The sequence below is a fragment of the Heteronotia binoei genome, chromosome 1 (genome assembly GCF_032191835.1).
Source record: "Heteronotia binoei isolate CCM8104 ecotype False Entrance Well chromosome 1, APGP_CSIRO_Hbin_v1, whole genome shotgun sequence".
Taxonomy (NCBI): domain Eukaryota; kingdom Metazoa; phylum Chordata; class Lepidosauria; order Squamata; family Gekkonidae; genus Heteronotia; species Heteronotia binoei.
In genome coordinates, this window is record NC_083223.1 from 175,445,685 (window position 1) to 175,506,632 (window position 60,948).

Consider the following 60,948-nt stretch of genomic DNA (forward strand, 5'->3'; position numbering starts at 1 on the left):
ATTTAGGACAATAGGCCTCTTAAGAAACTACTGACTAATCTTATCATTGGACAGAAAGGCTTAATGGGCACCTGTGTACAGGACAAAGAAATAGCTGGAAACACGGGGAAAATTCATAATGCTAATACTATTTATAGTCCAAAATGCTGCAAAGCATATGAAAATTCAGAAAGACTAATAAACTACTGAATGCATATAGCAAAAATACAGAAAGACACTAATAAACAATTCAACCCATACTAGTGCAATGCCACTCAGTGACAAAACGTCTTTCAAAGAATCCCAAAGAAAACTGGAAGACAGGAAAGCTCTCTCCAAAACATTGGACTCTGGAAGACTGAAATTGTACTCTCAAACAATGGCAAGGTCCCTTGCCAAAGGCTTTTTCCATTCCATGCAAATTAATATTGAAGAAGTCCAAAAATTGAAAAAGGCACTTATTTTTATGTTGAAACCATTGTTGGGCATTGAGAGTACAATTTCAGTCTTCCAGAGTCTGTCATTTGGAGAGAGCTTTCCCGTCTTTCACCTGCCTTCACAGCCCTTCACATGCTTATACAGCACTTATGAACTTTTGCAGCACAGTCCATCACAGAAGCCTTTTCGGGAAAAATCAGGGAGTGCCAACAGCAATTAAGTCACACCAGGCTTCAAGACAAAACCCTCTTTTCTTGTTTTCTTTTACATGATATGCAATCACTGACCATTAGCACAATTCAAGTGTTAAGTGCCCTGTGACAGTCTGGAACCTCCAATTCCTGTCTTCCTATTGTCCCCAAAGATTCCACTGAATATATGACTCAGTTTCATATGTCCCAATTTTGTAATTCTGAATTATAATTCCATCAAGAATTTCCGTTGTCTTTCTCTGGTGTCATTTAGTTAGTTCTATCGTTTTCTCCTGATAAGTTGCCCACCTCTTAAAAATTATGTATCTTCTGTCATTATGTTTTGTTTCTTCAATGTTACGCTATGGGCAAAAAGAAAAAAAAGATAACTGACCTGGCTTTAGAACGTAATTGAGCCTAGATACCAACAGAACTGTACCAGGCTCCCAGTGCACACGGATTCCCTACTCCTTCCATCACAGCACATGTAACCTTTGCTCTCCCTCTTGATCTATCCCCCATCCCTTATTTGCCAAACCACATATAGACCTTTACCTCAAAGATGGTATCTGAAGAAGTGTGCATGCACATGTTCATTCGAGAGGCTTACTCATTCTGGGCTCTTCTGTCCCCAAAGATCATTGGCATTGAATGTGTCGGCATGGTATGTGATGTTGGAGAGTTTGGCTATCTGGCTGATGTACCGGCTGCCCAAAGCACCAGCCAGTGTCTTACCATCCCCTGTGGAGGCCATAGCGGGCTGAGTGCTGGAACACCCAAGGCTTTTGATTTTGGATATTTTCAACGTCCATGCTGATGATGTGGGCTCCAGACAGGCGGCGGACCTGGTGTCATCCATGGCGGCACTGGGGTCTCTCAAAATATAACAACCACTCTCCAGGCTGGAGACATTCTGGATCTGATCTTTGCGACAGGGGTGACAGTGGATCGTATTACCGCTGATGTGGTGCCATGGTCAGACCACCATGCCCTGAAAGCCCGTATGAACATTCCACTTCAATCCTGTTTGGATGGCGAGCGTATTTTAGTTCACCCACAGAGTCAGATAGACCTATGTGGCTTCAGATGGCTCTGCAGGACCCTTGGCCCTCTGCCGATTCTCTAGATGAGCTAGTGGAGATCTGGCATAACAGGCTCACCACAGCCATCGATGAGATCGCTCCCAGGTGCCCTGTGCGCCGCCATTCAAAGCTGGCGCCCTTGCATACTCCAGAGCTATGGCTTATGAAATGGAGGCTCAGACGGCTAGAGGGGCAGTGGCAGCGTGCCCATGACAAAATGACAACAACAGCTTATAGGTCGTTTTTGAGAACCTATGAGGTGGCAGTCAAGGCTGCTAAGAAAGTCTATATTACAACCATGATTGTTTATGTGAACTCGTGCCCAGCACAATTGTTTAGTTCAATTCAGTCCTTAACTACCCTGTCACAGGGTAAACCAAACGCTAGGGAATTGGATATCGGCTGTGAGGCTTTTGCGAGCTTTTTCGCAGATAGTCTTGACGCTCCGCCACGACCTCCCTGCCACAATTGAGACAGAGTAAATTAACTCGAGGCTCCATACACGTCTTCTAGTCAGGTTTTTAATTACTTCACTCCATTTAGCCTGGAGGAAGTTGCCAGAACGCTCTCCACTGTACACTCAAGTCTGGACCCTTGTCCATCTTGGCTAATTAAAACTGGCTGAGAAGAGTTTCGGGTTCCTCTGAGAGAAAATGTCAACAAGTTCCTACTTGAAGGAACCTCCCCCCAGCCTCTTAAGGAGGCAGTGGTCCACCCCCTTCTAAAGAAACCTTCACTTGACCCGGCCAACGGCCATATCAGCAAACTATCAGCTGGTGTCAAATTTGCCTTTTTAAGGCAAGATCATTGAAAGGGTGGTAGCAGTGCAGCTACAAAACTTTCTGGATGATGCTTCAATGCTCAATCCTTTTCTATCCAGCTTTTGTCCGGGTCATAAGATGGAGGTGGTTTTGGTTGCCCTTACAGATGACCTCCAGAGGCATCTGGATAGAGGAGGTTCAGCAGTACTGTTGCTATTGGACCTGTCGACTGCATTCAGGATCCAGGAGTTGGCCCTTCAATGACTCTCCTTTTTTCTCCAGGGTCAGGGAAGAGGGTGGCGATAGGGGAGGAAGTATCCTGGAGGCACCCACTTACATGTGGTGTGCCACAGGTGGCAGTCTCTCCATGTTGTTTAACATCTACATGCACCCCCTTGCTCAGATTGTTCAGAGGTTTAGGCTGGGATGCCATCAGTATGCAGATGACACCCAGCCGTATCTGTTGATGGCTGGCCAGTCTGACTCCACCCTGGAAGATCTGTCCACGGTATTACAAGCCATGGTTAGATGGCTCAGGCTGTCAACTAAAATTGAATCTGACAAAGATGGAGGTCCTGTGTCTAAGTCGTCATGGTCCGGGACTGGAGGTCTCTCTACCAACCTTTAATGGAGCACCACTTATGCTGGCGCCAAAGGTTAAAAGCCTATGGGTGCTCCTGGATCCCTCTCTAACAATGGATGTCCAGGTAGCAGCCACTGTAAAATCAGCCTTCTGTCACCTTCAGCTGATAAGAGTCGGTTCCCTTTCTCAAACACGACGACTTGGCGACAGTGATCCATGCTGCAGTCACCTCAAGACTGGATTACTGTAATACCCTCTACATGGGGCTACCCTTGTCCCAAACCTGGAAGCTTCAACTAATGTAGAATGCTGCGGCCAGGTTGATAACAGGGCTTCCTTTATGGGAGCATATTCAACCTGTGCTGAAAGCGCTGCACTGGTTACCTATTGCTTTCCAGATTCGCTTCAAGATTATCATCTTTAAAGCCCTATATGGCCAGGGACCTGCATACCTTCGGAACCACCTTTCCCTGCATATTTCTCAGAGAGTACTTCAGTCAGGGTCGCAAAACCTGTTTTCAATCCCCGGCCTCAAAGAGGCCAGGCTCAAGGTGATCAGAGCCAGGGCCTTTTCTGTTGTAGTTCCGTGCTGGTGGAATGAGCTTCCAGAGGAGGTTAGGGCCCTGCAAGAGCTTGCACAGTTCCGCAGGGCCTGCAAAACAATGCTCTTCTGCCAGGCATTTGCTTCCTAAGATCAATGACAACAGACACTAAACCATCTGGCCCCCATAACAACAGAACAATCTGGCCCACTTCAAATGTTCTGATGGGTAAACTGAAGACTGTGGACTAGATTCTAGGATAGTTAGGTGAAAAGAGAACGGAAGATTTGGTCACTTACCGTGAAGCTTCCTTCTCGGTGGACTGGCAGTGGGTCGGTCCGACTACTGGGTATAGGCTCCTCCTCCTCTTCACAGGGTCGGGTCTTCTAAATGATCCGAAGGGGGGGAGTGGCCTATACCTCCCTGCTCCCGCCAGGTGTATCCAAGCCGCATCCCCCTAGGAATAAAAGATTTCCACAACCTCCCCATTCACATACAGAGGCAGATGAACGAGGAAAATCGTTCATTATGCTTCAAACACCCCTAAATAGGAGATTGAAACAAAACATTGCCAATACAGAAAAGCAACATCACTCGGGAGAGGAACAGACGAGGCTCCAAGATCCACCTCCAAAACCCAGGAAGCCGCTCAACCTCGGACGGGTGGGCCGGACCGACCCACTGCCAGTCCACTGAGAAGGAAGCTTCACGGTAAGTGACCAAATCTTCCGTTCTCCGGTGGTCTGGACAGTGGGTCGGTCCGACTACTGGGACGTAACAAAGCTGACATCTCCGGGCGGGACCGGCTTCCCTGTTTAGAGTGCATGCTGCAGCACACGCCTCCCAAAGGCCGCCTCCGCTGAAGCCCATTTATCCACCTTATAGTGTCTGGTAAAGGTATGTACCGATCTCCAAGTCGCTGCCTTACACACAGCTTCTAATGATGGGAAGGACCGATACACAGCTGATGTTGCCGCACCCCTCAGAGAATGAGCTGTGATCCCCTCTGGAGGGTTCTGACCTTGGGCCTTGTAGGCCAGACCAATACATTCCCGCAGCCACCTGCTAAGGGAAGAAGTGGAAACCTGCTGTCCCTGTGATTTTTTACTGAACGAAACAAACAGGGAATCAGACTTTCTCCACTCTTTGGTACGCTCAATATAAAAACTAAGCGCCCTCCTAACGTCTAGGCAGTGTAACTCCCTTTCCTTAGATGACTGAGGATTGGGACAGAAGTTTGGAAGAACCAATTCTTGGGACCTATGAAAAACGGAATTGACTTTAGGAATAAAGGATGGGTCTGGTCTCAGAACCACCTTTTCATTATGGAAAACACAAAGTTCCTTATCAACCGACAATGCCCTTAACTCAGACACTCTTCGTGCCGTGATGCTTACTAAAAAAAGAGTTTTAAGGGTTAATTCCTTGATCCTGCAGGAAGCCAGCGGTTCAAAGGAACGCCCACACAAGACCTGTAGGACTACATTCAACCTCCATGAGGAAAATCTGTGTACCTGTGGAGGTTTAAGAAGAGTAACACCCCTCAGAAACCTTTTGACATGCGGATGCGCTGACAGGGTCTTACGTCCCCGCACCCCTTGTATAGCCGAAATAGCCGCCACCTGCCTTCGCAACGTGCTGGTGGAAAGCCCCTTGTCTGCCCCTTCCTGCAAAAACCCGAGGATACCTTTAACTGTAACCGACATCGGGTCCCACCCTCGTTGGGTCGACCATGAAGAAAAGACCTTCCAGGTGGTATTATATACCCTATTCGTGGAACATTTGCGTGATGCCAACAGTGTCCACCACCCTCTTGTTGTAACCTAGTCCCTCGAGCTGCAACCGCTCAACCTCCAGGCTGTTAACTGCAACAGGTCTGGTTGAGGGTGAAACATGCCGCCCTGAGACAGAAGGTCGTCCCTCTTCGGCAGACGCCAAGGAGGCTGGACCGACAACCTTAGAAGCTCCTGGAACCACGATCGTCTCGGCCAGAAGGGAGCCACTACTACCATCTCCGCTCGTGAGTCTACCACCCTCTGAATCACCCTGGGCAAAAGAGGAAGGGGTGGGAAGGCATACAGGAGTCCCACTGGCCACTCGGCGCTGAGAGCATCGGTGTTTTCTGCTCTTGTGTCTCTGTTTTTGGTAAAGAACCTGTCCACCTGACGATTTTCTGCCGTGGCAAACAAGTCCACCGTCACCGGTCCGTATCTGTCCACTATCAGACGGAATGTGTCTCTGTGCAACATCCATTCCGTCTGATCCAGCCAGCGTCTGCTGAGCCAGTCCGCCAAAAGATTGTCCTTTCCAGGAATATGTACTGCCTTGATCGATAGGAGATTGTTCTCCGCCCATTCGAAGAGAATTTTTGCCTCGGCATGGAGAGATTTCACCTTGGTCCCTCCCTGCCGATTCATGTACGCCTTGGCTGTTGAGTTGTCCGTTTTCACCAGGACATGGCAACCATTCAGGACAGCCTGCAAACCCTGCAATCCTAGCCGAATCGCTCTGAGTTCCAGGAAGTTGATACTCCGTTTCGATTCGTGGGGCTCCCATTGACCCTGGATCATTTGATCCTGTGAGTGGGCCCCCCAACCCCATAGACTGGCGTCTGTGGTCATACAGACCCTCAGGGGCTCGCGTAGAGGATGACCTGAACTGAAAAGATGCGGGTCCATCCACCACTGTAACTGGGATTTCACTTTTGGTGTTAATGTCACTAACTTGGGGATTTTGTTCCCTATAACGTCCTGAAACGGTAGGAGGAAAAACTGCAGGGGGCGAGTGTGGAACCTGGTCCAGGAGAGTAGGTCCTGAAAAGAGACCATCATCCCTAGCAGCTGTGCTAACACCATAACCGACACCCTGCTCTGCTGTAGAATCCCCCGTAAGAGGAGACAGAACTTCTCCCGTCTTTCCAGGGTTACAAATACTCTGTCCACAGCTGTATCTATCTCCACTCCCAGATGCCCTAGCCTCTGAGAGGGAAGAAGATTGCTCTTCTCCAGATTCACCACAAATCCGTGACTGCGCAACATGGTCACTGTCCGGTGAATGTCTTCCTGGCATTGTTGGAATGACCCCCCCTTCACCAGAATGTCGTCCAGGTAAGGAAACAGGGCCACGCCCTGTAATCTCAGCTCCGCCACCAGGGTCACCAGGATCTTTGTAAAGACCCGGGGCGAAGATTTCAGGCCGAACGGTAATGCCCGATATTGAAAATGTTTCCCCCCCATAGGAGAAACGTAGGAACTTCCTGTGTGATTCCCGAATGGGCACATGTAAGTAGGCCTCTGATAGATCTAAAGAGGCCAGAAAATCCTGAGGCTGAATGGCTAGCAACACTGACCGAAGGGTCTCCATTTTGAAGTGCTTTGTTGGAACAAACTTGTTGAGCCACTTCAGATCCAGGATGGTTCTGAACTCCCCGTTCTTTTTTGGAACTAAAAATATTATGGAGTAAACTCCTAAACCCTGTTGGGATATTGGAACGGGTTCCACTGCTCCTATATCCACCAGATGTTGAATGGCCACCAGCATAGCTTTGTGAGCCACCAAATCTCTTTTCCGTGGAACCCAACGAAAGTGGTTGGGAGGGGGGGAATGGAACTCTATGGCATAGCCATGTTCCACTACCTCTAGAACCCATTTGTCCTGAATAGATTGGTTCCAGATGTCTGCGAATGAGGAGAGGCGACCCCCTATTCTCCCTGTTGTCTGGTGAAGGGTGTAGTCATTGAGATCCCCCTTTTTTGGAAGAGGGTTTGGAACTCTGGTCTGACTTTCCAGAGTAATAGGGTTTGGAATCACGCCCTTTCTGTTGCCACTTTCCTCTGAAGGAACGAAAGGGGCCTGATCTGGGCTGCTTCTTGGAGTCCCGAAAGGAAGGAAAGGGCTTTCTCTGTTTTGTTTCTTTACCCTTAGAGGGTAGGACTTTCTTTTTATCCTTGTTTTCGATAAGGTACCTATCTAGGCCCTCTCCAAACAACAAGGTTCCTTTAAAAGGTACTGCTGCAACCCTAGCCTGGGCTGCAGTATCAACCTCCCAATTCCGCAGCCAAATGTTGCGTCTAGCTGCCACGCCACAAGCCATGGCTCTGGCCGCTAGTTGCATGATGTCCAAAGAACTGTCTACCACAAAGGCAACAGATAGGGCAATCTTTTTAAGCTCATCCTTGAATTCCTTGGGAGCTCCACTATCGGCTGCTGCTAAGTTGTTGGACCACGTGCACATTGCTCTAGCGAACAATGATGATGTTGTGGCCGCTTTAATAGCCCATGATGTCGCCTCAAACTCTTTGCGTAAAGCCTGCTCAATCCTCCTATCACATGGATCCCTGGGTAAACCATCTGCATCCATGGGTAGGACCGAGTTGGAGATTAGACTAGTCACAGGATCATCCACCGTTGGCAATTTTAGCCTCTTAGTGGCCTGTGGAATAAGGGAATATAGTTTAGAGATGACCTGTTGGTTGGCCTTAGGTTTAGCCGGTCGTTCCCACTCCACCTTTACCAGAACAAAAAAGGCCGCCGGCAAAGGAACCCCAGTCTGAGCACTGCTCAGCTTTGGCATCATTTCCCCTGAACCTGTAGGAAGGTCAGGGTCCAACTCCTCATCCTCTTTAGGTGTGGCCACAAAGTTAAGGGTTCTCAAAACCTTAGGGAGCAATTTGGAGTAGTATTCAAAGGGGAAAAGTCTAGACTGCACAGTGTCAGGTTTTTCTCCTCCTCATCAGATAGTTCACCTTCCTCTTTATCAGACTGTAAATCAGAGTCCTCCGACTCTTCAGCCGCACTCAGGAGAGGGGAATCCAGACCCGGGTGGACCTTGCTCTTAGATCGCCCCAGAGTATCACTAGGACTGGGGTCTCTGCCCCTTTTTCTTCCCTCTTGCCTCTTTTGCCTCGTCAGAGGAGAAGGGGAGTCCTGTCGCTGAAAGAGGTCCTGCCCCAACTCTTTTAACATTTCCCTTTTAAGCTACTGCAGTAGGTTGGTCTTGGCATCCTCCCCTGAAAGGTCGGGATTCTGAGCCTCTTGTTGAGGTGTCAGGGTTCCTGATAGTAGAGGCAAGTCTAACTCGCTCGGGGAGTTGCTTTGGGAATTGGCCGCCATTTTGATGCACCACAGATCCCTATAAGGGAAGTGAGAGGAGAACACTAGCAAAAAAGAGCGGGAAAACTCTCAAAATGGAGGGTAGCAGTTTAAAATGCGCCCTCTAACTGAGTTAGCAGCACCTTACCAGCCCAAACCTTAGAGGTGCTCTTAACCAGGCTCCCCCGTCTGTCCAAGCATAAAAGCTAGTCAGTTCAGGGTCCCAGCCTGCGATCAGCGCGCCAGAGCAAAGGACCCCTTTCCCAGGCTCTAAATCGCCCGCGCAGGTCCTCCCCGCCGCGGGACGACTTACCGCTGCCGCAAAAACGCTGGCTTTTTTCTCTCCGCTCCGTTCCACTCGCGCCTGGGTGGAAACGGAGCTTCAAAGGGCCTCCTGGCCTCCGATGTACTCCACACTGCCGCAGGGTCTACTCTTGAGTAGCCCTGCGCGATCGTTCTCCTTCTGGGTTTGTTGGGGCTAACCCCTACTCTCCCAGCCTGCAGCGTCTTTTAAAAGACAGAGAATTTTTCTTTTTCGGATCTTCTGCGCTTCTTCAGGAGCGCTCACGAAGAACCCGTCCTGCTCATGCAGGGCCGGGAAAAAAACTGGCGGGAGCTGGGAGGTATAGGCCACTCCCCCCCTTCGGATCATTTAGAAGACCCGACCCTGTGAAGAGGAGGAGGAGCCTATACCCAGTAGTCGGACCGACCCACTGTCCAGACCACCGGAGAACTGGCTGAAGATTCACACTCAAAGAATAGTTGTCAATGGCATTTCATTTTAGTTGAAGTAGGTGTCCAATGGGGTGGTTTCAGGACCGGTACTTTTCAATATTTTTATCAATGGTCTGGATGAGGGAGTGAAGGGACTAATTAAATCTGCAGATAACACCAAATTGGTAAGAGAAGCAAACACACTAGAAGATATAGAATTCAATGACATCTGAGCAGACTGGAAGAGTGGGAGGATGTGAACAAGATGCAATTTGAGATGATGATGCTATTGGATTTATATCTCATCCTATACTCTGAACCTCAGAGTGGTCACAATCTCCTTTACTTCCCCTCCCTCCCACAACAGACACCCTGTGAGATAGATGGGCTGAGAGAGCTCTTACAGCAGCTGCCCCTTAAAGGACAACTCCTAAGAGAACTATGGCTGATCCAAGGCCATTTCAGCAGCTGTAAGTAGCGGAGTGGGGAATCAAATCCAGTTCCCCCAGATAAGAGTCCGCACACTTAATCACTACACCAAACTGGCTCTCATTTAACAAGGATAAGTGCCGAGTTCTACATCTGGGTAACAAAAATGAAGAACATGCATACAAGATGGGGGATACACTTCTGGGTAGCAGAGTGCATGAACAAGATCTTCGAGTATGGGTGGACCATAAGTTAAATATGAGCAGCCAGTGTGATATGGCAACAAAAAAGGCTAATGCCTCCTTGGGGTGTATCAACAGAGGCATAACATCCAAATCACAAGATGTCATAGTCCTGCTGTACACATCTGCAGGTCACATCTGGAGTGCTGTGCAGTTCTGGAGGCCTCACTTCCAAAAGGATGTGGAAAGAATACAGTGAGTGCCGAGGAGAGAAAAGAGGTACAGTCAGAGTTGTTCAACAGTGGAATCAACTATCCAGGAAGGTGGTGAGTTCCCCCTCACTGGCAGACTTTGAGCAGCAGCCAGAGATGCAGCTTGGCTCAAAAAACACCCAGGAGAAACAAGACCAACCCATAGGACTGAACAGTTTTGTAGGTGGTTCCATGGACCTAGGGGCTTGAAATTCTAATGGTCTGTCTCTTGGAATTGGACTTATGAACTTTCCCCCTCAAATTGGGAATTTGGAACATGAGAAACAATTTCTATACTGACTGTTATATTAAAGTGGACTATGTTAAATATATGTGATTTGAAAACTTTTATTTATGTTGTATAGGGAGAATCAATTGCACAATTTAATGCATGATCCTAATTTATTTAAGAGCTGCATTCATTATTGTCACAGTTCTTTGTTATAACTTGGATGTACTATCTGTGATTCTCTTTGGTAATTGCTGCTTAAAGACTGTCAATGAGAAAAAGCTCACCACCTCCCTTGGGTGCTGATTCCACTGTTGAAGAACTCTTACTGTAAATGCAGCTGGTACCTTCCCACCTTTTTAAAGAGAATGTGTGAAATGCAGCATTTTATTATAGATATTTGCATTAGATTTTCTTCTTCATATACTTCTATCGTTTCTTTCCCCCTTAACTTCCTTGCTTTAAGAATCTTTTTAAATTTGTATATGGAGAATGCACTTTTTAGTTTGCAATCAAACTGTTTTCTGGCTTATTCTTTATTGGGGGGATGAAAACTGAAAAGTTACAAGGGTCTTAATATTAGATTTTAAAAACCTGTTTTATAGCTCCTGCTGAAGGGTCCTGTTTTTATAGAAACATGTTGGGCTTAGTCCTTGTGGAGCACCTTTGAGGTTCTGCTTCTAGTTTTGTTTTCCATTCGGTTGGTGGCACTACAAGTTTTTCTTTTTTGCTGGTGACTTCCAGGTTTATTTCCCTCTGTGTACTGACAGAACTTTTTCTTTTTCCAAGGATCATTTGGATAACCTGTTAGAACAACATTCTATATTTTATGCTCACATAACAAACTCTTGTAAAATTACAACAAAGGGTTACATAGATCTACATTTTTGGAATAGTACTATATAAAAGGAAAATATTCAAAGACCTCCACATGTTTAAAGATAATAATGAATTTATCTTATCAATGGCGCGCTATCCTGTATGATATTAACAGCTGATACAGGATTTGGAAGTTAATGGTACAAGAACCAAGCACTGTAATAGTTTGGGTAGTAGAGATTGAGGTTAAGAAAGAGAAACAGGTGAATATGGTAGGGTAAGGAACTGTAACAACAATGTAGGGAAGTGAACCAAACCTCAAAAAGTGTCAAAGGGCATTATAGAGAAAAAATTATACAAGAAAAAAAGAACAAAAATATGAATATTTCTTTTGTTCGCGACATTCTTCAGACTGCACAGAGCAGATTACTTCTGTTAGCAAGAATAGGGAAGTGAAGTTATTTTTATGGTGTGTCCTCTTTTTTAGCAAGAGTTTGGGAACATACACTTGAGGTATTTTACTCAGAGACCTGAAGAGATACTCAAAATCTGAACAATCGCAGAAGGAAAAAAAAAGGAGTCTAGTGGTTAATCTTTCAGACACATTTTTAAGTGCAAAAGAACTAGCAGTTTGCAATAAGGATATATTGTATACCGATACCTTGAAATGAAGATGTACAAACACACAAGGATTTATCAGACTACTCAAATTAAAATATCTTTTAAGGATAAGGGGGACTTCTAAGTCTGTCAGCTCATTTAAATTTCACTCTTCTTTTGTTTCTTATCTTTCCTAGAAGTTCTGTTTCCTCTCCTCTGTAGCCCTATGGAGGGTGAACAATAAACTGTCTGAAAATGGAGGAATGTGCATATTGTAGGAAAGCCCTGAACTAGGGAGTGGAAATAGAGACAGTGGTGGCGTTGGTGGCAATGTAAACTGAGGACAATGCAGACTGTCAAAACTCTTAAACTGTTGTTGCATGTTTGCTACTCTTGCAGTCTTCCGTTCCTTTGTCCTCATCCCAAGGTTATGCGTCTTTATCACCATGATTTTCTGCTTTGAATCTGGACTTCCAGACTGGGACTTGCTTTCTCTACATTTGCCCTCTTCAACACTTTCAGCCTTCGGAGCAGACACATCTTGCTCTCGACTTTGATTATCTGTCTCAGTTTTCCTCAAGTTGCACTTTTCAGATGATGACTGGCTTGGCTCCTTTTGGGATTCCTCTGCTTCGCCTTCCTCCTTCTCAACCTGTATGTTATCTTTCTTCAGCGTAAGTCTAATTGTTAATTTTTGGCCATAAGAACCTTCTTTCCCTTTACTATCATTTTCATCAACCTCTTCCCCCAGTTCTTTGGTAATCTCCAATTCTTCTTTCCTTGCCATTTTTGTACTCCCTTCATCTTTAGCTTCTTTCTGCTCTTCACACTGTTTCTGTTCCTGGCCACATTCTGTTTCTTGATTTAGAGTCAGTTCTGCTTGATGGTCCAAGTTCCTCTTCTCTTTGCAGAATGGATTCTTATTCAAACACTCCTATGAAAAGAAAGAAACCCCAGCACTATTAAGCAGTATAGACCAAAGCCTTGGAATCAGCAAATCCACAAACAGAAGGAGAACATTTCTCCAATCACTTCTCAACACACACAGCAGTTCACACCATTTCAGAGAGCATTTTGGGCTACAGCAGAATTCCTCACTCCACCCCCCCACCCCCACCCCAGAAATCCCTTCTGTCAGTGGAAACGGCTACTGGACCATGCCTACATTAGGGAAGAGTTGTAGCTCAGTATCCTTCCCCACTTAATTGTACTTGCTATGAAACAGAAGAGGAATTAATAGATACCTCCAGGACTTTTTTGTAGCAGGAACTCCTTTGCATATTAAGCCACACATCCCTGATGTAGCCAATCCTCCAAGAGCTTACAGGGCTCTTAATATAGGACCTACTATAAGCTCCAGGAGGATTAGCTACATCAGGGATGTGTGGCCTAATATGCAACAAAGTTCCTGCTAAAAAAAGCCCACACACTCTTATAGGTATTTCAGATCTGAAGAACTAGAAACTCTCTGAACTTCTACCAATATAAAATACATTGTTTAAGATAAAATTTCATTCCAGCGCAACACAGAACCCCCCAGCATAATAAAAAAAATACTGCATAATTAAAATGTTATGTCTCATGGCAGAAGATCAAGAAAATAACTTCAAAAGAGATCGTAAAAGACTATAATTTGCATCTAAGAATGGCTTTGCAACTAATAGGATACTAATGTGATATTTCCAATTTACTGGGTGCAACACACATAGCCAATAAATGAAAGAAAATGAATGGCTGGATGTCCAAGAATGATTGGAGAGTTTGGAATAGTTTGTACATGGTATTAACAGACTGGTTACATCTGGAAAGAGGGCGGCAAGAATTTATAAATTTAAAAATGTTTATTGAGAGTTGGGGAAAAAACAGAGTTGCACTTACCTGTAACTGCTGTTCATCAATGGGACTGCACCTGTGCAGGCTGGCCACAGACATTCTCTTTCTATCTAAAAAACTCCAAAGAGGGGGCACCCCACCCCTTTCGGAATCAGTGTATGCCTGGGATTCCTGCCCAATGCACCACACACTCTGAGGGCAGGCGCCCCCTTTGCTTAGTTCCTGCTAAGCCACTGTGAGCCCCATTTTCCATGGCACAATAGGCCCTGTGAGAACAGGAGGGAGGGAATGTTTGTCTGCACAGGAAATATTGATGAACAACAGTTATAGGTAAATACAACTCTGTTTTCATCTTCTGTCTTCTTGCGCAGCCTCACATTGGGACCATTAGCAAGCTACTCACCAGAGGAGGTGGGGTGAGTCTCTCATTGAAACATAGTCTGTAGAATTGCCTAACCCACATTTTCTGGCCTGGAGATCCAAACCGTATTGTTTCACAAATGTGTCCTCCGTTGACCAAGTTGCCACCTTGCAGATGTCCAGCAGGGGGCCTCGTAGATAAAAACAGATAACCCCTGCGCTCAAGTGGAATGTGCTTTCACATTGAGTGAACACAGTTCTCCAGATGCAATGTAGCAGAAACAAATAGCAGCAACCACCCATATGAACATGGACTGCACTGAAGCAGTATTCCCTTTTTGGGGCTCCAATAACGAATAAATAGTGTTTTGTCTTTATTAAATGACTTGATTCTATTTATGTAGTAAAGGACGGCCCTCCTAACATCCGGAGTATGCAGGACCCTTTCTGCTTCTGAACTTCAAGCAGGAAAAAAAAAATACCAGTAGAGCAATTTCTTGCACTAGGTAAACATGGAGACTACTTTAGGCTGGAAGTCTAAACTCAGGTGTAATACCACACGCTTACTAAACACCACTAAAACTTAAGAAAAGGTGGATCTACCCTCAGGGCTTCCAGTTCTGACTCTTCTGGTTGGTGATGGCCACTAAAGAATGCTACCATTCTTGAAAGTAAAGCTAAAGAGAGAAGGAAGCTAAAGGTTCGAAGTGTACTTTATCAGCCTAGCCAATACTAACAGCAGTGACTACTGAGAAATAATACAGGGTATAGGGGGAAAGACATTGGTTAGAACCTTTAAAAACATTGAGCCGACTTATGGTCAAGAGCAGTACTTCCCTGTCCCTTCTTGTGGAAAGCGGCAATGGCCGCTAGCTGGGTCTTCACTGAAGATACCACTAAATGAGCTTGTGCTGAAAATACCACTAAATGACAACAGATATTCCAACACTGATGCTAATGGTCAGGTAAAAGGGCATTTGCCTTTAGCAAACACCCAGGACTCAAAACAAGCCCATTTTCTGTCATAAGAATATCTTGTTGAGAGTTTACAGGCCTGAAGCAAGATATCTCTTACTCTTTGGGACAAGGAGTGCTCTACTGATGAATCCTCCATGCCATCAAGTGTAGCACTAGACCATGGGTCAATAGGTCTCAGGTGGGAGGGAACAGTATGCTATCTGTGTCTGCTAAGCAAAACAGCTCCAAAACCCAGATCTGGTGGAGCCAGAAGGGAGCTATTAGGATGCCATCCATCTGATCTGCCACTATCTTCCCTATGACTTTGCTTTGGAGAGGAGAAGGAAGGAAATTCATAAAAGAGGGTATCCAACTAAGGGATCTAGAATGCATCTCCCAAGGAAGTTTGGATGCTGCTCGCTAGGGAGCAGAAGACTGGTGCTTTCTTGGACTCTGCATAGCAAGCATGTCCACCTGAGGCTATCACCATGTGTTAAAAATTGCTTTGATGTATCTGTACTGGATAGACCATTTGTAATTGGTCTGATAGACCCTGCTCAGCCTCTCTGCTTCTGTATCTGAGGACCCTGCTATATGGATGGCCCTGGGAAGAGCTACAATGTTCATAGCTACTTCCCAAGCCGCTACTGCCTCTAGGGCAAAGCCTCCAGGACCCTGTGCCTCCTTGTTTGTTGAAATAATATAGTTGCTGTATTGTCTGTTTAGATCAACATGCTCCTGCCCCTGAGACTATCTAAAAGGGAAAATCTCACTGCACAAAGTTCCAAGAGATTAATATGGGGAGTAGTCTGTGTGGAAGGCCACCAGCCTTGCACTGAAAAGCCTTCACAGTGAGCACCCCAACACAACAGCAAATGATCTGTGGTTAGGGTGACTTGGGGAACAAGTTACCTGAGAACAAGTTAGTGTCACCTAGCCACCACGGCAGAGACCTAACCACCACCCTAGGTATTGAAAAACACTGTCTTGGTTTGTGTGTGTGCACACGCACGCTTGTTATGGTCATACTTCTTGATGAACCAGATTTGCAGGCTTCATATGTTCAGCCTTGCCAAAGGAACCATTGCAGTAGTTGAGACCATAAATCCTGATAGTCTTTGGATTCCCTGCAGAGGCTGCAAATGATTTCTTATATAACATGACAGCATTATCTGAATGCTCTTAGTCCTGCCTATAGGCAAGAAGGTTCTAGCTGTGATAGCATCAAAGGAAGCATCAATAAACTGAACTTGCTGAGAGGGTTCAAGGGGAGACATTTCCCAATTTACCATTAGGCCTAATCTACTGCAGGTGGAAACGATGCAGTGAACATGGTTGTACAGCAGGTCACGACTGGGAGCCACAATAAGCCAGTCATCCAAATATGGAAAAACAGCAATCCTGTGTGCAGAGATGCATTACAACTACGTCATACACTCTTGGTACAGTTAGGAAGACTGACTGGGAGGGATGCATACTGGAAAACCTCAGAGCCCTGTCTAAACCATAAATACTTCCTATGGGATTGGAGGGGGATTCTTCTGACAAGGACAACTTACATTAAGATTGCCCTGATCTACTGTTTATTTTGGCATATGTACGCACATTAAAAAAGGAAACTTATTATATTGTTAACGTTTAAACATGTTCTGACATTGGTATGTGAAGATAGATATTACATATTTTGTGTTACTGCTTTTTACTCTTATATTGTCAATGTTAATCTAACTTTTGCATTCCTGTATTTTAAAAGAAAATAATAAAAAGATCTTAATGAAGCTCAAAAAAACCACACACACACAAAACAGGAAGAAGTCAGGAAAGAGATGCATCTGGGATAAACGGTACTAAAAAGAAAATATTTAGGCATATTTTGAAATGGGTTTTTTTAATGATTAGATTTCTCTGTTCTTATCAGGGATTTTATTTTCTTTCAAAAAGAGCCTGATTAGGAATTACAACACTTGCATTGGATTTTATTGTTTTAGGACTGGAAGTAGATGGCTGAGTATTTTAAAATACATGCATGGTTCCATATATACCAGTTCAACTGGTCTCCTTCTCTTCCTTCCCACCTCACTGGTTACCTTGCTTCTCATTAACTCTCCCCTTTTCTTTTTAAACTATCTTATTATCAGTAGCACTGAGTGGATTTTACTCAGTCTGAAATCAACATATTATTTCACTTGGGGTGATCCCTCTTTCCAATTCTAACAAATGGGAGGGGAAAGAAACCTAACAGCACAGCTTGCAATATTTATTAGTGGAAGGGAACAAAAGTTCAGTAGAACCTTAATGACTAACAAAATATGTGGCAGGTAGGGATGACAATCCCCAGGTGGGAGAGAGGATCCCCAATTTCAGGGGCTCCTGCCCATCACTGGCCAGCTGGTTGGTGAGGGGACAGCACCCACCAATGGCCACCTCTTTTCTTCCCCTCCTACCAGACTTAAAGGGCCCCCCTGCTGACTGGTGGGAGCATGTGGCCCGCCAATCAGCTGGAGAACCATTTAAATCAGACTGTAAGGGACAGAGAGGGACATTTGAGAGAGGGTGTCTGAATTCTAAGCAGCAAATATGCCTCTTGGGTTTCAGGCACATTTTCAATGTGATGATGTCAGTTCTGAGTGATGGCATCATGTTGGGGATGTGCCCACCACCTCCAGGAATGCCTCCCAAAGTCCCCCACTGGGAAGGAGGCAGAACCTGGCAACCCTAGTGGCAGGGCATTTACTTTTGGTGTAGAGCCAGTTTGGTGTAGTGGTTAAGTGTGCGGACTCTTATCTGGGAGAACCGGGTTTGATTCCCCACTCCTCCACTTGCACCTGCTGAGATGGCCTTGGGTCAGCCATAGCTCTGGCAGAGGTTGTCCTTGAAAGGGCAGCTGCTGTGAGAGTCCTCTCCAGCCCCACCCACCTCACAGGGTGTCTGTTGTGGGGGAGGAAGGTAAAGGAGATTGTGAGCAGCTCTGAGACTCTTCGGAGTGGAGGGCGGGATAGAAATCCAATATCTTCTTCTTCTTTCATGAGTCACTGCTCACTTTTTCAGATATAGCTAGAATGTGAGTCCATCTCAACCTTATATCTTGGAATGTGGAGTTATTTCAGATGCCAAAAGTCAACAACAGGCATTGGTAATGAGAGAAGTAACCAAGGTCTCAATTCAGTCCAGGAGGATGCATTTGTCTTGAGCATCATTATCAGTTGCAATTCAGCAGTCTCTTTAATCTTCCTTTGAAATAAGAGAACTGCTGCTCTTAGGTCACTAAGTGAATGTCCTGGAAGGTTAAAATGTCCCTCTACTGGTTTTTGAATGCTGTGGTTTCTAATAGCAGTAGAAAGAGTGCAATAGCACCTTAAAGTCTAACAAAATTTGTGGTCAGGTATGAGCTTTTCTGAGTCACTACTCACTTTTTTGGACTTATTTCCATTTATTATTTGCATCCTCCTGGACCGAATTGAGACCTACGTTTCTTGTCTCATTACCAATGCTGATATCTCCATGCTTACTACCCCTTTGCATATCATACCTAAATCCAATCAAGCCTGCTATTACCATTTGGCATCTGAAATCATCTCTAGAACCTTATGGCACATGTTGCCTGGTCTGACACAGTGACATTTATGTCAGATCCAGCCCTCATAACAAATAGGTTCAGCACCTCTGGTATAGAAAACTCAATATTCTATCATACAGTTGTCCAAAGTGGAAATGTCAATGTCCAAGATTTTTGCTATTCTTAGCATTTGCTCTTGGTAGAGACAGAGGTCCTCACTAGGAGATACTGTGGTCGGGCCACCTACAGTATCATCAGGAGATGGGTCTGAAGCACTCTCAGAACTATGATGAGATGCCACAGGAACCTCTTCTTCAGGCTCGTGGTACAAAGATCAGAATGGGTATCCATGTATCCCCTTCCATTTGGATCATGCCCCTGTAAATTTTGAGAATTATGTCTTGCCCATCTATTTAAAAAGAATAGCAACATATAATAAGAATACTGAGGGGGAGCAGCAGGCTTCCAGACTGCCAGGATAAAAGAGGTCCCAATTCCAAGGGCACCAGTTGTCCCACGGGATATTAGCTTGGTCCTCATAATGGTGAAATTCTTGGTCCGGCATTTCACCATTATGGTGTTTATGTCATACTGTTAGCCATCAGCCACATGCTGTTGAGTAGTTTTGCCGCCTCTGTTTGTAAGACTTTTTATTCTGCTGCTCCTCATTTTGTAATGCTTGTTTTTATGAGAAGGAAAAATGGGAGGAGCCTAAAGAAGCCGGCATGGCTCCATAAACTGCTCTCTTAAAAATTTGAGAAATAAAAAAATTCATTTAGGACAGGGATGGCCAACCGCTCTCCAGATGTTTTTTGCCTACAACTCCCATCAGCCAAAGCCAGCATGGCCAATGGCTGGGGCTGATGGGAGTTGTAGGCAAAAAACATCTGGAGAGCTACCGTTGGCCACCCCTGATTTAGGAAATGGAGGGAGAGTCTTATAACCAAGGATGAATACAAACAAATAACAAATGCTTGTAGAGAAGGAGTATTATAGAGAAGGTGTTCAACACGGCAAAAATAGAACATATGATGAGGGAAGTGAGTTGCAGCCTAGGATCAACATAGGGGTAATACATAAAACATCTAGTTTCTTCAAATGTGTCACGCCTGTGCCTGCTCAAGACTCTCGCAATTGCCCCCTGAGCCCTGGATATGTCCCCCAACCCAGGAGCCAATGGCCCTGCAACCTGCACACCCACCTGGGAGGGAGCTGTCCGGGAAGCAGCCCAGAGCCCCACACTGAGGAGTGTTTGGCTGGGAAGAAACACAACAGGGCTCATGGCCGTGCCGCTCCTCCAAGGTGGTAACAGAAGGAGCCTCCTGACCCTGCGGGCAGTGGATAATGCCCCAACTGCTGGGGGGCGGGTCCAACCCACATGACTGCCAGGAGCCGATGCTGGTATCCTGGCTTATCAAGGAGGGAGAGGCCTAGAAAACTGACAAATGGGGGAGCAGGGCAGGGGATAAAGAAGGTGGCCAACGCAAGGGGGCTGATGAGGAAGAATGGTGGAGCTGGATGCTGGCAAGAGACTAAGAACCAGAGAGAGCACCAAGGCAAGAGGCCAGCCTTAAATCAGAAGACGAAGGTGACAGGGTGACAGTAACCCGGCCTTCCCACCCAGCCTGAGATCTTCTGGCTGCCTTCCGGGGGGGGGGGGGGGAGGTAAGGAGACGTGGCATCACAAAATGAAACTAAGTCCTTGGGGCCAGATGAACTGCACCCAAGGGTACTAAAAAAACTTGTGGGGCTAATTCTGAGCCTCTGGCTATTATTATTGAGAATTCTTAGAGAATTGTTGAGGTGCCAGAAGGCTGAAGGTGGGCAAATGTTGTCCCCTCTTCAAGAATGGGAAAAAGGAGGACCTGGGTAACTACTGACTCGTCAGCTTGATGTCTATATATGGTTTGGATCCTATTGCTGTTGGGTGGATCTGTAACTCATTGACAGATCACGCCTAAAGAGTGCTTGTTAACGGTTCCTCATCCTCTTGGAGAGGAGTGACAAGCGGAGTCCCTCAGGGATTTGTCCTGGAACAGAGGGAATGCTTATTAAATTTGCAGACGATACTAAATTGGAAGGGGTAACAAATACAGCAGAAGACAGAGACAGGATACAAGATGATCTTGATAGCCTGGGAAACTGGCTAAAACAAAATGAATTGTAATGGGGAAAATGTAAAGTTCTGCATTTAGGTAGGAAGAATCCAATGCATAATTATAGGATGGGGAGACCTGTCTTGGCAGTAGTATGCGTGAAAAGGATCTAGGGGTCCTAGTTTACCCTACGCTGAACGTGAGTCAGCAATGCGATGCAGTGGCTAAAAAGGCAAATTCAGTTTTGGGCTGTATCAACAGAAGTATAGTGTCCAGATCACGTGAAGTGATGATATCACTTTACTCTGTTTTGGTTAGACTTCATCTAGAATATTTTGTTCAGTTCTGGGCACCACCATTTAAGAAGGATATAGGCAATCTGAAACATGTCTAGAGGAGGGCAGCAAAGATGATGAGGGGTCTGGAGACCAAGTCCTACAAGGAAAGGTTGATGGAGCTGGGTATGTTTAGCCTGGAGGAGATAATTGTGAGGTGATACGATAATTGTCTTCAAGTACTGGAAGGGTTGTCATACAGAGGATGGTGCAGAATTGCTTTCTATTGCCCCAGAAGGTTGGACCAGAACCAATGGGCTGAAATTAAATCAAAAGAATTTCCAGCTAAACATTAGGAAGTACCTCCTGGCAGTTAGAGCAGTTCCTCAGTGGAACATGCTTCCTCTGTGTGCATAAGACCTAACAGGAGAACAGCCTTTAGGAACTGCTTCACATGTTGGTAGGAATAAGATGGTGCTGTGTGTGTGTGACCTGAACATATACCTGCTTTCCGAAGTGCTGGCTATGACCCAATTCCCAATCCTGGATGGAGGATGTTTAACACATAGTGGACCTGGCCTACTACGGGAGAAAGAAATGCATCCAGCTGTCCAAGCAGAACCTTCTGATGGACACTTGTCCAATGCCAAAAGGGAGTCTAAACTCACATAATAACCCAAGCTTCTTAGTGTAGCCCTTTTAGCCCCCAACCATAAAGCTTAGTGTAGAATAATGGTTCTTGACTCAGGAAGTATGGACAAAGGTGCAACAGGAGGAATTGAATTTACAGGTCCATAAACTTACAATAGGTGATTTGAAAAATTTTCACCTTGGCATTGGCTGGCCTGGAAAACAAATCTAAGAATGGGGTTCCATACTGCTATTTTACTAAATGGAATCTTTCTTTGTGCAGAGGATCTGGGAGTGTCCAAACCATACCTCTCAGGGAACTCCCCTTCTGTGACCATCTCTTTTTTCCCTAAGCCTGCAGGGTCTCAGACAACGACCCTGTATTCCTCCTCTCTGCAGCTTGTGGAGAGCCTAGGCACACTTCCTCCCGGGCCCATAGTCAGGTCCTTTATGAGGCTGCTCCATTAAGCCACACAACTACTGCCAACTCTCTAAAGAGAAAGTGGAATGGGATACAGATATGAGGCTAAGTTAGTAGTCACACAGTCAACTGCAATCAGTAAAAAACAATTTCTTCCTTCAGTATAATTATTTCTTTCATCTCTGAAATCTTGGCCAACAGGTAGTAAAATATGCCTACCAACTGGCTAAACCAGACAGTGCGAACTAGGAGGTATTTACAATTATTCATTACAGAGTCAGGAGGAAGAATGGCTCTTGGAAAGATTAGGAAGTGCCAATTCTTTCTTCTAAAGGGAAACTGCTCCAAGTGAATGAAGAGAGTCCACAGCAAGCAGAATGTTTTGAATGAACAGAGGCCCTTTCCAACCATGATCATTAAGCACAAATGTCAGAAGTCAAGTAGAAGGCCTATTCCCAATACCCTGTCAAGCTCAAACTGTTTCTTCTCCATTGTTTCAGTCTTTACCTGCAGCCGAGCAATCTCAATCCTAATGTTGCGTTGGGCTCGATTCACTTGTCTTAGTAGAGGGTCTTTACAGCTCACCCTACGTTTATTCTTCAGCATCAGCCCTGAGCCAATCAAAATTATGGAAAGGAAATTAATAATATTAACATGCAACATTGTTTAAACAATTAACATTATTAAAGAACTACTGTGAGTTTGTGTAATGTTATGTAAGAAGTATATTAACTGTCACTGTTTATATTATACACTGGAATGTCAAAGGTAGTAATAGGGTAAAAAGACATAAATCCCTCTTTCTAGAACAGGGATTATTTCTCTCTAGAATCCCAACCTTTTTGTTTGCGTAGGCATTTTTGGCATTCTGACACAAGGGGTCTCCTAACTGTTTGCTGAAGGAAGTAGAATGCAGAGCAGAAACAGGGTACTTTCAAAAATGCACTGGAATAGTAGAGAACTGCCACTGAAACAATGTTATTTCAGTTTGCCCAGCCTAGGAGAAAAGCCCTATCTAGCTCCACCAACATTCCTGCCAAGAGAGGTATCAATGAGTGCCATGGAACCCCATTTTATGCAACAGCTAACACCATCAATACAGAGGAACCGAGGGGGGGGGGGGGACAAAATGTGAAAAAGCAATACCTTGCTGTCTTGTAACTCTTTCCAACTCAGTCTTCAGGTACTGCAGTTTCTTCTGTTGTGCTTTTTGTTCAGCTTTCAGTCTCTCTGTTTTAATGATTGCCTAGAAAGTGTGTTAAGAAAAAATGTCTTAGTATTCTGTTATTGGAAGGAAAATGGATTAAGGGGAGAAGAGAAACATGGATTCTGTTATCGTGAATGGATTAAGACTACTTTAAATGCACACCACCTCATATCTTATTAAATTCAAGCAATTTTTGGTACTACCATCACTACAACCAGAGATCTTTAAAAATACAGGGGATGTTACTAAGCCAGTCCCAGATCAACAACAGTATGCCTGTACCTGTGCTTTCATATATCTCCATCAAGAAAGCTTCCTCTCCTCCAAGTAGCATATCAATTTTTTAAAAGGTTTATTCTTCAAAGCACATACAAAGATGGTAGGGTTCCATGACTTCAGAATACAGAGAACACAAATAAAAGTACAGCTTCTTATTACATAAACACAACATCTTACTAACACCCTCCTCTGTGGAGCAGGAAGGCTAGCTGATCCAAATATTCATGCTCTGACAGCAGACTGCTGTTGGGACAGGCTTCATGATGATGGACCTGACAAGGGATTGCTGAACAAAGGATTCTTTTCCTCTCAGTTTTGTGTTTCTAACTGACTCAGGGAAGGAGAGGTGCTTCAATAGCAAAGTGAGTGGCAAAGTTCTCAACAAAAGCAGTGCCCCCAAATGTGGGTTTGCAATCTTTTTGGCATGGATGCAGAGCTTGTAAATTGTATGCAAGGGAGGGTGCAAGACATGACATACTGGAAAATAGCCTCCATGGATATACTGACTTTTAAGTACTTGTGAGCCCTTGTGATATTATCAGAAGCAAAACAAGCTCAGGCTTCATGAGGTCCAAGGGGTTGATCAAGGTCCTAGTTCTGTGTGCTTGAAGAATCTTATCCTAAAAGAGTGGAATGTCCAGCCAATATAATCTCTTAATTTCAAAGTAATATTTATTGAGCTCAAAGCAAATAACCTGCCACACTAACACACACAAACACACACTTCATACATACCATGAGGGAGTGGCCAAGTCCTTGAAATGTTTGGACAACTCAAGTTTGAAGAGTGATCTCTCAAGCCCCAGGATTTTATAGCATTTCCTCCTGCTGTATTTCCAGTGAACTGTTTACTGCCCACTTCTTATAGGGCCTCAAGACCACCAAATGGCTAGTACTTGTTCCAATTCTACTTGTTCAGACTCCATTCATTCATACTCCACCTCTTATCTTTGGCTCTTGATAAACAACATGAGTCAGCGGCTACTTGTCACACATGTCTGCTGGCCTACAGACTTGCTGAGTTTCTCAGAAATCTGATACTGAATTCAAGCTGGTAGTCTGTTAGATGAAGGAACCAGCTAGGCCCCTATCAACTCTTCTATGGTCAGTTCCTGCAGGATCTACAGTCCCTCTCTCCTGGATATGAGAAGAAATAAGCATCTGAACTGGATGTCATCTGAACTGCACTCCCAATAGTGCACAGCATGAAAGAAAGCTACTACCAAGGAAAGGGTACAAGGACATGAGGCCATCTGGTGCCCTATGTATACACCCTTATATATGAAAGCTTATACTACGTATGTATGCAATCATTAGAACAATACCTCTCTATGAGCCACATAATGTATGGTGTTCTGGGCACAACTGTTTCACAGAATGATCTATTAATTATTGGGAAAGCCGGCTTTGAAAGAGGGGCAACAGCAAGATCTATCTGTGTCTCTGGACGCAGGAGTTTAGGTTAAAGACAAAGCAGTTTAGGTTAAAGACAAAGCAGAATGTGGCACAGTAAAGGACACTTGTGTCCTTATCGAAGGAAAATATCCCCCTCCTCAGAAGCAATATAAATATCTTACAAAAGCAGAGGTAGGCACAGGAAAAACTATTGAAGCATTATTGAAATGGGGTTTAATTACTCCAGTTCAATCCACTTGCAATGCACCCTTATGGCCAGTCCTTAGGGCAGATGGAGGAACTTGAAGAATGGACTGTAGACTTCAGAGCCCTTCACCCCTCCTCCAGTTGCCCCTGTTGTGGCCAAATACAATGAGATCTTGTCAGCCACTGCTGCAGGAGCCAAATACTACAGTGTAATAGATTTGGCTAATGCATTCCATTCCATCAGACTACATGAGTCCTGCTGGTACAGATTTGCCTTCATTTTTTGAGGACAGTATGCATTTAAAAGAACCCCACAAGGGTTTCACTCAGCCACTAAAAGGAATCCCCCATTGCATGGGAGAACAACGCCCAGAAGCAAGACTTCTAAGGTCTTGAATCTCCATGTCAATTAATCTGTTTAATCATGACAAAAACATGCTTCTCCAAAAAAAGGGTCAGATCATCGATGCTAAGCCCCATTGATATGATTCTCTCTTCAGTGTGGGTCAGCCAATCAGATAGATAAGATTCGTACAGCATATGTGCAATGAGACTATTAGGCCCACTTCTGAAATGAAGATGCAGCCAAAATTTGAAAGTTAAGATCCATGCCTTTGTGGCTAAATGGTTTGTCTCAAGGCATATTGCTGCATAAAGTATACAAGCTGGAAGCCCTAAAATTTTCCTAAGAAATTTAGATTGAACTCTTTCAACTGTTTCATTAAGGGTGGAAATCCAAATTGGGGCACCATATAATAGTTTGGCACATATTTGATAGTTGAACACTTTTAAGAACAGCAAGTATAAATTGGTTCCCTTTACTATAGAAAAAACGGGAGATTGCGAGTTCACTGCTATTCACAGATCTTATCACTTCCTTAATATGAGTGGCCCAATTAGCCTTGTAGTGGAAACGAATACCAAGATATCTGAAACTCTTCACCTGTTCAAATGGGGTTTCCTCGTATAGTCCATTTGGAGGGCTTCCAAGTCTGACTGAACACAATAATTTTGGACTTATCAGAATTCTGGGAACGCTTGTTCTTGTCAAAATAAACTAAAAAGCGAATTAGCATCTTTTTCAGCCCAACTTTTGAAAGTGAGAAGAGAACAGCATCATCAGCATATAGCAATAGCGCGATGTGTCTCTTCTCTAATTTGGGATAATATCCATTAACACAGCTCATAAAGGGTGCCAAATCATTTAAAATTGATTTTTAAAAAGGTTGAATAATATAGGGGCCAAAATACAGCCTTGCTTGACACGCACTGTAATTGCAATCTTAGAAGTTAGGTCTCCATCTTTCGAGCATCTAACCTGGCAAGTGGTTTCAAAGTAAAGGTCTTTTTATCAGGAGAAGCAAATGCTTATCAATCCCCATATTGCTTAGTTTCTTCCACAGAATGTCCCTGTGCACTGAATCAAAAGCTCCCTTAAGGTCTAAGAAGGCTGTATATAATTTAGATCCTTTCCCTTTCCTATATTTATTTGCTAGATGGCTAAGGACCCTATCATGTCAAAACCCTTTTATGTTTATCTAGCCATCAGACGAAAGCACTGGAACTACATTCTTTCAGCAGCAATCGCTCAGAGAATCATAGCCTATGCATCCAGAAAGTTGAGCCCTGCAGAAACAAGATTCATCCCTTGTGAGAAAGTCTTTCTGGACCTTGTCTGGGGAGATTCACTACTGGAGGTGCCAAGGTAATTGTGCAGACTACTCACACTCCCTGTAAGGAAAAATTCAGAACAGCCAAGTCTCCAATACCCACATTGCACAATGGACACTAGCCCTTGTGAAGTGTAGATTTTTAAAAGGAACAGACAGAATCCCCTGTGTCTCTATGGCCTTATAGTTACAGGCAAACAAAATGAATGTCCCCTTTCCCCACTTCAGCATTTTCAGTGGCTAGCAGAACGGGGAGGGTCCCTAGCAGAAGCACAGCTATAGAATTTTGAATGCTGGTTTTGCGATGGCTCGTCTTTCCATGTTGCAGGCACCCCCCATACGAAGCAATTGGAGCAACTGACTCCTACACCCCTAAAGGCACAGCTCACCCTCACTCCAGTCAGGCTGCAGAAGTAGAAGCCCTTAGAGCCATTCTGGAGTTTGAGCCACTTTACTGTCCCTTAGCTATTTACACTGATTTCAACAAGACTGTCAAGGCAGGCACAGTTTGACTTCCTGTGTAGCTGGCCAATGACTGCAAAACCTCAGATGGGAAATCTATCTCCCACACGGATAAATGGCTCCACATGGCCACCCTAATTCAGAAAAGAACTGCTCCACCTGGGTCACTCACGTAGAAAGACACAAGAAAAAAGCAACTGATGTTTGCATTTGGAATAATCAGACAAATGCTCTAGCAAAAGTAGCAGCCCAGGAAGATGGCAAAAAATAAATAAAGTAGAACAGTTGGTAGACAGCTATCTTTCCTGTGCCATGGCAAATGCCAACAAAACTGGTGCAAAAGCACCTCTCTAAACATCAAAGGCTAGAGGGTCCATGGGACCAAATTCAGATAGACTTTACCAGTCTGTTTCCATCCACTGCTTGAGGAAACAAGTACTGTCTCACAATTTATTTATTTAGCCCACCCTTCCCACAGAACACTCATGGCAGGTTAAATCATAGATCCTTTCAGCAAAAGGATGGAAGCCTGCCCCTGCAAAAACAACACAGCTACTACAACAACTCGCTTACTCTTTAGCAACATATGGATTCGGTGAGGCATCACACACATATTAGATTCAGATATGGGACCCCACTTTGTCGGTTAGGCTACCCAAGAACTTCACAAAACTGTTGGGATTCAGTAACGGTTCCACAACACAGGGCACCTCCAATCTCTTTGGCCAAGTCAGGCCCCAGAGATGCTGCTCTTTCATGGAAACAACTGTATGGAGTGCACAAAAAATGTTTTAAGTTCTTCTGAAAAATTTTAAACAATAAATCTATTAATATAAAAATATTTGAAGTCCTTACTAATAAATTATTATATTATCATAAACAGTCACAAATTAATAACAGCAGTCCTTAAATGCATTTATTGAAAAATACAAGAAGAAAAAATATCAATCTTGTCCAAAAAGTTAATATAAACCATCATATGAACATATGAAACTGCCTTATACTGAATCAGACACTTGGTCCATCAAAGTCAGTATTGTCTTCTCAGACTGGCAGCGGCTCTTCAGGGTCTCAAGCTGAGGTTTTTCACACCTATTTGCCTGGACCCTTTTTTGGAGATGCCGGGGATTGAACCTGGGACCTTCTTTGGAGATGCCGGGGATTGAACCTGGGACCTTCTGCTTCCCAAGCAGATGCTCTACCACTGAGCCACCATCATCAAATATTATTTCAAGAATTCCATTCAGAAGAAAGATTCACATGAGGTTCCTGGGTACATTCACACTCGTTTTGATTCATTTCCTCAGTGATATATATATACATTAGTTAGAAGTAATATTCAAAGATAAGTATCACAAACATCTTGTTTAAAGGTTGGCAACATCCTCAAATATACTATTGAATACTAGTTAAGCCAGGGCACCAATGTTCCCTCTAAGCTGCAGAGTTTTGTGAGCAAAAATTCTACTTTGTGAGCTACTGGCATTAAAGTTGTGAGCTACTGCATACATTATTGTGCTCTAGGACCATTTTTCCTGAGCTAAGACAAAAATCTGTGAGCTGGAGGCTAAAAATCTCTGCGCTAGCCCATGCTAACTCAGCTTAGAGGGAACACTGCAGGGCACCATTACACAACTTCCAAATAATCAACTATATTTTACATCAATGTTATAAGAGGCTATAGTCTATTAATAAGGACTTCAAATGTTTTTGTATTAATAGATAGTTTAAAAATTTTCAAAAGCACTTAATTTTTTTTTGCATACTCTGTACAATAGTTTCTTTTTGCATTTATCAATCTGTACACTTTTGGAAGAAAATATTTTCAGAATGGGAAACATCACTCATTATTTATTCCACACCAACATTGGCTCTATTAACAATCTGGGGGGAACAAAATGAAAAGGTGACATCTGAAGAATAGTGTTTAGGTTGATGGCAACCCATAGGATATAGCAAAAAGTTGAAAATCTGCAGAATTTTTAACATTATATTTTTGGTATCTTGAGCTATGGCAAATAGCCACGGCAGAAAAACTGACATATCAGCCATGAGGAGGGGTGTCAAATGTCTGGCCCATGGGCCTAATCTATCCTCCAGAGGGCTCCAATCAGGCCCACCAGCAACTGGCCATCACCTGCTTCCTTCTCCCTCACCTGCTTCTTTCAGTCACCACTTTTTATTTCTCACCTGGAATGAGGCAGCTGAGCAAAGCAGACTTTTGCTCCTTCCCTCTTCCCAAAGGGAGGAAGAGGAGCCTCAGCCAATGGAGGAGCTTGGCTCTGTAGCTCTGCTGTGTTATTGAAAAGCGTCTGGGTTGCCTCTCTTTTTTCTGTTGGCTGTTTTGGACTGCATTATGAACTTTGTTTATTGGAAGAATGATTTCTGAAGGCTATTAATCCCTCTAATAAAATTAGCTTTAAAAAAATCAATCTGTACACTGTATCTTCTAATCATCAGTATGTCATGGGAAAGTAGGTTCCAGGTCAGAATCTGGAAATCTAAGTAGCTTGAAAGAAGCTACTGGCCATCATTGTTGAGGAAGTCAGACGCCAACAGGGAGATTCTGATTTTAATGATGATGAGTTCAAGTGCACACTTTAAGTTGGCCTCCACTCGCAAACCAAAGTCACCCTCAGCCCAATGGACCCAACAACTTTCACATGGGATGCAATGGTAGATCAGATGAGACAAGTAGCAGACCTCTTCAAAGATACCAGAGCTCCCATATAACTCAGCCCCATGATTTGGGCTCAAATCCAAGATACTGGGGCAGACATGGCCCAGTACTACAGACAGCCCACTGATGTGCTCAACACAGTTCTCTTTGAGACCACAGAGAACCAAGAGAGACAACCTAGAGCGAACCATAGAGAACAAAGACACGAGAAACCAGCATCACAATTCCCAGCCCATGGCTGCTGCACAGGAGGTGCATGCACTTCCCACTCAGCTCAAAGAGCTAGAAGACCTTTGCTAGGGCTTCCCGAGGTCCAAATCCCTTCCCTAAGGCATTGTGGCCAAACTGCTGCTCAACACCTGTGAGATGCCAACAATGCAGGTGGGCACTGGGACTGCTGGGAAAGAACTTCCTGCCACCCCTCTAATTGACACAGGTGCATCTCTTAATATTTTGCACTCTGATTTGGCTGCATGTTGAACACCCACCACAGACAGCATACTTCTTGCCAGGTTCAGAGGTGAGACCCATCAAGCCAAAATCAGGGTGCAAAATATTAAGATATGCTCCTATGTCAATTAAGGTAGCAGGAAGTTAAAAGTTGTATGACTTCTCATTCACTGAATCATGGAGAGCAGATCACCTATTTTGATGGTTGGGACATCCACACTGGATGCACAGAGCTTTGCTAGTTTAGTTAAAATCTGCTCCAGTTGTGGTGGTGCATGAACGCCAAGACCGCACTCAGCCACGCAATGCCAGTGCACTGGGATTACCATCACTAGAAGCCAATTCGTGCAGGGGTCTTCCCCTCTTTTTCTGGGCCTGGGACCTATGCATGAACTAGTTAACATATGCTAAACCCATTCTCAGTGAGTACAGCTATACATCCACAGTATTCCAATGTATTTCTCTTTTATAATAGTGTATTAGAATAATGTTTTATATTGACATAGTCTAATAAGGGATATTGGCTATTTATCTCATTACATATACTTGACCCATTTTCATTTTATGTATTCTTGTATGTTTTCTAATGGCAGACTAGAATGATGTTTATAATGTATAGATTGATGTTGATAAGTAAATTAGATGGACTACAACTAGGAAATACATGTCCTTTTGTGAATCACCTAGATTTACAGAAACATCAATTGGCAGAGGACTTTATTACCTTTTATGGCTATCGAGACCAAACGGCCAAGCCACACTGGTTTACCATGTGATCAGTCAGCATACTTAATCAACAAACTGCTTGTATTTCAGCCCACAATACATGATCCCCTGGTCTGATGAAGTGTGCTTAGAGCACACGAAAGCTTACGTTCTGAATAAAACTTGGGTTGGTCTAAAATGTGCAACTTGACTCCTGCTTAGTTAACATACAGTTCACACTATTAAGTCATTTGAGTAAGAACATAATAGTATTTGGTGGTCTCTGTTCCAAATAATGTAAAGCCAAATACTAGCATTCCTTCATAGCTTCCATGGCAGTCCAGTGTTCCCCCTGTGTTAATGAACAACTCACATTTTCTCTCTCGTGCTGAGCCTTTGTCATCATGTTCAGTCTTTTCTGTTTTCTCCTGGAAAGCTTCACAGTGGAAGGTTTCTGGAAGAACAAAGGAATTGAAAAAGGAAAGAGAAAAAAATATTGAGGTGGGAGTTAAACAGGATATTACAGATTGTACGAATTTGGCATCAATTTGATACGCCTGTGAAGAAACCCTGCTAACAATTTCATAAGGGCATCTCCAGTTGCAATCCAGTGTTTGATTCTTGGCTCCAAGTTTCAAACATCACCAGTTGCCCTATTTCGTATGAAGAAAGCACTTATACCTGGTCTTCGTAATATTTCTGTAGGAGTTCTACCACCTGCTTTTTTTTAAAAAAAAAAATGTTGTTCCTCCTCCAATTCTTTCATATGAAGTAGGGGAGTGCATTTGGTTCAGCCGAACTGAATACAACCCCAAAAAACAGCTGATTCAGCTGATTACTGAAACCTTTATTAGGCATTTGTTCATAGGAATCCAAATAATAGGAAGTAGAAGGCAATACAATTACATTATAAAAGAAACTGCCATTTAAAACTATAAACATCTAAATTTAGTATAAAATCAAGGATAGACTAAAAGAAATCCTGTCAATACTTTGTTTCTTTCCTAAGCCAATACACCCATCCTACTCAATTCAATTATTGCCCAACAGTGAAAATAGACAGGGAAATAATAATATTTGCTGAGACATACATACAAGTAAAGACATATTTGTTTAGAGTTAAAACAACACAGATCTTACTTTCCAACTTTGCTGAGAATACTGGGGGAGGGGGAAATAAACTGAAAGGGATAGGATGGGACAGAATTGGAAGAGTGAAGCTGGAGAGGGAGAAACAGGTAAGGCAAAAAAAAAAAACCCAAGGGAGAGGAGAGAAGGGTGTATCAGAGAGGTGGGGGAAGAAACAGAGGCTGCCAGGGAAAGGATAAGGTAGTGGAGAGGAGGGAAGGGGATGGCTGTAAGGACTACTTAGGGAAATACGATGGGGGGGGGGAGAAAGGGGCAATGAGGTCTCCTCATAGGTACCCTATCTTTTCCAGTATAAAACAAGGACTAAACCTTTGGGGGCTGCATATCATTGCAGCAGGTTTGGTTATTAAAATTTATTAACCACTCAACATTACTTGCATGGGGGGGAGAATCACACAAGGACACCACCCAAAACCAACCAACAAACAATATTAGGACGCAGATCAGAGCAAATCTGAAGGTAGCAATACAAACTTAGAGAGCCAGCCAGCATTCAGGAAGGATCACAAGAAAAGAGGAAACAAATAGGTATTGGTCATAACACTGTCGTAGGCTCCAGCTGACTCCAAGTCCTAATTGCTGAAGTGGGTACAGCCCAACTCCTCATGCTGTAGATACAGCGCTACTCAGCCTCATGGAAATGTCTGAATTCTCAGATGCTGTTCTTCTTTCAGCAAAAGTGAGGAATCAGAATTGTTTCGTGAGGCAGTCATTCTCAAGTTGGCAAACCTTCACTCGATTACAACAGATGGTTCTAGTGGAGGTGGATTATATTAAGCTGGGCACTCTATTAAAGTATCAGGCAGTCCAAGCTCATGGTCCTCTAAGTAATAACTGAAGGGCTCTGTACCTAAGCACTTGAGAATCCTTGGGAAATGCTGACCAATTGTTCAGGTGTGGAAATCAGATTCCTCTCCTACAGCTTGACAATCAAGATGGTTGGTATCCAAAGGAGATGTGTCATAAGGTAGATTGTCTTCAATGGCATTTTCAAAATGAAGACATCCATTTCCTCTTTGAAGATGTTTAAGTGTGCTTGACAATCTGCTTTTTGCCTGAATATGTAATGCCGTTGAAATTTTAAAGGAGGTGTCATTTGTATTAAATAGTCTTTGCATGATGAGTTCTTGGGAATAGAGGCATAGTGGTGGTGTTGGTAAATACTCTAATTGGGAAGATTCCTCTGGATCTCAGAAAAGCTTTCTGATGTAGTAATAAAGAGGGCTAGGGCTATTAAAATTTAGTAAAATTCTCTGCGATTGATTGTCACTAGTTAGCATTTCTGTAGATGTTAAATCTATTGATGTCTTGTTCTTTGGAAAAAGCATCCTCAAATGGGAAACTACTTGTTTCTTGGGCTTCCAGGTAGGCATCTGTCTTTTATAAGGGCATACAATTAAGCAGACCTTATTTGTTTATAAGATCAAATTGTGTGATTTCTCTTTATTTATCTGCTTCTGGCTCAGACTTGGCTCATCCACTTTTAAGACTGGAGCTAGGAATAGTCAAACATCACTGTGTGTATTATCACTTGCAGATTTAATTACATTTACAAATCCAGTTACAGTTGTTCAAAGTTTGATCTAATTTCACTCAATGATGCAAAAAAAAATTCACTGTCTGAGCAATCAATGTAGGGAGCTCCTTCAAGTAATTATCTGCTGCCTCTATGCTCATTACTGATTGTGGTTAGTTGTCAGCATCCACAATAAAACTTCCATCTAAATTAAATGCATTGACCAGAGGTGCAAAACAACTTGCAATAAAGCTGTTATAGTTTGGAGTCTCCTTGCTTGCAAAAAAATCTATCTTTTTCTGTTTGCTAACAGGAGGTGTAAATGACTCATCTGAATCCTTTATACCAGTGGCCCCCAACCTTTTTGACACCAGGGACCGGTTTTGTGGAAAACAATTTTTCCACGGATCGGTGTGTGTGTGGGGGGGTGCTGGGGTTTTTGTCATCCCAAGCTCCCCCACCCACCCACTCCACATCCCTGCCCCCCATGGGGGTATTTAAATGGGGGGGGGGGACTGGGGCTGTTTCTTCCTCCCCCTCCCATTCAAAGAGTCTATAAATGAGGGAAAGGGTAAGGTCACAGCAGCGCTGCCCCCTCTACTGGTACGGGACCCTGTAAGGCGAGGCAGCCTTGGAGTGAGGCTGTGCTGCCTCTTTAGTCCGGGGCTGCTCTGCCTCACTCCACGGCCCGGTTGCTAGCAGGCCACGGACTGGTAGTGGTCCATGGTTGCGGCCCCTGCTTTATATGCTTGTTAGCACCCATTACTGAGCCTTACAGCCTTGAAGTATCGACTATAGGATAATCAAAAGAGGGCAGCAGTTTTAGCCTCCTTGTTTAGCTGGCAAATGCTTTGTTTGGTTACAAAAGAAATAGTAAGGCAGCTTTATTGTCTTAACATTCTTGGCGTTCCCGGTTTATCTCTTTAACACAGCTCCAGAGCTTAATTTGAAAGTAGACCACTTCTAATTAGACTGGGTCCTTGTATTATACATTTAAAATTGTAGTTCAAACAAAATCCAAATTTTAAGTAAGATAAGGTTAAAAGAAACAGTGAACTTGTGGAGCTGTGAGGTCCACGGTTGCTAGCTCGGAGTCATCTTGCTTCCCTCCTACTTGAACTAGTCAGCTGTTTTCAGGCCTTATAGAACCGAATCAGATTCTCTGATCTGATGCGGGAGCTGAATGCAGCAGCCATGAACTGTCACTGAAATTCAACGGCCATACAGCTCCATTTTACCCTATGGGCCATTAAAGTAAATGGCAAAATAGGGCATAATGAAGTGAGGCTGTGGGGGAGGGGGTTTGAGGTAGAGACTCCAAATTTGCAGGGAAGCTCCAGGAGCCTCTCCCTCACAGAACCCCCAAGTTACAAAAAGATTGGACCAAGGTGTCCAAATTCTAGGGGCACCCAAATTGAGTGCTCCTATCTCGCCATTATACCCTATGGGCCATTGAAATCAATGGCAAAACAGCATATAACGAAGTGCAGCTGAGGGGGGAGGAGGTTTGAGGTAAAGGCTCCAAGTCTGCCAGCCTGCTGCAGGAGCCTCTCCCCCACAGGACCCCCAAGTTTCAAAAAGACTGGCTCGGGGATCCAATTCTAGGGGCACCCAAGTAGGGCCCTTTTCCCCTATGATGGGGAAAACGCAGTCACTTTCTGCCCTGTAATTACAGTGGGAAAAGTTACTCTGGAGGGAGGGGGTTTGAGTGAGAGGCACCAAATTCATGGGATTGCTTCTGGTGCCCCCCCCCACAACCCCCAAACTTCCAAAAGGATTGGACCAGGGGGTTCAACTCTAGGGGCACCATCTATGATAGGAAACCCTACCCCAGGCAGCAGATTCTCCTAGAGAATCTCTGCAGTCATCAGCTGTGCTGAGGGTACTAACTGGCAATGAACATACTTGCCCAGCAGAGCAAGTGCTTACTGTGGCAATGGTAGTGCCATGCACAGGACCTTAGTTCAAATTAGATAATTTCTCAGATTTAAAAATTTGGATGAGGGCTTTCTGTAGGGACTGCAGCACAGAACCAGTGCATTCAATACACTGATGCCAAGCAGCAGAGATGGGGCATGGACTTTCCACATGCAAAGGAGTTGCACACTGAATCACAGTCCTACAGAAGAGATACAAGTGAGGAATCTGTAACATTGCACTGTAAGAAAGAACATTTTGGAAACCAAGATAGAACACTTGGATTTTAAAAGAAGCTTCTGAGAAGTCAAGGCTACTCAAGGGGAACCTTAACTTAAGTGGCAATAAGTTGCATGAATATCACCTCTAGTCTTCTTTTAAAAGCAAATACCTTGGGGAACCTGTTACTGCATCGTACTTGTTCTTGGTTCTGGCATGGCTTGCACCTGAAGAAAGATGCATTTCTATCTATTATAACTATTACCATACATGGAAGAAGAAATGCCAACTGTTCAAGCAAGATTCAGAAAAGGAACAGGCACTAGAAATCATATTGCAAACTTAACACTGGTTACTGGGGCAAACAGAAGAATTTCAGAAGGCAATCTGTTTGCATTTCAAGATTACAGCAAAGCTGTTGACTGTGTGACTCATGAAAAACTATGGATGCTTCAAAAAGAATTTGGTGTGCTACAACATCTGATTGTTTTGACGTGCAACCCATACTCTGGACAAGAGGCTACTGTTAGGACAGAATGTGGAGAAACAGTGATTTCCAGATGACAAAGCTGTCAGACAAGGATTACTTTATCATCCTATCTCTTCAATCTATACGCAGAACATTATCATAAGAAAAGTTGAATAAGATTTAGATGAAGGTAGCGTGAAAATTTGTGGAAGGGCCATTAACAATCTGAGACATGCAGATGACACCACATTAATGGCAGAAAATAGTGAAGACCTGAAATTACTACTGATGAGGTTTAAAGCAGAAAGCTCCAAAGCAGGATTACAGTTGAATATCAAAACAACAAAAGTAATGTCTACTGAGGAATTACACAACTTTAAGGTTGACAATGTAGAAACTTAAATAGTTCATGATTTCCTGTCTCTTGTCTCTATCATCAACCAAGAGGAGATTGCACCCAAGAAATCTGGAGACTGAGACTGGAAAGGGCAGCCATGAAGGAGCTAGAAGAGATTCCTAAGGATGTGTCACTGGCAACCAAGATCAAAATAACTCATACTACAGCATTTCCCATTATTATGTATGGGTGTGAAAGTTGATCAATGAAGAAAGCTGACAGGAAGAAAGTTAATTCATTTGAAGACGTGGTGCAGGAGAAGAATTTTACGAATACTGTGGACTGCCAAAAAAACCCCAGTGGGTTCTAGAACTCCCTGGAGCTGAAATGAGTAAACTGAGGCTATCATCTTCTCATAATATGATCAAAATACAGGAGTCACTGAAAAAGGCAATAATGTTAGGAAAAGTTGAACACAGCAAGAAAAGAGGAAGACAAGCATGAGATGGACTGACAAAGAAGCCATGGCCCTCAGTTTGCAAGATCTGAGCAAGGCTGTTAAGAACTGGATATCTTGGAGGTCATTAATTCATAGGCTTGCTGTAAGTTGGCGGTTACTTGAAACCCACACAGACATACACAATTCCCCAACAATGGCTTGACCACAAAGAACTAGTTCTGCAAGCAGATATGTTGCATTTCTGTCTTCTCACTACTGTCCCTCCTACACTGCAAAAATCAACACCCAGGAGTTAGTGGAACCTTGGAAATAGCATGGGCCTGAAAACAGAATGGGGAGATTGCATGACATGTCATTCTACATGTTTAAGAGGAAGTAGGGATTTAAAACAAAGAACAGAAAAATACATTAAAATAAACATGCAATAAGTGCCGGTATTCACATCAGGAAATGGAAAGGAAAAAAAAGATCAATTCTGTCTTTTTCCTGAAGTCTTTACCTGAGACAGTTCACAATGTAGATTACTCTGTAGGAGGACTCCATTACTTGTTTTACTAGAGTTATTTCCAGACTGGACTGCTACTCCATGTCCTTTATTGCACTCTTCATCTGTTGGCATACTCTCACCCAACTTGAATTCCTAGAGAAAGATAAGAAATAAATAATCACAATCCATGAATGGCATCTAGAGCCATACATCATTATGGGTTGCGAAAACCAGTTCTCCACTTCTCACCAGCAACAACGCTGGGGAAAATGTCTGATTTGTAAAAAGGAGAAAACTAATCAAATGGGGGGGGGGGAACCCACAGATAAATAATAAGCTCTCCAATATTTTCAGATAATGCCCGTGTTTCAATATTACTGGAAATTTTAATCCAAGTTAAAACTACTCACTTGCGACTTCTCAGAAGCCAGATTTTTTCCATCTGATATTCTTTCAGTGGTACCACTGCTGGAAGACTGAGAGACCAATTTGGAGTCAGTAGGAGTAATAGGGACCTCCACAAGCACAGACTTATTTCTCTTGATTTCAGGATTCTCCTTGACTGTAGAAACTGTCTCAATAACTCTGAGGTTGGACCGGGTAGGCTGCAGTGGCATTGTCACTGATGCAAGCCGATGTACATCCGGAAGTGTGGGATTAGACTGCTGAGGAGGGGCATACATGGGCCAAGCTGGAGCTGAATAAGCCATACACTGTCTGTATGCATTATAACTAGGTGGGGCCATTGTGGGAGGAGGATAATTTTTCAATACCTGAGCTGCAAGGAATGCCGAAAAGTGTGGTAGTGAATACTGGGAAACTGGGGGAGGAGGTGGTGGCAAGTTAGGTAGCAAAGGTGGTGCTGATGGAGTTACAGGTACTGAAGGAAAAGATTGGTCTGGTGGATCAGCAGAATTATCATACTCCAGTGTTTTACTTTTAGCATGTGTTGATATTGAAGCAGAGGGTACATCATTAGATGACTGGGAAGAACCACATGGTGACAAAGACTTCTTCTGATATGACTCTGTAGAATGAATATTGCTCTGAATGCTGTCCTTCTCACTAGACTCTGCTTTATGAGAATAACCATCTAGAGAACGCAATGTTTTTTTCCCGTGGAGTCGTTCCTGCGTACGGGCAGCACCCTTACCAATTTCAGCCAACTCAATGTCAAGACCAATAGTTTTGAGCAAGTCATGGATCTTCTCATACTCTATTCCAGACTCTTCTGAATTGTCTGGTTTTATAGACGGGAGAGGAGATAGGAGTCTCCTATTCAGGCTTACAGATTCTTCTCCACCATTCATTGTTACCTTCTCAGTAGGACAGTTAATGTTAGAGTCATCCTCATCATCACCATAAAAAAACTTATCTTCACTGTTAACATCAAGAAAGCTGTGCCTTCTTTTCTCTTGAGTGCTGGCAGAATCTGCCATCATGCCCAGAATGTGTGAGATACCACTCCCATCCTGGCTGGCTCTTTCATGCAGGTCTGCAGGCTCTAATATTGACTCCTGATACTCCTTTTTTCTGAAAGAACTTCCAGGATTCTGCTCAGAAGGCTAAAAAAGAAACATACAAGATTATTTGTCATTTCTTACTATATTCTCTAACAAAGTTAATCAATATCCAATCTACAGAAAAGACAACCCTTTTGTATAAAAGGGTTTACATCCAAAAGCTTAGAAATGTGTACCTCTGATAAAAAAAACAAAGTACAAGAACAAGGCAAGAAATGCCAGTTTAGCTGTCTTGGTAACGTCCATTCTTTCTCTTTTCCTCTCTCTATTTTGAAATGAGGACAGTGTGAGTTTTGTTTGCTTTCAATTAATGCTGATACACAGCGAACAAAAACAGGCTCAAGTGTTATGTCAAATGCAATGCATGATTCCTAAGCACCTGGTATAATGCAATGTGGATGAAACAGCAGAAAAAAATGTGCAAGAGAGCTCCCAATTCTGTCATTTAATCCTCCATATTAGATAATGGAAAAAGAAGCAGGACAATCAAAAGACATTCTGACCCTCTGTTGCTTAGAAATCTTTAAAGAAGAAAGAGTTGGCCAGAGCTGGACTTTCAGTTCCTTTCCAGAGCTGGTCATTACTATTTACTACATTACTACTGAAGTAACTCAGTGGGGTTGGAGGAAGGTTCTGGGAGCTGGGACAGAACTGCTGGCAAGGTGAGTGTAATTTTGCTTTTCCTAAACTGCTAGGGAGCATTAACTGAGGTTATTGTGTGAGATAACTGCTGGAGAGGGGTTTCTGATTGCTTTTGTCTGTTTGTTGCTGAGACAGAAGGGCCTGTTTGCCTGGGAGTAACTGATGGCCCTGCCCTCCACTGTTGCTCTGATTGTTAAGACAGAGGTGGGGGGGGGGGGTTGAGCCTTTAAATTGCAAGGCTCCTCCTCACCAGAGTGGCTCTTAGCTTGTGGGCCCTGTAGGAATGTGAGTAGCTCCTCACAAGTAGTCTCAAGAGGCAGTCTGAGAAGTCAAGATAAACAGGGAAGTCAAGATAAACAGAACTAATTTCAAAATGGATTGCAGCAGCAGCATGGCTAGTGAGGGAGCTGAGGCAGTGAAGTGTAAAGTTTGTGGGATATTTATATTCTTACCTCTTGGTAACAATGATTACACCTGCAGCAAGTATAAGTTGGTAACCCTGCTTGAGGAGAAGATACAGAGACTTGAGGTTTGCCTGTCCGAACTATAGTGTATAAAGGAAGGTGAGGATTTAATGGACAGAGGACAACAGGAGGAAGAGGAAAAGTATCTCAGTGAATGGAAAAGATTCCAACACAGGAAGAGGCCCACAGGAGCAGGAAACTCAGGTGCCCTTCTGCGCCTTTGCTGCTAAGCAATCGGTTCCAGGATCTCCCCACAGATACTGATTCTGAACACTGGAACAAGGGCTACTTCCCCACCCTCCATGACGCTTGAAGGAAGTTTATCAGGCCCCTGTGGATGAGAAGACTCAAACTTCTGCTCCCCAAAATAGGAAGAGGAATGTACTGGTAACTGGGGATTCCAACTCAGAGGGGTAGAGCCCAAAGTGCGCTGACTGGACTTGTCTCAAGAGGTATGCTGTCTACTGCGTGCACGCATCCAGGACATGACTGAAAGAGTAGGAAGTCTCATCAAGATCACGGATTATTATCCCTTCATGCTGATCCATGCGGGAACAAATGATACTGCTTGGCACAGCCCACAATGTATTAAAAGAGACTAGGAGCTCTGCATAAGAAGATCTGATAATGCAGAGACTGGCTACTTAGATGGTGTCAAGGAAAGGTTTGGATTCCACTTTTGAGATGAAGCTCTTCTATCGAGAGATGGTTTGCACCTCATGAAGGTAGGGGAAAAGGTGTTTGGTAAGAGTCTTGCAAACCTAATAAGGAGCGTCTTAAACTAAATCGTATAGGGGAGCAAGACAAAAATTCAAAGCCTAGTATAATGCCAGTAACTAGAGATAAGAACACTAAAGTTTTGCAGTGAGTGGCACATAGCCTAGGTAACATTAATGTGCAGGTAAGTACAGAAACTTCAAGGAACATAAAACAGTGATTCCGATGTTTCTACACTAATTTCTAGAGTATGGGAAACAAGCAGGAGGAACTGAAAGTCCTAATACAAGAAAGGGACTATGGCCTAATCAGCCCTACTGAAACTTGGTGGGATAACACTCACAAGTGGAATGTTAGGATTCAGGGCTACAACTTATTTAAAAGTGGAGGAGTCATATTATATCTAAAAGAGGTATACTTGTGAGGAAATAAGTGAATCTGAGCGTAAAAATTCAGCTGAGAGTCTCTGTGTAAAAATAAAAGGAGTAAGAAGTAACAGTGATATTATAGTGGGGGTCTGCTACAGACCACCAAGTCAGGCAGAGGCAGACTTGGATAAGATACTCCTACAACAGATTGCTAAGTTCTCAAAGAGAAGGGACACAGTGGTCATGGGAGATTTCAATTACCTGGATATCTGTTGGAAGTCCAATCCTGCTAAAAATGAAAGGTCAAAGAAATTCCTGACTTGCCTTGCTGACAACTTCATTTTCCAGAAAGTGTAGAGAGAAACAAGAGGATCTGTTATCTTGGATTTGATTCTCACCAATAGGGAAAAACTGGTTAACAAAGTGTAAGTAATGGGCACCTGGGTAATAGTGACCATGTAATTTTGCAATTTACAGTCTTGAGGAAGGGAAAAGCTGCACATAGCCAGACATGTAGTTTGGACTTCAGGAAAGCAAATATTGTCACACTTTAGAGTGATGATGGGTAAAATTCCATGATCAGAAATACTTAAGGAGCACGCCTTTGGATTGCTGATATTTTATATTGGTTTAAATTATATACAAATCCCACTGGACTAACAGGTCGAATAATAAGAGATTCCATAGTATCACACCGGATTAAAGAAACAGAACTCAAACTGTTATTATGGACTCTCCAAACAATTTCTGTTGAATATGGAATATAATCAAGTTAACCTTTTGATAAGTTAAGAATCATGGATGTTGAAAAACAACATGATTTGAACCAGATAAGGCAATATCTGCCAAGAAGTGTGGGTTTAAGTAAGGTAACACCAATGTCATATTTAAAAAATTTAGACAAACCAGACTATAGGAAAGCATTTACCCTGCTTAGAGTTATGTTACCATCTGCAGTAATAAAAGGTAAATATAAAAGGCAACCTTACGAAGAAAGACTGTGTGTCTATGGAGATAGGAAGATGGAAATAAGGGAACATGTGATGTTTGAATGTAAATTGTACCAAAGCATCTGAGCCAGTTATAACTGATCTGCTTTTGATTCCCCGGGAGAAATGAAAGATTTTATTTAGATAGGTTGTTAGCTGACAGAGAGCAGGTAATAACTTTAAACATGGCAAACTTTGCTATGCAAGCCATTAAAATCCAGGAACAAGTCATTAACAGTTAGCCAGCCCATATTTTATTTAAACAGAGATTTTAATTGTTTTGATTATTTAATAGTATTTCACTTTTAATATTTTACTGTCTGATACTGCTGATAATGTCTGTATGAATTTCGATAATGTATTGGCTGATATGAGATCTTGTGTTCCTATTTTATGTATCTGGTCAATGACTGTAGAAATAAATTTTGTATGTATGGGAGTTCAAGAGGGGTGGGAGTTTCTTAAAAGCAAAATACTGAAGGCACAATCACAAACTATTCCTATGAGAAGGAAAAATGGGAGGAGCCTAAAGAAGCCAACAGGGCTCTGTAAACAACTCTCTAAAGCCTTGAGAAATAAAAAAGATTCATTTAGGAAATGGAGGGTCTTATAACTCAGGATGGATATAAACAAATAACACGTGCTTGTAGAGAAGGAGTGTTGTAGAGAAAGTGTTCAAACATGGCAAAAACAGAACATATGATGAGGGAAGTATAGTGTCCAGATCACAAGAAGTGATGGTATCAATTTACTCTGCTCTAGTTAGACTTCACCTAGAATATTGTTTTCAGTTCTGGGCACCACCATTTAAGAAGTATATAGAAAAGCTGGAACATGTCCAGAGGAGGGCAACAAAGATGGTAAGGGGTCTGGAGACCAAGTTCTATGAGAAAAGGCTGAAGGAGCTGGGTATGTTTAGCCTAGACAGGAGATGACAGAGGTGATACGATCACTTTCTTCAAGAAGAGGGGCTGTGTCCCACCTGCTTGTGGTCAGGACTTGTCCAACACCCCCTCCCTTGCCCCAAAGCTGCCCAACACAAGCAAGATCCACGGAAGAGGAAACCTTATCAGTCAGCCCAAGGTGCTGACTGAAGAAGTACTGCAGCTCCATCCCCAGAACTGCCGAGCAAGACTGCAGGTTTGAGTGGCTCACAACTCCATGGCAGCACCACCACCAGAAGAGACAGGAGCAGCGCAATGGCTGGAGAACCTCCCTGGTGCTCAGAAACAGGCTGTAGTCATGGCACAGCTTGCGCTGGCGACTCCAAGGAAAGGGAAGATCACCCAGGCAGCGGCTGGCCAACAAACAGGCACAGCTGTCCTGAAAGCCCAGCCTGGGCATCTGGCATTAAGAAGGGGAGCAGAGCTAAAGGGGGAAGCAAAGGGGAGGAGGCTGGGAGGGATAAAAGGGGGGAGCAGCCACACAAAGGTCAATGAGGAAGAAGGCAGAGGTACAGTTGAAGACTGGTGCAACAGAGAGAGAAGGAGAAAGACCAGTCAGCCTGGAACAGCTCAAGGAGGTGTCAGGGAGAACGTAACCTGGCCTCCCCACTTTGTCCGAGACCTCTGGCGGCATCCCAGAGTGGACCCCGCCCCCAGAGCATGTAGCAATAGCCACCGGAGGGGAAGGGCAACTGGAGAAGGTGGGGCGTGATAGGCTGTTATATAGAGGATAGTGCCAAGTTGTTTTCTGTTGCCCTGGAAGATCAGACCAGAACCAATAAGTTGAAATTAAGTCAATTGAGTCTTCGCCTGAACATTAGGAAGAACTTTCTGACTGACAGAGCAATTCCTCAGTGGAACAGGCTTCCTCGGAAAGTGGTAGGTTCTCCTTTGGAGGTTTTTACACAGAGGCTAGATGACTATCTGACAGCAATACTGATTCTGTGAACTTCAGCAGATCATGAGAAGGAGAGCAGGAATGGTTGCATCAGAGATTATTTCCTATGGCCCATTCTTACTTGCACAGAGAAATGTTGTTCACCACTATGGGTTCAGGCAATTTTTTCCAGGTTAGTTTTGCCAGGGATCCTGGGGAGTTCTCTCTCTCTCTCTCTTGCTATCTTCTGAGCTTGGAGCAGGGGTCGTTGGGGGAAGGTACTTATGAATTTCCTGCATTGTGCAGAGGATTGGACTAGATGACCCTGGAGGTCTCTTCCAATTCTATGTTATACTCATGTAATACATCACCTCCTCTACATTCATCTTTGTTTCACCAAGAACAACTATAATGGGATTGCTGGTATTTCTATACAAAGGTATATTCTTTGGCATGGTTCTGATGTAATTAACTGATTCCTAAGAAACTTATGTTGAAGGAGGCAATCTTAGAACTCCAGACTCTTTTCATGTCTGTTTTATCTGAAGCATGCAGATTTCAAAGATGTATCTCCAATATTAAAAAGGCATTAATACTACAAAATGTACAAATGTAATATGTTGCTAGCATCTCATCATAGATGAGAATTAGGATATTTCAAGCTACTTTTACCAACCCCCCCTCTTTTAACTCATGTCCTATAAAAAATAATTTAGATTTCATGTGCTCCAAAACCCACTCCAATTTGATCTCATTACATGAGTTTCATTTTATCTTATTTTTTGCTACCAAATTGCAGTCAACTTAAGGCAATCCTGTAGGTTTTCAAAGTAACAAACAATCATGCAGGTCAGGGGTGTCAAACATGCGGCCCGGAGGCCAAATCAGAGCTCTGGAGGGCTCCTATCAGGTCCCCGAGCAACTAGCTGTCGTCTGCTTCCTTCTCCCTCTCTCTTGCTTCCTTCTGCATAACAGCTTGTCTTACAAGCTGAGGCTCCCTCCCTTCCTCCCGGTCCCCTGGGGAAGGAAGGAAAGTGCCAGAGCTTTCTTTGCCCAGTTCCCATATTTATTAATGCTAAATCAACATAGTGAAGGATACCAGGATAGTACTTTGAGGATACTTGTTCCACCAAAGAAAAAAGACTGAAAATAAATTAAATATTAATATTTAAGATTAAACAATGAGCTGCAACTGGCAATTTAACAAAGAAGGAGGAGAACATAGGTCAAACCTGCATGGTAGGATCATCCACCCGTTTCTTCAGGATTGATTTTTTGGGCATTGCTGGTGCATCTTCAGGTCTGTAAAGGTACTGAGATTCAGAAGGCTGCAGAGAGTTAGTCAAGCCATGGATCACATAATCAGTGTCAGGACAATCTTCGCATGTATTTTTGCTCAAATCATTCTCTTCCCTGTTTCTTCTAGAGCTCACAAGCTGCCTGAAATGCTCATCAAGATCCATTTGACTACTAAGCCTTTGTTTGTAGTAATTTCGTTCTTCTGGCAAGGAACCTTGAGGTTCTATGCTCACATCAAGCTGTCTGTCCTCTTTGTCATATCGAGGGCGCTTTGGATTAAGCCTCTCCTCCTTTAGAGGATGTAAGGACTTTATAAACAGTTTTCCATCCCTGTCAAATTCTCTTGGTAGATCTTCTAGACAATCTTCATTCATGTTATACTCTGATTGGTGGAAGAAAGCATCCCTACCACGATAGTCCTTGTCATGTCTTGTACTGAAAGAACTAGGAGGACTTTCCTGATGAGAATGGGAACGATATTGCTCAAGGCTTGGGGAACGTGAAAGGCCTCTGATAAACACTGGATCGTTATCCAAGTAACCCCTGATAACAGACACACATAAACAAAGTCAGAAACTAGCAGGAAATAGTGCACAACCTTCCAAAACTCAGCTATATATCTTGCTTTCAATCCAACATGGCAGGTTCTGAGGATTCATCACATTTAGCAGCAGCTAACTAGTATTATATGTTAATCTTGCTGAAGAAAGGCAAAAGCAACTTGGAGGTGACATTTTCTTCAGCAAGAAGAAAAGCGGGCACCTATTCATTAGATCGGTTGGCCTCCCCTGCTTACTATCCTACTGTGCTATTTTGCTGCATCATATTGTTATGCCATCTGGTCCTGCTGAACTATTCTGTTGGACGGTATACTGAAATTGGTTTTACTGTAATGCTGTTTTATTGTGATTTTACTATTCATGTTGTGCTTCGCCCTGAGCCCCTATGGGGAATGGGCAGAATATAAATAAACAGATATTATTATTATTATTATTATTATTAATAATAATAATAATAATAATAATAATAATAAAAATAAAAATAAAAAAACAGCTCCTCTCCTCCCTGACACCCTATGCTTTCTCCTGCGTGAAAAATGTGTCAGAACCCACATGTGCAAAGGCAAACATATGCAATGTAAAAGAAACATGGTAAAATGACCCTTTAAAATCCCATGAGACTGTCCTTCATTTCCCCCCCTTCCCTCCTCTTCCAGGGGATGTGCTCTAATTAATCATCACAGCTGCAAGGAAAAGGAATGAAGGCAGTTACACTGTGCCCTTGTAACCTCTATGCCACTAGTGGGGTGGAAACAAGAGATAGCCATAGCTTTTGCTCTCTGTTCTGGAATCTTCCCTTTGAGGGAAGGTGGTTATATGCCACTATCTCCCACCATCCCTTCCTCCCTTTCTCCTCTACCTACAATAAATATGACCCTTTTCCATCCTTGTCCCTTTCACCCAACAACCATCCCATTGCCTTCACCTACAGCACAAACTGCACAAGTTACTAGCCAAGCAAAGACAGTTGTCACCCGCCTATTTCCCCGTGCACACACACTCTCTCTCTCTCTCAATGCTCAGCACAGGGAATGTAGCCTCACTCCGCCAGGATCCCTACTGCTGATTTTGTCAGGTGTACCTGCCATGATCCCTGCTGTTTGTTCCATACTGCCATGATCTATACCAGGGGTGGCCAAACTTGCTTAGCACAAAAGCCACATAGGATAAAATCAGATGTTTGAGAGCCGGAAGGAAGGGGTGGAAATAAAGCAACTTCAACTGTTCTCCAAGCTGCTGGCTGGCTTGGCTTGGAGTAGTGATTTAAAGAGGCAAATGCCTTCTCCAAGCCAGCCAATGGGGTGGCAGGGGCTTTGAGAGGCACACAAAATATGTGAAAGAACCACACGTGGCTCCTGAGCTGCAGCTTGGGCACCCCTGACCTATACTGATCCCCCCCGCCCAATGGTTTGTTTGACTTGTGAAGAATTGGGGGGAATCTCACCTGAATATTGTGATCTAATGCAAGTATTTGAGGAGAACGAGGTGGATGAGTTACCCCACCTCCCATAGGCCCACTGATGGCACCACTGAATTGATATCTGGAGGTACCAGGGAAACTGTACTCTATAAGCCCAGCTGAGAGCACAGAACTGAGGAAATTTATTGATAAAATCTTAGAGAGAGGATTTATCCATCAGGCTAATTCCCCTCGTGTCACCCTTGTCCTTTTCAGGAAGAAAAAGGATGGGGTGTTAACACTGTGCACGGATTACTGAGGAATCAATGTGGACTCTGTATGTCTATATATTCCATTAATTAGAAACTTGTTGGGGGTGGTAGCAAAGGGAAAAGTTTTCACAAAACTGGACCTGTGGGAAGCTTACTTTAGAGTGTGCATCAGAAAAGGGAATAAATGGAAAACAGCCATAATTTACAGGAAAAAAATAAAGAAATTCATGATTCTGAAATGCTGATTTTTAGAGAACCCTACCTGTCAACACCATTCCGGCTATCAGGTGAGCCTAGTCTGTCAGACAGTCTCCTTTGCTCTCGAGGGTCAATGCCATAAAAGTCACTGTTAAATTCAGTCCACAAGTTCTGTTCTACTGCAGATTCAGAGTGCCGACTTGGAGAACAACTGCCCAGAAATTGTGGGTGCCTTTGTGAAGAGTATGAGTGCCTCCTTGGAGAATATCTCTGCAAGAGAAAAATTCAACTGCATCACACACATTCTTTTATTAAGAACAGTCTTCTGAGCTTTTGCATAATATATGGTACCTCAAATCAGTGCAAGTTTCAAACACACAGCATTTTCTGATGTGCATGACCTGGGCTGAAAACATAAAAAGACAAAATAAATAGACAGTTCTCAGAATGATGTAATGGAATTCCCCAAGCATATGTATTAAGAGTGGTTCTAATTTAACTGGTGCATATATTATTTGGATTCAGAAATATGCAGTGAAGCAGCCAAGTTGCCAATAACATGAAACTATTCAGGACAGCTAAAATCTAAGCTGACTACAAAGAACTCCAAAATGGGTAGGAAACTGATGCAAGTGAGAATCAATTATCACAATCAGACATCATCATTGTAGCAGTTCTTGTCATGCTTGCATGCTTCTTTTCCACTTCTACTCACACATGAATGAAATTAAAGTCCGCTAGATTCAGAAAGCTTTGAGTTAAACTCTAAGCTCATTCTATAGACTGAATGTAGACTACTAACCTAACAGTAGTTTACACTACTAGAGTTAATACTATGACCTAATAGGCATTACTGAAGCTTGGTGGGATGACACTCACAATTGGGATATTAAGATTGAGGGATACAACTTATTTAAAAGGGACAGACAAATAAGGAAGGGTGGAGGAGTAGCATTATATGTGAATGAGATATATACTTGGAGGACATACATGAATATGAGCATACCCATGGGAGTCTATGGGTAAAAATAGAAGTATGAAATAACAGTGGTATTATGGTGGGGGTCTGCTAAAGACCACCAAGCCAAGCAAAGGACTTGGATGAGACAAGTTCTCAAAGAAATGGGACAAAGTGGTCATGTGGGATTTCAATTACCTGGATATCTGATGGAAGTCTAACTCTGCTAAAAATGAAAGGTCAAGCAAATTCCTGATTTGTCTTGTTGATAACTTTGTTTTCCAGAAAGTCAAGAGGGAGAAAAAGGGATCTGCTATCTTGGACTTGATTCTCTCCAACAGAGAAGAACTGGTTGATGAGGTGAAAGTACCTTGGGCACTCTTAAGTAGTCATGACCATGTAATTTTGGAATTGACAGTCTTGGGGAACAGAAAAGATGTAGATAGTCAGATATATAGGCTGGACTCCAGGAAAGCAAATTTTGACAAATTTAAAGTTATGCTAGGTAGACCCCCATGGTCAGAAATACTTAAGGAAAAGGGAGTTCAAGAGGAGTCGGAGTTTCTTAAAGCAAATTACTGAAAGCACAATCACAAACAATTCCTATGAGAAGGGGAGGGATGGTGGCTCAGTGGTAGAGCATCTGCTTGGTAAGCAGAAGGTCCCAGGTTCAATTCCCAGTATCTCCAACTAAAATTTTTTGAAGTTTCGGTACTAATTCTTCTTTAAGCTTTTTTTAAAAATTTGCTGTTTATCTATCTGGTCCAGGTGCCTTCCCAATTTTATAACATTAATCGCTACTTCAATTTCTATTTTTTTCAATTGGATCATTCAAAAATTTTTCCATATATTCAGTTAAGGGTGCTATTTTGATCTTTTGCAAATACGTTTCCATCTTTTTTGAGCCCAGGGGCACACTTGGAATTTTGCTATGACATGGCAAGCACAGCAACATAATGGTTGCCACAAAATGGCTAATGCAGCAAGAGGCAGCCCATATAAATTCTGAAATCTTTCTTTGCCATTTATTAAATTGTTTACTGTCTTTCACAATCGGAATAGTTTGGAATAAATACATTATTCTTGGCAAAATGTTCATCTTAATTGCAGCTATTCTACCAAGCAATGACAAATTAAGCTTGTTCCACTTTATCATATTTTCATCCATTTTACGCCATAACTTTTCATAATTATTTTTAAACAAATCAATGTTCTTTTTTTTTTGTCCAAAAACTTTTTTATTGAATTTAATAAACATACAAATAGAGCAATCAATGACTGTATCTGCAATCATTCTTTGTGTATAAGTATAGCATACCAACAGAAAACAAAATATAAATATATATACAAAATACAAACAAAACAAAACATACATACACTCACACATACATAATTGGCAGCTGAATTAAAAAATAAGTACTCTGTCCATATATTAATTACATCAAATTAATAATGTCATAATATCTACCAGGTATACATGTACGCATCTGATCTACAGGACCAAAAGAAAATTTAAGAAATGGAAGCCACTTGTACATCAGAGATTCATTACTTTCTGAATTGTTTATATTGCATAAACTATCTGCTATCTTGTCCATAGCATAGACCTCCCAGATTTTAGCATACCAGGTTTTAACTAGAGGAATATTGGGAGATTTCCAAAATTGGGCTAACACCATTTTAGCAGCAGCTAGTAAAAGGGATATCAGGGATTTATTGAGAGAAGTAATAGAAAAATCTTTCCAACAGTCAAGCAAAATGAGTTCCAATCTTAAGGGTAAACTATAGCCCGTGATATCCTTGATTTTTGCCACAATTACTGCCCAAAACGACTGCACCCTCGGGCAAAACCACCAGCAGTGTATAAATGTGCCCACCTCTCCACAATTTTTCCAACATTTGGAGGATTGATTTATCGCCATCAATGTTCTTCATTGTTATTTCCACACCCAAATAATTTACTTTAGAGGTAACTTCACATCCCGTTAGCTTCTGCAATTCCTTTTGTTTATTTACTTGCATATTTTTACATAGAAGTTTTGATTTTTCTTTATTAACATAAAGTCCCGCCAATTCTGTCTTTAACACCCTTAAATAATTTAGCATAATATTTTAAAAATTCTCTCTTTATTCCTTCTTGATCTACCATCTCTTTTTCATCAGCCACAATTTTATTAATTTTACTTTCTCTTCAAAATCTTGTATTTTTGCTAACAACAAAAGTGTTACTTATGTAGAATTTTCATTTATAAACATTATATCTCTCTTTTTCTTCAATTGCCAGGCCAAGTACTTTCCAGGTTTGTTTTTCCCCTCAAAAGATTTCTGTTGTAATTTTTTCAAATTCCATTCCATTTCCTTATTTAATAAATATCTCATTTGTGTCTGTAATATTGTAATCTCCCTTATAATTTTCTTTTTTCCTGGCCTTTTTTCTTAATTTCATTTTGAATGTCCAAGATCTGTTTATCTTTTGCTCTCTTATCTTTATTATTCAATGTTATTAATATTCCTCTCATTACTGCCTTGTAGGCATCCCATACCGTCTGAAATTCTATATCTTCTCTATCATTGACTTGGAAGTAAGTTTTAATTTCATTTTCTAAAGACGTCACTATTTCTTTATTTTGTAGTAAATCTTTAATCTCCATCTTCTCGACTTTTTAGACAATTTTGTAATCCACATTATTGGGTTATGGTCAGCTCCTATTTTGGGTAAAATCTCTATCTTCTTTGTTATAAGTCCCAAATCTTTGGTACCCCACAACATGTCAATTCTAGAAAAAGAATTATGTCTGGCTGAGAAAAGGGTATAGTCCCGTACTTCAGGATTAAACTTCCTCCATATATACTCCAAATTCTCTTGTTTAACCAGCTCAAAAAAAGACTTCGGCAATTTCCCTTCTTTATCAATTTTTTTCTTCCCAGATCTATCTATTGTGTTCTGAATTGTTCCATTAAAGTCCCCCATCAACAAAATTTGCTCATAGGTCACTTCATCAAGCTGTTGCATAATATTTTTAAAGAAATTGTCCTTTGCACTATTTGGAGCATAAAGTCCCAACAATAAAGTTTTTTTAGCATTCAATGTAATTTCTACCGCTATATATCTTCCATCTTTATCTTTAAAAACCAATTTCGGGTCTAATTCTTTTTAAATATAAAAATTACTCCTCTCTTTTGTTCAGCCAATGTATAAAATTCTAGTCCCAATTGCTTATTCCATAAAAATTTATAATCCTTTTGTCTAATGTGCACTTCTTGTAAACAAACTATGTTACAATTTTGTTTTTTTATCCAATGAAATGTTGCCCTTTTTTTGTGGTGAGTTTAGTCCATTTACATTCCAAGATATCAATTTGTAATCCATCATGGTGCAAATTCTTTATTTTCTCCATAAAATCTACGCAATTCCTGTGTGTTTGTAATTGTAATCCTTTTCCCTTGAAGTTCAAAACTCAAACCTTCAGGTATTATCCATCTGTATCTCATTCCATTGTCACATAATTTTTCTGTCAGTTTTTTATATGCATTCCTATCAGTTAACACTTGTCTTGGCAACTCTTTCATAATTCTTATTCTACTACCTCCCACTATCAATGTCTTTTCAAAATTTTTGTTCATGATTTTTCCCACCATTTCTTTTGTCATAAATCTTATAACCACATCTCTTGGCAGATTGTTCTTTTTTACATAGAGTGAATTGACTCTATACATATAGTCATACATATTTCTATTCCCTTCAGGATCTTCCTCCAAAAATTCTGCAATTATTTTTATTATGTATTCTTTCAGGTCAGATTCTTCATCTTCTGGTACACCTCTCAGATGAATCTGTGTCTCCATCAACTTGCAGTCATGTATTATCACCTTTTCTTGTAATTTTAACAAGGTGGAATCATGTGTTTTCACCCTCTCTTCCACCTCTTGTACTTTTTTTGTTATTACAACAGTCTCATTTCTCAGATTCTCTATTTCTTTTTTTAATTCTTTTTTTTGAGTCCTCAATATCCTTTATTTCTTTTTTAGAGGCAGTTATCATTTCTTTCACCCCCTTTATTATCCTGGCTTCCATTGCATCTAATTGGGCTTGCATTTTCTCCATTGAAGCAGACCTAGAACGAGTTTGCTTCGGGTCTGACATGTAAAAAAGATCAAAAAAATTTATCTCACCAAATTAAATTTGGACCATCAGGTTTAATAGAGTGAAGCTTGCCCTTTCCAATGAACCCAATTTCGCCGTCCTCTGAGCTTCCCAGGCTCAGATATTAATGTTTAAAGCTTTTATTTTTCCCAAAATGGTGGTCGCAACTTTTGCTTCACTTTTAAAAAAAATTTCTTCTTTTGCATTTAACCAATTTAAATCTACTTCACCACTATCCAATAGTCCTTATTTTTTAACTGCCAACTCAGTTAACTCCACCAATTTTTATTGTCCCAGTCACTTTAAAAACGTTAAAACTTTATCCTCCCAGCAATGGCCGCCGATGTTTCTCTCTGATCTTATAATCCTAGAGTAGGCTGTTTACTTCTCCAACTTCCTTCTTCTTCCTCTGGTACTTCCTGCTTTTCCTGCCACCAAATCTCATTTCACTGGTAGAGAAATATCGCGATGTCTGACATACTACCTGTGTTGACTATGAGTGCTGCAGATCTATGACAATGGGGCTACCTACGCAACCGCAGATAGACTAAACAATAAATTCCTTTCTCCTTTTAGCACTGTCTTTTAAATTTACAAAGTTCAAATTTAGCCCCTTTTCTTCTCCTTTCAGGCTTCCATTATTTCAAACTCCCACCTTTTAATTTTGTTTTGTTTAGCTTTAAATAGTCCCGGAGTGACTATTTAAGATAGTCAATCAGTACCTTTTTTTTGTAGTTTATCCAGATCAACACCAGTCTTTTGTAAATTAGATGTTTAAAGTTGTAAAAGAAGATTTGGATCCTGTCGAGCTTATGTCAACTAAATGACTCTGGAAACTTCTGCAGATGATGAATATGCAACTTCTCTCCGGAGATCCCTCAAAGCCCCAAAGGAGCCCCCCCCCGGGACTCCTTTTCAGCCAAGGTAAGTCTCCTCAAAGTATCTGTGCATATCTTAGACAATTCTCTAGCTGAGAAAAGTAGGCAGTAGGCATTAATTTGCCTTTTACTACCCCGAACAGAAGTGCCAGCCTGCCCCCATTAAGGAAAGCAGCTCAGCTCGCCATTTTCCAATCCCGGAAGTCTCTCCAAATTAGCAACAACTGTTATTATTTTAAATAAAAGAAGTAGGAGCAAATATTACTTATGGATTGATTTGGTATAAAATTAAACAACACAGTATTGGGACTCACAATACAATAATATTATGAGAAAAGGCTTGATGAGACTTTTTTATGTGACAACTTATCTTGTGATCTGTCTGGACTGATCTAATTCCTATTAGAACTCAGAAGAAGAAAATTCTTAATTGGAAACTTGGAAGAATTTGCTAATTGATTCTTCAAGTTGGATTTTTGGTCTTAATTGTTTTGGTATTCGATTGTTTCATATTGAGAAGAAGATGGCATCTCAAACTAAAGTGACTGCTCAAGAGGATTTCATGGCCACCATCTTCTCAGCAGGGAATTGGCTCTTTATCAGAACTCACATCAGATTGTTTTCAAAAGTTTCTGGACAAATGTGGTGAAACCAATAATATCCAGTATTTGGCATCTCAAGGTGTATAAGAGATATCTTACGAAATGGAAGAGGCTAATATACAAGTGTCTGAGAATGTATTGTGCAAAGGCGAAATGAAAGAGGTCCCTGATTTTTTTGTGGCAGAAAGAGAAAGCACAAATCACCGAGATAAACAGAAAAGCGAGGTCGACAAGGCTTGCAAACTTGTTGTAATATCAGTCAGGATTAGAAGGAAGAAATTTGTGAATTCTAGCAAAGGAAGACCCAAGAGAATGAAAATGTGGAAGGCCTTTACGAAAAAGAGACTATAAGACTGTTCTTTAACGGGCATAATACTCTGAGACTTAATTTTTGGAATCTGATTTTTAAGGGTCCTTTCAAAACTCAAAGCAGGACTATTTGGTCTTTATTTTTCAAATTGAATGGGATTTTTGTTTTGCCTTGATGTGATTTTTTTGTGAATCTTAAGTCACAATGACGGTTTAGCAATTGTTAAAAATGAGGGTTTTTAATGAAGTTAATAACATGTAAAACTTTTTTAGATATACCCCAATATGGCTAAAAGGTTAGGTTGTTTAATTAGGATTTAGAGTATAATAGCTAGATTATACACATACATATAAACAAAGGTAATCACACATATATAAGAAGGCATGTGAAAGGGAATAGAAGGGAAATTGATACATGCCTGGATTATTTTTGCTCTTCTTTGAATGGCTGGAGAAGGTGCCCTTTGCTTATCCCCATGCTCTGAAATGTTTGCCAATAAATTAATCCACTAAGAGTTTTTTCTTTGTTTTCCAGGAAATCTAATGTGATCGAGATAATCTTCCCTATAGGTCAAGGGTCTCCTCTGTTTAGCGTGATGTTGTGGGAATGGCCATTGTGCCCTGCTTTGTGTAGTTGGAGATGAGTGCTGCTGTAAAAACAGCATTCCGGGGGGGGGGGGGGGTGTTGGGTTTCTCTCTCTCTCTCATTTTCTCTCTTTTCTTTCTTTTTAGGAAACACACTCTGTTTGCTCATTAAAGAGAGCTAACCTTTCAAGTAGGTGCCTAAAGTTATGTACATTTACTAATAAGACATGCGCATTATAACTCTACCCAGCTAACTCAGAATTCTTTTATGTTTAATGAGAAGCTTGTTTTATTTTCATTAGCCTTGAGATTCCTCAGTAACACAGATACAGAAATGCAGCTGCTGCTGCGCTAAACTGAGACTTCTTGATTAATAAGCTTGTATTGAAGACCAAAATCTGAACTTTTCTTTTGCTTCTTTTCCTTCTTTGATTGTTTTATGTAGATTAAAGATACACAGATTTCGTTTTGTATGATCATAGACATGATAGATAAGAATCTGGAATTTGCCACTAAATAGTTTGCAAAACAGTAAGATTTTATAATATCAAAAGGTCATAAAATGTTTAAAGAATTTAAAGGTTATAATATTTATGTACTAATTTTGAATACTTGCAGGTATACTGAACTATACTTTTTCCTTTGTCTCTTTTTTATGTAGTAACATCTGTAACCTACTATTTTATTTTCTGTACCCTATCCCTGATCCTCCCACCAATTCCCCAATTTTCCCTGTAAAACTTAATAAAACTTGGTTGTTTTTTTAAAAAAAGAATATATTTAAAGTCAGCACTTCTCCCAGCATTCCAATATGCATCACTATACACTTACTAGCATTAAACTATATTTGCCCATTGAAGATGAATTTCTGAAAACTACTTCTTAGTAATAGCATTTTGGCTATTCACAATCACAGTACCACACATGTACATAATGGAGTGCCAACTACTGTTTTAAAATTTTCCCTTTAAAAAATTAAATCATAACTGGTTGGCGTCATCAACTGATACTAAAAGACAAGTTTGTGTGCAAGGCCAACAATAAGAAGTGAATTCAAACTGTTAATAAGTGAAAAGACAGGAGCCTTTGCTAGCATTTCTTCCGAAGATGGCAAGTTGCTGAAAACTGAAAAAATCTAATTGATGGTTGGCTCAAAAATGGGCCAGGCACTTATCAAATCACTTCCAATGTCTGCACCCAGCTATCAGAAGCCAACCTTCAATTGGACTTACGTTTTTCAGGATGTTGGTGCATATTTTCCCCCAGGATTTACAACACAGGAGCGTAAGCATTTCCATTTTTTTTTTTAATTTAAGCAGTTTTTAGAAATCAACATTAAACTATGATGAGGTATTCTGAAACAAAACGAACCCAAAGTATAATGAATACCAGACTGTGTTTAAAACAGATGCTAAAAAACAGAGAAAAATTGAACTGAATATAAATCTTGTGTGAGGATTTACAAAGCAGTTGAGAGCAGGAACAGAGAGAATCTCATTACTAAATATACAAATTTAAGATTTCCTATTTTGTAAATTACAAATGGGGAACCTGTAAGACTTGCAGGGGAACTCATTTCCTCCTCCCCTTATATCTCTTCTTTCCCTTCCCTGAAAGCCCCATTTAATTTTCCTACTTCTCTCTCCTTCCCACCCACTAGCCAACCTCCCTGGCAGCTTCAATCCAAGAGCTATGGTACAAGTGCATGGTAGAGAGTTCATAAGGACATTACAGAGGGCACATCACTTTTTTTTGGGGGGGGGGGTCCTCTTCCCCACACTATTTCCTCTTTTCCTGGCAATTCCAATATCTTCACCTTTCCCTACTCCCTTCCCAAGCAACCAATCTTTTATCTGCCTCACCCATTTCAACTATATTTATTTACCTTGTTTACATTTCATTTTTCTCTACAAAGTAGACTCAAAGCAGTTTACATCATTCTCTTATCTCCCAATTTAACCCCACAACTGCCTGAGGAGGGAGAACTTTAGTCTGAGAATGTGCAACTTATCCAAGGTCACCCACTGAACTTCCATTAAAATTAATAGGCTTAGACTGGTGTAGCTCTCTTTAGGATTGCACTGTTAGTCTCCCAAATTCTAGTTTGAAACTCTTAACCACATGGGTATCATGGCATGGCTGCTGTTGAACAAAATCAAACAGGCAAGTGGTGGCAAGTTGTCCAGTGGTTCCTAGCGGGGCTGGCCTGGATGAGTCTCCCCTCAAAGGCCAAAAAAGCCCGGGAAAGGGCCCTTCCCATCCCCCTGCATTTAAGTGACATAAACCAGGGGCTTGAAAGCTGCCAATAATGTTATAGCTGCTTAGCAACACCCACCAAAGGTACTGGTTTGTTAAAACAACTAGATCTGCTTAAGTTATGGGGGGGGGTGATTTTTTTTTTATTTTTTTAATGTTTTATTTTTATTTTACAAATTTTTCTGTAAATGAAGGACTTAACTCCTATTTCAAAATTTAAGGATCCACAGATTAGTAAAATTCAGAGCTAGCTGTACTGATTTAAATTTTGTACACATACGGTATTAATTTATCAGTCCACAAAGTGATACGCGGGGGGGGGGGGGACAAAACTGATTTCCCTCTCGAGGACAATAGTATCGTTTTCTCAAAAAACTTCTTCGGACAGAAATAACAAAATCTTGATAGAACGGGAGCAGCACCAAGGTTGTCTTTTTACCCACAGCCGCCCTGAGACGCCAGAAACCACACAAAACGAACCGGGGAGTGGGGGGAGGTGGCCTTCTGAAAGGGCCGGGCCCGGCGAAAGCTCAGTTACAGGCCAAAGGCGGGCCAGCGGCTCCTTCCAGGGGCGCCAAGGAGGGAAGACGGGGAAACCGTCGGGGATCCTTACCCGGCTCAAACTGCCGTCCCGCTGCTCGGATCCCCGGCGACTCTGGCTGCCTTCGGAAGGAGAGCGCACCCTACTCGTGCGGCGCGGAGACGGCGAGCGGCGAGACGAGCGGCTGCTGGAGGGCGAGCGGTAGCGGCGGCCCTGGGGAGAGGGCGAGCGGCGCGGGCTGCGGCCTCGAGTCGAGGCTGACATGCAGGCGCCGGCAGTGCGGGAGCCCGAGCTCCTGTTTTCCTGCGACCGGCTACAGGACGAGGGACTCGAACGGCCGCAGCTAGAGCGGTACATGGTTACAATAGTGGCGGAGGCCACATTCACTCCGCCGCTTCACACATCTCCATCTTGCGCGCATGCGCGGACGATGCAACGGCGGCACGGTTGGAAGGGAAGAAGGGAATGTAAGAAAGTCTTCCAAACAATATGGCGGAAGAGGGCTGAATTGCGTGACAGAGAAGAGGCGGGGCTGGAAGGACAGAGTCGCTTGGCTCGACCGCTGCACTTTCTACGCTTCGGTTTTTGTTTGACGTCGGTCTTGTCGGGCTGAATGTAAAATTAAAGAATGTAAAATTGTGGCATCTTAAAGAGCAAGAGACGCCTGGGTTTATCATTGTCTTCTATAAATCTGTTGTCACACCTCTCTGGCCAGGAAAAAATTAGATGAAATAATCCTGGAAGCCCTAACTGTTGGGGTAAGAAGGAGTAGCCCTAAATCGGAAATGACTTGATATCACTGGACACACACTTTCTCTCACACACGCAAACGTACACGTCTCTAATTAGGGTTGCCAGGTCCAACTCAGGAAATATCTGGGGGTGAAGCTAGGAGATTTTGAGGATGGAGCCAAGGTTATTACATCACTTTTGTGATCTTACATCCTGTGATGCCACTTCCAGATCCAATGTCAAATGTCACCTTCCAAGCTTGTCACGCCTTCTGATGCTGTTACTTCCAGCACACTGCACCAAACCCCACTAGATTTTTTGGGAGGTTTATAATGAATATTTTTGCCACTATAATAGTGATATTTAAACAAATCCTGGAGTTCCATTGACTGTACTTTGATAAATCACATGTTTTTAAGTGGCTGTGTAATTTTAAGTTACATCTTCTTTAAAAAAAAACATTTTCAGTATATTATTCCAATGTGCTATGTAAAACCTGTGGAACAACATTCCTGTTGTCTGATAAAACCCAAAGGCACTCAAAGTACTGGAGTATTTAAATCTGAGTGATGACTAATAAAAGGAAAAAGGTATTTGTTGCCTTTCAGCAGTCCAGATAATAGGGTGTTACACCTTGGATCTGTGGGATACATACAGATCCATTTTGGCACCTCTTGTTCTCTTATGTCTTTTTTGGGACAAAAATGGTTTCTTCCAGGCTACTCTTCAATCAAGTTTCAAATGTGGAGGAAAACTAACATTTATACAATGATGGATATTACAACTAATGGGAAGTTATCTTCCCTAGATCAATTGGAAACTGTTGTATATGGAATCAGAAATGTGTATAACTAATGGTGTTCTTGCCTGGCTCGTTGGAGCCTGCAGAACTGAGCTTGGGAACTTGGGAACAATGGTCAATAGGATCCAAATCCCTGCTGTCCTGCTCCAGTCATGAGCCCCCTGCAGGTTTGAACAGTCCAATAGCATGTTAGCATGGGAACCTTGAGCGTATATAAGTTGGCCCAGTCCAGTCCTAGAGGGCAGCCCTATATTATGCTGTGCTGAATAAAAAGAGCTATGATCACTACCACCTCGCCTCTTCATTGCATTAAACCCACTATATTATAGAAGCAAAATATAAAAAAACGTATTCCTTGGTTGCGATTTCATCAAGTACATCATACTCTGTCTAATACTATTACAATTACTTGTGCTAATAGATCTCTTACTCTTTTTGAAATCGGAGTCAGTGAAAATGAAAGAAGCTTTTTTTGTTATATGTCACCTATTAAATCAGAAATCTTGGGAACAACTAACTCATAAACAGAAATAATGGCATATGGATTGTGAACTGATTCTGACTAATGAGCAATGGTCATTTCTTTAGAAATCTCTCTTTAAAATTTGATCTGCAGATATTAAACTGCAGAATTTTAAATGTTATTCATGTTGGTATTTTACTCCTCTCAAACTCTTTTGCTGTCATCTCCTTACATTCTAAATGTTGGAAAGAATGTGGCCAGATCTGTACCTTTTACATTGTTGGTGGGATTGTCACAAAGTCAGAGTTTACTGGAAGTCAATACTTGGCATTATTAGTGAGATAGTGGGTTTTGTAATTCCTTTTAACCTGAAACTATGTTGTTAAACTTCTGGCCTGATCATAACCCCTCTAAATTAAAACTCAAATTAATTCATTATTGGCAGGGAAATTGACTTTAGCTCAGGTCTGGAAGTTAAATAAGGTTCCAACAGTGTGTCATGGCTTGATCTAGTTTGGGATCTAGTAGTAAAAGATAAACTTTCAATGCAAATAGTATTGGCTGAGAATCTGCTATTGGATAACAACTTTATATAAGAATTGTATGGTTTCTTTGCTTATACAAATGAAAAAAGTTCTAAATTATTTTCAGTGCCAACTAAATATCTGAATTTTGTATTTTATTAATGTTTATTTGTTTTTTGTACTTGGAAAGATGGAACTGCGCTATACTGTTGTTTTAAAGTTTATTGGTTGTTTATTATTGTTATTGTTGTTTTTATGGTTATGAGAATTATGT

General features: G+C 42.2%; 1 protein-coding gene across 1 annotated transcript; it reads right to left on the bottom strand.

Moving 5' to 3' along the window:
- Window positions 1-11,189: 11,189 nt before the first annotated feature.
- Window positions 11,190-58,587, bottom strand: LOC132575596 (zinc finger protein 318-like). Its single transcript, XM_060244385.1, has 9 exons — window positions 58,226-58,587; window positions 47,945-48,150; window positions 45,385-45,994; window positions 38,039-39,181; window positions 37,641-37,781; window positions 31,448-31,528; window positions 23,166-23,265; window positions 22,527-22,630; window positions 11,190-12,825 (listed from the first exon to the last, which is right to left on the bottom strand). The coding sequence occupies exons 1-9, from the start codon at window positions 58,508-58,510 to the stop codon at window positions 12,085-12,087; spliced, it is 3,411 nt and encodes a 1,136-aa protein (XP_060100368.1). The 5' UTR covers window positions 58,511-58,587; the 3' UTR covers window positions 11,190-12,084.
- Between the last annotated feature and the right edge of the window lie 2,361 nt (window positions 58,588-60,948).

What these genes read in the sequence shown, in the direction of transcription:
- LOC132575596 (XM_060244385.1), bottom strand. Translation starts at nt 58,510, where the DNA reads ATGTACCGCTCTAGCTGCGGCCGTTCGAGTCCCTCGTCCTGTAGCCGG. An exon ending in TGGCTTCTGAGAAGTCGCAA is followed by an intron (nt 37,782 to 38,038) that starts GTGAGTAGTTTT and finishes ATCTTTCTCTAG; the next exon opens with GAATTCAAGTTGGGTGAGAG. An exon ending in AAGAGTTACAAGACAGCAAG is followed by an intron (nt 22,631 to 23,165) that starts GTATTGCTTTTT and finishes TGATTGGCTCAG; the next exon opens with GGCTGATGCTGAAGAATAAA.